We start from the raw sequence: 72,089 nt of genomic DNA, 5'->3' as shown, positions 1-72,089 counted from the left end.
CAATTATTAAATAACAAGGGTCCAAATACAATCTCGCAACAATATTCAGTAAATTTGCCTCAACTTCAAAAAATCATAAAAAATAGAAAACAACTCCAAATTCAGCGATCCATATACATTTTGAAGCCCTGGATGTGTAGAATCCAATGCAACTAGAATCAGCCAAAAATGATATATGTAGAGAAAGTTATGGCCAAAAGAGTAGTCAGAAGTCAGAATAACCGAAAATTCAAAATTAAAAAATTTATTTGTAATAACTTCAATTTATTCAAACAAGTAAAAAATTATAAAAACTATAAAAATAAAACATATGAAAAATGTTTATTAATTAAAATAAAACATTAAATGTAAACATAAAATATGTTACATCAGTGGTCTATGCATAAATTGATAGACCTTATTAACGGAGAACGAAATTTCAATCCTTGTCACAATGATGTATTAAAGAGCTCCTACAATGCTCCTAATGAGTAGGATCCTGAATTGAGAAAGACCCATCAGTAGTAAGCTTTAAACCAAAAACTATAGGAGTTGGCTAAGGTTTAGAGTCTAACAGATTTGTTTTATGAAGTAGGTCTCTTATGTGTTTTGATTGAGACAATAGAATACCACCATCAGAATGATGCTGAACCTCAATGCCAAGAAAATCATGAAGAGAACCTTGGTCCTTCAAAGAAAATTATTGGTTAAGATGAGCAATGAGAGAGAAGATTTTAGAAGAAGAAGAGCTGGTGTTGATAATATCATCAACATACACCAGCACATAGGTTTTAGAGGTAGGTGTAAATCTCATGAAAAGAGAAGTATCTCTCTTGGCTGAATTAAATCCCAAGGACCTCAAAGTCATAATGAGTTTATGAAACCAAGCCATAAAGAGCTTTGAGCAGTTTGCATACTTTGTATTTATTAGATGAAACAAAGCCTGGTGGTTGAGTCATATATACAATTTCTTGAAGATTTCTATGTAAAAAGACATTGTTGATGTGTACTTGATGAGTAGGTCATTACTGAGAAACTGCAAGTGTCAGAACAGTTCTAATTGTTGCTGGCTTTATCACTGGACTAAAGTTTTCTTTATAATCAAACCCCTTTCTTTAATGATACCCCTTTGCTACCAGTCTGGCTTTGTGCCTTTGAAAACATCCATCAACATTAAACTTGCTTTTAAACACCCATTTGCAGCCTATGGGCTTAAAACCAGGAGGAGGATCCACTGTAACACCTTAAATTTAATTTCAATAAATAAGAAATTTCGCAAATTTTTGAAATAATAAAATTTTCATTTTAATTCAAGTTTCATCAACCATTTCAAATAAAGAAAGGGGTTACAAATTATATCAAACAGTTGCTACAGGACTTATTCTAATACAACAATTTTCCAAAATAATATACTAAGTCCTATAATAGTTCCATCCACCCCTTCACTGAGTCCGGTGCTGATCGTCTTGATTACCTAAAAAATGAATGTAAGGGTGAGTACTCTACACTACCCAAAACACACAGTCAACATAGAGTCTCACCTCCAGCACATTTCCAATACATTAGACAAATACAATCACAGGCAGCATTTCACATCCATAAGTATAATACACAACTCGTGCCTACGCACACCAGCCACACTCACTGTGGCACTGTGATCACAGATTTCCACTATGAATGGTCGCCGTTTACCCCCTCCTCACGGATACCACATGGGCAGTCACGGGTCGCTCAACAAAGGTAGTGGTCAGAGGTCTAGTCAGGAAAATAGTGTGTGGCCCGTGGTGCACCCGTTCCATAGTCAGTGTCACCACCACTTTCTCCTCCCCAAGATATTTCTACTGTTCTCATCCCAACACCCACAGTGTATCGCTGAACCATTCACAATGCATTACAACTGCGCTAACACGCCCCATTCACATGCATTTCATTCACACAGGCAATATCCATGCTTGCACACGGCACACAACCTATATTCAATTCACATTACACAGCATATGACCCATATTCATCTATATTACACGGCCCTCGAGCCCACATTTGTTCATAATATTCATTAATTCATCAATCAATGACATTTCATCACACACAATTTCCCCCACGGGGCTAACTATTCCAGCACACATCATAATACACACCAATTTCCATCAATTACATCATTTCTACTCCCTATCTCAGCCACATTGCATTAATAAAAAAAACACATAAGAATTATAATACCTTGAGATAGGGTAGAGTCTCCCCTTACCTCAGATTGAAGACCCACACGCTAAATCCACCAAGCTAAACACATGGAGAAACTCCATGAGAACCCAGGGAAACCATGAAAATAGAAAAAGGGATGAAAAACTGAAACCTTAATCATTAAAACTTACCTCTAAGCGTTCCCCACATAGATTCAACATTTAATTAAGCTCCCGAACGGCTTTGGAGGCAATGTAATCAGTAGAAAAGGGTTTGAGAATGAGAGGATCGAAGGAATTTCGAAGGGAAAGGGAGAAATAACCCTCCCCGAACCCTAACTCCCTTTAAATCCTTTTCTAATCGCGACACTCTTGCTACAGCGAAAATATCAGACGAAACTGCACCCTAATTTCTGCAAAATCTCGCTACAACGAGACTGCATCCAGAAATGTACCACAAACTGTCGCTCTCTCGCTACAGCGAGAAGGTGACAATTTCAGTCCTTTCTCCTAGAGCCCTCTCGCTACAACGAGAATTCTCTCGCTGCAGCGAGAACAGCCCAGTATTACGCCCTACACTTAGGCACTTAGCCCATTCAGCCCTATCCAGTCATGCATACACACAATACACATATCCATATACTTAATACACATAAACATCATTATCAAGTAAATCAACACACACATATATATGCATTAGATTTATATCAATAACAATAATTAATAATAAATCCGGGGCGTTACATCCACCAAGGGCCATGTATCATTTCTAAGAAGTGCGTCATGTTCTTCTTTCATAGCTTTAAGTCATTCAGGCTTGGCCATTGCTTCCTTTACAGTATGTGGCTCAATAGTGTGATCATAGCTCCCTTCCTTGTAAGAAGCATCAGTTTTCAGTTTAAAGACACTAGCTTTGGCTCTAGTTGTCATTTGATGAGTATTCTGAGGAGCAGAACCTGCAATAGGAGATGAAACAGCTATGGCAAAAGAATCAATAGTATCATAGTGTAAAGGAACATTAGGTAATGAATTAGTTGTATCATTATCATTTTGGAAATTCTGAGCAGTAGGAGTTAAAACGAGTAAAGGATTAGAGAAGGTAGAATTGGAAGAAGGAAGAGAATAAACAGAAATAAAAGGGTTGGCAGGAAGTTTATAAGAAAAAATTGACTCATGAAAGATGACGTGTGTAACATCCTTCTCTCATTAATCTATTTCCTTTTTATAAAATATGAAAATATCATAAATTATTTCATCAAAAGAGTTAAAAGATAGATGAATATAGAAATATTTTAAAATACTTAGCTTCAAATTTGAAGAAAAGGTAAAAAAATTTAAACACCATAAATACATTTCAAGATTTTCAAATCTGATTTTAAAACAATCTAAACTATTATATTAATAATTTTCTCAGCAAATTTATCAATATATTTTAACTCCAAATTAAAACTTTCATTAATTTAATTACATAAGGTAAATGACCTTAAATAGAAAATATTCACTAATATCTTTACAAATTTTCATTAAATAAATTAAACTCTTCAGAACAATCCCTTTCTTATCACTCCTTGCGGGTATACCCTAGAACGATAAAACCTTCTTTACCTGAAAAATAGTTGTAAGGGTGATGATCCCTTGCCCACTAAATCTTAAATTATAACATAAAGAAAATGATGAATACAATAAGTCAGATACATTCCATTTCTAACAAATTCAGTCATTATTTGACTAATTAACATCTATTTCTCATTGTATAATACTATAACTAACTTACTCAATTCATTCCATTTTATCATATTGATTTCAATATATATTTCTAAGTTTCTATTTAAGGCTTATACATTTCCTACGTCATCTAGCATACACATGTAGCATACTTCTTTTATTTCTGAAAATAATTAATCTATTCACATATATTTCTCTTTAAATTTAATTTCTCAATTTATCATACAATCACAAGACACAAAAACATACCACTTTACACTTAGTCAATTATCATCTAATTCATAACTTTGTGCCACATTACTTCGTACTTAATCAGATATCCTCATCTAATCCATAATTTCGTGCCACATTATTCATTTCTCATTTGAATATTTCTTCAATTTAATGGTACTTTAGGTACTCTCGAGCCCTTAAATCGTTGCCAACGTACTCTTTAGTTACGAATGACTTATGCAGCATTGATAGTCGTTGGTGAGCCATGGTTAGATTACTCTGATACCATATTAGAGTTTGTGATCATAAAGAAGAAGAGACTAGAATGACTTTTTTTTAATGTCATGAAAGATTACAAGAGGAGTATTTTTCACAAAGATAAAACTGATAGACTATATCAGCAATAACAAACTGTAACAAAACAATAACTAACTAACTAACTGCTTGACAAGTTCCCTTTACACTCCTCTCTATACTTTTGATGATGGTCTTTTTCGAGGTGTTTAAAAGATTTGTCGTAAATCTTCATCAAAATTCCTCATCAAAATTTAAACAAATTAATGTAGTACTAGGGTAACCCTAGATTGTCTCCCATGAACATTGGTTATTAATCTTCATTAAACATGTTGAAGGCTTTAATTAAACAAGCAATTAAAATGGGGGGTTTTGTGGTTTCAAATTAAAATAAAGAGCAATGAGCAAATGAGTTTAATTAATTCAAACAATAGAAAACAGCAATCCTTAGTTCATCCACATAAATTCTATCCTCATTCCACTCAAGATTTAACATTCATCCTCTCTTCTATGAATTAGGTTAATTTAACAAGCGAAAATCAACCTTATGGTCCCAACGAAATTACGCAATTTGTTAGGCTCTAATCTCTCATCCCAAAATTACGTAACCTTAGAATTAAACCTAGGATTAAGCAACCCTTAGTTTAGAATCTCCTTAAAACGAAATTAGGGTTAATTGAGCAATACCCCCCTCATTCACCATTAATTCAATTCAAGAGACAAGGAAGAAGTAATTCATGAAAGAAAGAAATTATATTATCATTAAATTCAAGGAACTCAAGAACCCATGTGAATTCACTAAGGATTACACAAACTTAGCCCTCCATGGAAATGGGGGTCAAAAACGCAATTGGGAAATGCAGAAAACTCATTAACATTAATGCAAAAGCAAGAGAAATGAGAAACCAAACCCTAGGTTGGACCCTTGGCTGTCACCCAAGGTTGCCCTAAGCTCTGGAAAATATCCTACTTTAGTAAAGAAGAAAAAAGGTTCAAAAAGTGTAAGAACTCCCTACCCTAATTTGGTAAAAATCTATTTATACTAAAGCTGGCGCCCTCCAAAGTTGTTACTCTTATTCTTTCATAGTAACCACGAGCAACATCAGTTGGGTTTTTCCTCTCTGGAGTGATTACTATGAATATTCATAGTAGTTACACGCAGCACCTTCAATTTTTGCATGCTCTGGAGTGGTTACTATGAATATTCATAGTAACCACGCGCAGGTTTGGTTGATTCTGGGCTGCTGTAGTTGTCACTTTAAGCTTTGAAAGTGATCACTTTGGTCCCTTTGCTGGAAGTGGCTTGCTGTAGTTGTCACTATCAATATTAAAAGCAGTTACTTTCACCTCAAATTCCTCAAAATCCAATGATTCTTCAAAATAAGCTTAGGAATCCCTGCCATATTATTCAAATGATCAAAACATGAAAAATAAACTATCTAAATCAATGTAAATTAACCAAAAACTAAGAAGCCTATATTATTTAGCCTAATTGGAATATTCATCTTATTTACGCTATCTAAGTCTATTCTTTTCTATAAAAAGTAATAAATGATGTATAAAAATTTAGTAAAATGTGGATTCATCACAACCCCAAACTTAAACTTTTGCTTGTCCTCAAGCAAACCAAAATTCAAGGACTAAAGTAAAAAAGGTTAGACTTATCCAAAAAATTTTCTCAAAATTTTTCTGTTCCAATCTTTCAACTCTAATATGCACTTTCTTCATTTCAAAATCATGGAGTCATTCAACAAAGAAAGCACACTCATATCAATTAATTTTATGCAAAGTCCCATACAAGTGAAACAAAAATTCAACAAGGTTCATCATACTTCACACAATGCCAAAAAATTATCTGGCTCACAAGGTGGTGTTTCACTCTTCACTCCTCAGTGTTTCAAGATAGGTATTTTCCCTCAATACATGCAAATTGCTCTACCCTACCATATGCTTGCCCATATTCTCAATCTCCTTTGCCTTAATACAATGATTTACCTATCAAAAGGACTTGGTTGGTCACAAATAGGGATAGGTAAGGTTCAATTTGATCAAGGAGGGTCAAAAGCTCAGGTGGGTTTTCAAGATAAGGGAATCCTCTTGAGTGAGTGAATACAACAATTAGAATGAAATGCATCAAATGAGGTAGTCTAAGAGGTTCAAGCATTTTTCACCTTGTTTTTCATCATTTTTCTTTTTTATTATGTGAAGATCTCTTCAATCTCATGGACCTTGCTTCATTTTATTTTCTTTCCTTTTTCATTCTTTCTTTTATGATTTATTGGACTTTGGCAACCACTTTTTTTTTTACATGTATTTTAACATGTATATTGTTCACCACCCCAAACTTGAGAGGTTGCTTGTCCTCAAGCAACTACCATCAAATTCAACACAGAAAACTTGGTATTTGCATTCACTCTTGATGTTACTCAAAAGAAATACGTTCTTGATGGAAGGAAAAAAAGAATGTTTTGGCAAACTAAGTTTTGGCAAAAGAAGAGGATGTAATGAATAAGGTGCAAAGGTGGGCAATGGGGAGTGGTTGTGTGTGTGTAAAGGAGGCCTCAATCATCTAGATAAAAAATTGCATAATGCATATTAAATTAAGAAGCAGGGCAAGTTCTAGAGAATAGATGCAAAATTACATGAAGCATACACACAGAAAGATAATTAGGGGCTCAATTCTCTACCATGGTAAAAATGGTGATAATTACTTAACATCATGTGAGGATAAATCACCTTGCAAGAAAAGATATTCAGCATGGCATGGAGAGAAAATTATTTACAAAAGTAGAGTGTGTTCATGAATTGAATGAAAATTACAATAAGAGTCTAAGATTGGGATTACAAAATTTGGTTCAATTAAAAGAAAAAGAATAAAAATATATTTTTGTATTTTAATGTATAATTATGCAGGAAAAATGAGGTTAAGAGTATATGAAATAGAGGTAAAGAACTTCACTCCCCCCCCCTTTCATGAATGATAGTGCCTCAACTCATGGGCAAAAAAAATGATGCTCCTCTTGATGGAACTGAGGGCATTCTCTGCACAAAGAGATAATAAATTCAGCACCAGCAGAACAAAATAACTCAACTCAGATAATATATATAAATAGCATGAAAGAGTTAAGTTGTTGTTCAGAGCAGAAGCAGTAAAGGGAAGTCAAAGACAAGGAAAATAAAAAAAAGTGTACCAATTACAGGGAAATTGGCAGAAAAAAAAATATGTACAATGAAAGATAAGGTTAAATAAATAACAGAAATAAAAGTTTAAGACTATATTGCATCCTCATCAGCGCTGGAAGAGAGGTCATCATCATCAGCTGCATCCGTATCAATGTCCTCATCATCCTGCCCCTCTGCTGCTACAACTGGGTCTGGTACTGGCTCACCCTCAGAGCTACTATCTTCCTCTTCCTCTTCTCCTGTAGGTGTGAAAGGTGGGAGATCATTCTGAACTGCTGCTCGAAGATAAGGGGCTGGGAAGGTGGGGGTATAGTAGATCTGGTCAGCAGTCATTCCCATCTTCTTCCCCATGTTGAGTAACATGGTCTCTACAAGGGTCAGAGCAGCCTTCTGACCAGCATGTATAGCATCTTGTCGCAGAGCTATTTCCTTCAGCTGGTCTTTCATTTTAGAAGGAAGGCCTTTCTTCCCTGTAGCTTGGGGAGGTATCTCTGGGGCTGAGCTCTTCTTAGCTTTAAACAGCTCCTTCACCATAGCTGTGGTGATGCAGGGAGCTGCTCTGATTTTCTGCTGATACTCCCCAAAGTCAACTTCAGCATCCTGCCAGAGCATAGTAATGATGGAGGGAAAACCCATGGCATAAACTAGCTCTGCCCTCTTCACTGCCAAGGTAGATGAGTGCATAACTGGCATGAAGGAGCTAAGGATGAAGATGCTCCAGACTTTGGCAGGTGGAAGGAGGTGCTTTGTAGTTAGGTTCTTGGGCTGGAGCTTCATGTCAAACTCCCAGTTCTCTCCAGCCTTGCATATTGCTTGAAGGATTGGCTTGTAGTCCTTCTCCTCCAAGTAGCTGAAAATAGTGTAGTCCAGCTGTCCAGGCCTCTTTTCAGGAAGAGGGATGTTGAGGATCCTCTGGATGTTGGCAAGGTTGAAGTGTATCACCTTGCCTCTAACCATGGAATGCCTGTAGGGGAAATCATCTCCCTTAACCCTGAAGGCATTTGCATAGAACTCTTGGGTGATGTCCTTCCACCCATGCCCAGTACATGTGGTGAACAAATCCCACCCCCTTTTCTGGATTTCCTGCTCAAATTGGGGGTAGGTCCCTTTTTGCAGGTCAAAATTCCTATCCTGCACAATGTGTCGCCTGAGAATATTGGCTTTGAAGAAATTCTCATGGGCCAGGGACCGAAATCTAGGATCATGTGCAGGCTGAGGCCTAGATGAAGAGGCAGCAGCTGTCTTGGCTCTCTTGGCTCTGGGTGCGTTCTTTCTGGGAGTGTTTGCCATTAATCTGCACATAGAAAAAGGAATAAATGAGTGATAGTGCATAATTAACCCTGTAGCAAGAATTTCACACCATTTGGAAATGAATGAGAGAAAATGCAGGCAATTTACAGCATTGCTGCAGCAGAAAGTGGCTAATATGATGAATGAAAACAGTTACTTTGGCAGTGAAGCATGACAGAATGCAGAGGTTTTAAGTGGATATAATTTCACAGCAAATGTGCAGAAATCAGAGAAAATTAAGACAATTCAGAGGGGTTCTGCATGCAAAAGTAACTACTATGCTAGTTAGTAGTAACTACTTTGACAGTGAAAGATCAAACAGTTAAACATATGCAGAGTGATCACTATGTGTTACAGGTAGCTATTATGACAGCAATAACAGTTCCAAAATAAAATTCATAATCCATGTGTTTAAAATGCAGAACAGCAAATGTCATGTAATGAATTATGGTCATCAAAAGAGGTTCATTTGATGGTCTGGAAAATTTAAACACAGTGTGCATTTGGATCCAATCAAGTGAGTTCTCAACTTCTGAATCAGGCTGTGAAAATGCAGAGAGCATATATAAAATGCAAAGGACATATATAAAATGCAGAGGATGAATTCCACTAGATCAGCTAAGGTAAAAAGCATGTGCAGCAAGATGGGTCTAATTTCAAATCAAATTTCCAAAATTCAGAGCAAGTAGTAAGGGAAAATGCAGTTACATGGTAGTGCAACTGAATCAGATCAGGAATGAGTGTATGAAATGAGCAGACACAATATATTCACAGAGAGTAGTTACTATGAATATTGATAGTAACTACTTCAAAGCAAAAACACTTCACCTTCAGAAAAGGAAAATGCAATTTGATTTCTAACCATGAAAAGTTGAATTTTAATGCAAAGAAATCACATTCCAGACTAAAACGAACCTAGGGGAAGCAGAATTTCAGCATTACCCACATAGTAATCACTACAAATTATGAAAGTGGCTACCCTAGGGTTCAAACATGGCAATATATGCATACTGGATCAAATTAATCACCCTACTAGCTTGAAATCATATAATTATCTTTGCAGAAACTGATTTTAACAACTAATTTCAACTCAAATTGGTTCTAATTAAAAATCCCCAATTGAAAAATGAAGAACCCTAACGCAGAGAGTGAGGGAGAGGAAATTACCTGGATTGGAGTTCAAATGCAGTGCAAAAGTGTAGGGAGTTGACGTTCAGATGCAAGGAATTTAATTTGAAGGAGTGGGTGCTCAGGAAATTAGGAGAGGAGTGAAAAATTTCTCAGAAATGAAGAGTGAGAGTGAACGTGAAACAGGTCCTATTTATATAAAAATGTTGGACGTAGTTACTCTCAATAATCATAGTAGCCACGCGCAAGGGTTTCAGCAAAAATGGGGTGCGCGTGGTTACTATGAATTTTCAAAGTAATCACTCCAGAGGTGCCTTTCTCAGTTGTTTTTAAAAGAGGTTGCGCGTGGTTACTATGAATATTCATAGTAACTACGCGCATCAAATGCTCAAAAATTAGTTTCTGTAGTGGTTACTATGAATATTCAAAGTAATCACTACAGAGGCGCCCTTCATGTGTATTTTCCAGGGTGCTGCGCGTGGCTACTATGAATTTTCATAGTAGTTACGCGCAGACCAATGAATTCAAAAGCCCTCAAAGTGGTCACTATGAAAATTGAAAGTGAGAACTACAGAGAGCAAAGTCACATACCTTGGTGGAAAGTGACCACTATGACTTGGGAAAGTGATTACCTTCATGGCTAACTTCAAAATTCGTTCTAGAGTGAATGCTTGGTGCCATAGAAATGATTATTCCTCCCTCTCTACTTGGACTTCCATGAATATATGTACAAATTGAGTCCAACTACAGCAATTTTTCCTCTACAAAAATTATGAACAAATCATCAATCAAATAATGAGTCAAGTGGTAAACAAAATGTTTGTGCAAAATGAACTAAGCAACATGACTAGTAACACAGCTCAAATGAAAGAATGCTTATTGAAATCAAAAGATAATTAGAAAGTGCTATAAAACTGTGAGTTGCCTCTCACAAAGCGCTTCTTTAACGTCATTAGCTTGACGTTAAATGGAGCTTTCACTCCAAAATAGTTAAAGAATCAAGATCAGCTGGAGGTTGATCTAGGAAAACTTCCTCCACATTGGTCTCAATTGTAGGACTCCCATGGAAAGGCTTTAGGCGATGTCCATTCACTTTAAAAACCTTGTTTGTAGATTCACTTTTTACCTCCACCGCTCCATAGGGAGAAATGGAAGTCACAATGAAAGGTCCGATCCACCTAGATCTGAGTTTTCCAGGCATGAGCTTCAAGCGGGAATTGAACAACAAAACTTTTTGACCTAAGAAAAACTCCTTTCTTGCTATTTTTCCATCATGAAAGGCCTTCGTCTTCTCCTTATAAATTCTGGAGTTTTCATATGATTCAAGGCGAAGTTCTTCTAATTCTTGCAAGTGCAATTTCCTTTGTTCTCCAGCTTTGTCTATGTCCATGTTACAGGCTCGCACTGCCCAATAAGCACGATGTTCTACTTCTACTGGAAGGTGGCAGGGTTTTCCATAGACAATTCTGTATGATGACATTCCCAAAGGAGCCTTGTATGCTGTTCTATGAGCCCAAAGAGCGTCATCAAGACGCTTGCTCCAGTCTTTCCTATTTGGCTGAACAATCCTTTCTAAAATCTTCTTAATTTCTCTATTGGAAAGCTCAGCCTGCCCATTGGTTTGGGGGTGATAAGGTGTAGATACTTTGTGCAATACTCCATACTTTTTCAGTAGAGTCTCAATGGTTCTATTGCAGAAGTGGGTACCCTGGTCACTAATCAAAGCTTGAGGTACTCCAAACCTACAAAACAAATGAGTACGCACAAAATATGCAACCACTCTTGAATCATTAGTTCTTGTAGGCTTAGCCTCTACCTATTTAGAGACATAGTCTACAGCAAGCAAAATATATAAGAAACCAAAGGAAGGAGGAAAAGGACCCATGAAGTCTATACCCCAAACATCGAATACATCATAGTATAAAATGGATTGTTAAGGCATTTCATGCTTCAAGGTGATTACCCCTCCAGTTCTTTGGCATTTCTCACATGTAGAACACACTTGCCAAGAGTCCTTGAAGATTGTAGGCCAATAAAAACCCGCATCCAGTACTTTCCTTGCAATCCTTTGGGGCCCAAGATGGCCTCCTACAGTGGATGCATGACAGAAATGCAAAATTGATGCAGTTTCTTCCTCAGGAATGCATCTCCTAATCACTTGATCACTACAGAACTTCCACAAATAGGGATCATCCCAGAGGTAATGCTTGGCATCATTCTTGATCTTTTCCCTTTTACTCCTTGGTGCATCTGCTGGAAAAACTCCTGCAACTAAAAAATTTACAATATCAGCAAACCAAGGCAACGTTGAAGTATACAACTCTAATAATTGCTCATCAGGGAAATCATCTTTTAGAGGAGTGAGTTCAGGGACTCCCTCTATCCTGCTCAAATGATCCGCCACCAAATTTTGTGCTCCACTTCTATCCTTTATCTCTACATCAAATTCTTGAAGTAGAAGCATCCACCTTATTAGCCTTGGCTTTGAATCTGTCTTTTTCAAAAGGAACTTAAGAGAAGAATGATCAGTAAACACCACAACTTTTGACCCTAGCAAGTATGATCTAAATTTATCCAAAGCAAATACTATGGCCAATAGTTCCTTTTCAGTTGTGGTATAGTTACACTGTGCAGGATCCAAAGTCCTAGATGCATAATAAATGACATGTGGATCCTTACCAAACCGTTGTGCTAAGACAGCACCCACAGCAAAGTTGGATGCGTCACACATGAGCTCAAATGGAAGTGTCCAGTTTGGTGGTTGAATGATGGGAGTTGTGGTCAAGGCTGTCTTTAGGCAATCAAACGCCTCTTTGCACTTGGCTCCAAACTCGAAATCAATATCTTTCTGCAGTAACTTGGAGAGAGGAAGGGCTATCTTGGAAAAATCCTTGATAAAGCGCCTGTAGAAACCTGCATGGCCAAGAAATGCACGCACCTCTCGCACACAAGAGGGGTAAGAAAGCTGTGAAATGACATTAAGCTTAGCAGGATCTACCTCAATTCCCTTCTCAGATATTATATGACCTAAGACTACCCCCTGCCTAACCATAAAATGACATTTCTCAAAGTTCAGAACAAGGTTAGTCTCTATACATCTTTGTAAAACTCTATCCAAGTTTCCTAAACATGCAGAAAATGATGACCCATATACAGTGAAGTCATCCATGAATACTTCAATACAATGCTCAACCAAATCAGAAAATATGCTCAACATGCATCTTTGAAATGTACCGGGAGCATTGCAGAGCCCGAATGGCATTCTCCTATATGCAAATGTACCAAATGGGCATGTAAAAGTGGTCTTCTCCTGATCCTCAGGAGCTATGCATATTTGAAAATAACCTGAGAATCCATCTAGGAAACAGTAGTGAGATTTACCTGTCAGGCGCTCCAGCATCTGATCTATGAAAGGTAGAGGAAAGTGGTCTTTCCTGGTCGCCTGGTTGAGCCTCCGATAATCAATGCAGACTCTCCAGCTGCTCTGCACTCTAGTGGACAAGAGTTCATCCTTCTCAGTCTTCACAACTGTAATCCCTGACTTTTTGGGCACCACCTGCACTGGGCTCGCCCATGTGCTATCTGATATCGGGTAGATGATGCCTGCTTGGAGTAGTTTGGTGATCTCCTTTTTCACCACCTCCAATATCATCGGATTTACCCTCCTCTGGGGCTGTCTTACTGGCTTGGATCCTTCTTCCAGCAAAATCCGGTGCATGCACAGGGAAGGGCTGATTCCAGGGATGTCAGCCAAGGTCCAACCAATAGCCTTTCTATGCTTCCGAATCACATCAAGCAACTGCTTCTCTTGGTCCTCATCAAGCTCAGTGGAAATGATCACAGGGAGCTTCTCACCTGTTTCCAAATAAGCGTATTTTAAATGCTCAGGCAAGGGTTTAAGCTCCAAGGTGGGAGGCTGCTCAACTGAAGGCAGTGCTTTAGCACTTTCATTTGAAATGATTTCTGCAACATTTAAACCACAAGCGTTAGATTCAATTATACTTGCTGTACTCAATGAACCACATCTAACCCTTTTGATTTTTCAATGTCATTAATGTCAGAAGTTGCAGAATCTAAATCCAGAAAATCAGCAATACAAATATCACACAAAGATGATTTAGTATAATATTCACAATTTTTAGTATCTATGGTATCTATACAATCAGAAAAATCAACGAAAGAGTCTCCTAAAAATTCAGCAAAATTATCATCTATCAAGCTATCAAGAACATCAATGTGAAAAACTGAATGCTCCTCAGGAGAGTGCTTCATAGCATCTAGTATGTTGAAGCGAACCACACTCTCTCCAAACTCCATAGTGAGAGTTCTAGCATGCACATCAATTTTGGTCCTGACCGTCTTCAAGAATGGCCTCCCCAAGATGATTGGTGCAACTCCTTTTATTGGCTCTTCTTCTTGCATGTCCAAGATGTAGAAGTCAGCAGGAAAGATCAAGTCATTCACTCTCACTAGAACATCTTCCACAAGGCCGGCTGGATTAGTAGTGCTCCTATTTGCTAATTGGATGATGACACCCGTGGGCTGCAATGGTCCAAGAGACAAAGATGTGAAGATGGATAAAGGCATAACATTAATAGATGCACCTAAATCAAGCATAGCATTATCTATCCTATTGTTTCCTATAGTGCAGGGAATAGTAAACGTCCCTGGATCTTTGCATTTCTCAGGCATGAAAGTTTTCTGCCTCTCAAAAAGAGCTGATACATTTCTCCCCATGTTCACTCTTTCATTACCCTTTAGACGCCTTCTATGAGTGCACAAGTCCTTAAGGAATTTGGCGTACTTTGGGATTTGGTTGATAGCATCTAACAAGGGGATATTGACTTCAACTTTTCTGAAAGTATCCAAAATTTCTTTATCAACCTCTTCTTGCTTCTTGCTGGGCTAAACCATTCTTTGAGGGAAGGGAATAGGAATAGACCTCTCCTCCTTGTCTACCACTTTTGGTTGACATGGTGTGGGCATAAGTGCAGGCTGCTCTTGGCTTCCAACTTCTCCTCCTTCACCTTCTGCAGCTAAAGTGCAACTGGGATCCTTTTCAGTAGGCATTTCTGGCTCTTGCATCACCTTACCAGATCTCAAGGTAATGGCACTCACATTCTTTGGGTTTGTGACAGTTTGTGCAGGGAGATTGCTTGAGCCTTGAGATTGAAGTTGATTAAAGGATGAAGCAAGTTGACCCATTTGATTCTCCAAGGTCTTGATACTTGCTTGAGTCTGTTGCTGGAAGACTTGACTCTGTTGTTGGAAATTGAGATTACTCATGGTGAGTTGCTTCACAAGGTCTTCCAAAGATGATTCATTCTTTTGAGGTGCAGCGGCTATTGAAGAAGATGCTTGATGGTGCTATTGAGATGAAGATGAGGGATGGTGATGTTGCTGGGCTGAATATGGCTTCCTTTGCCCAGCTTGATGCGGTTGGAAATGGTTGTTAGTTGGTTGGCTAGAACCTTGATGCTGTGCATTTCCTCCCCATCTTAAGTTAGGATGGTTCCTCCAACCGGGATTATACCTATTGGAAGATAAATCCCAGCTTTGTTGTTGCTGCGGCTGCTGAAAAGGAAACTTATTAGCATAAATATTAGCAGCATAAGCTTGAGGATTACCTTCTGAAGATTCAGTTTCCTGCAATGTGGGGCAACTATCAGTGAAGTGATCCGTAGATGAACAAATCCCACAAAGCATTGCTGGAATGGATGAAGGTGGAGGTGTATATGCAGTAGAATTCTTTTGAATGGATGCCAATTGTTTTACCATAGTAGCCAACTCATCTAGTTTATGCTCCAGCTTGTGTGAATCTGAAGTTTGAATTTCATTGACACTTCTGGACATAATGGAATTTTGCCTTGTAGCAAACTGTTGAGAGTTAGCTGTCATATTCTCAATGAGGTTTCTAGCGGCTGCGGAAGTCTTGTCAACTAGGGCTCCCCCACTAGCTGCATCGATCATGCTCCTATCCATTGGGTGTAAGCCTTCATAGAAGTATTGGATTAGGAGTTGGTCACTTATCTGATGATGGGGGCAGCTAGCACAAAGTCTCTTGAAACGGTCCCAATATTCATACAAACTTTCCCTCTCCAGCTGCCTAATACCACATATTTCCTTTCTTATTGAGGCAGCCCTTGAAGCAGGGAAAATTTTTTCCAGGAACAATCTCTTGAGGGTGTCCCAACTTGTAATAGAGCCAGGTGGAAGATAATACAACCAGTCTTTAGCCAAATCCATAAGAGAGAATGGAAATGCCTTCAATTTGACATGTTCCTCAGGCACACCTTGTGGTCTCATTGTAGAGCAAACAATATGAAATTCTTTGAGGTGTTTATGCGGATCTTCACCTGCAAGACCATGAAACTTAGGTAAAAGATGGATTAGGCCAGTTTTAAGAACAAAAGGGGCATCCACATCTGGGTATTGGATACATAAAGTATGGTAGGTCACGTCCGGTGCGACAAGCTCCTTAAGTGTCAAGTCATTTTCTGCCATTTCTAAAGGTTCAGAATTTAAAGAATGCAGAGAAGAATATATAGAAGATGGAGAAAATGGTGAAGATGGTTCCTCAATATGTGCAGAATTTTGTCTACTAAGGTTCCTAAGATTTCTATGGAATGTCCTATCAATTTCAATATCTGGAGGATATAAATCTCCCGGATTTGATCTGGTCATTCATTAGGAATTGTCTATGGAAATTTGAAAAGAAGTAAACTAATGAAGCAGTAAAAATGCAGAAAAATTCAGATCACAATTATGCAGAAAAACTAACATCTAAGTGCAGTAAAATAAAGTATTAACACCAAACAGCAAAAACAGAAAGAAATTGCAAACTAGGGAATAAAAATAGACAACACACAAACACAAATTCTGCAGAATTATGCAGCAGAAACAAGGTAATTGCAGCAAACGAAAATACAGTGTGGTAACTAAAATGCAGAACTCAGAATTCAAACAATATGCAGAAAACAGCAATTGATTCTACCTAAATGTAAGATATCTCTACTTACCTATGAAACTACAACTATATTAAAGTATTCACAATGCAGAAAACGAAAATGAAAACAGAGCAAATAACATGTTTATGAAAAATCAACACCAATGTTCCTCGGCAACGGCGCCAATTTGATGATGGTCTTTTTCGAGGTGTTTAAAAGATTTGTCGTAAATCCTCATCAAAATTTAAACAAATTAATGTAGTACTAGGGTAACCCTAGATTGTCTCCCATGAACATTGGTTATTAATCTTCATTAAACATGTTGAAGACATTAATTAAACAAGCAATTAAAATGGGGGTTTTGTGGTTTCAAATTAAAATAAAGAGCAATGAGCAAATGAGTTTAATTAATTCAAACAATAGAAAACAGCAATCCTTAGTTCATCCACATAAATTCTATCCTCATTCCACTCAAGATTTAACATTCATCCTCTCTTCCATGAATTAGGTTAATTTAACAAGCGAAAATCAACCTTATGGTCCCAACGAAATTACGCAATTTGTTAGGCTCTAATCTCTCATCCCAAAATTACGCAACCTTAGAATTAAACCTAGGATTAAGCAACTCTTAGTTTAGAATCTCCTTAAAATGAAATTAGGGTTAATTGAGCAATACCCCCCTCATTCACCATTAATTCAATTCAAGAGACAAGGAAGAAGTAATTCATGAAAGAAAGGAATTATATTATCATTAAATTCAAGGAACTCAAGAACCCATGTGAATTCACTAAGGATTACACAAACTTAGCCCTCCATGGAAATGGGGGTCAAAAACGCAATTGGGAAATGCAGAAAACTCATTAACATTAATGCAAAAGCAAGAGAAATGAGAAACCAAACCCTAGGTTGGACCCTTGGCTGTCACCCAAGGTTGCCCTGAGCTCTGGAAAATATCCTACTTTAGTAAAGAAGAAAAAAGGTTCAAAAAGTGTAAGAACTCCCTACCCTAATTTGGTAAAAATCTATTTATACTAAAGCTGGCGCCCTCCAAAGTTGTTACTCTCATTCTTTCATAGTAACCACGAGCAGCATCAGTTGGGTTTTTCCTCTCTGGAGTGATTACTATGAATATTCATAGTAGTTACGCGCAGCACTGGGATATTTTGGGTCTTTGGAGTGATTACTATAAATATTCATAGTAGTTACGCGCAGCACCTTCAATTTTTGCATGCTCTAGAGTGGTTACTATGAATATTCATAGTAACCACGCGCAGGTTTGGTTGATTCTGGGCTGCTGTAGTTGTCACTTTAAGCTTTGAAAGTGATCACTTTGGTCCCTTTGCTGGAAGTGGCTTGCTGTAATTGTCACTATCAATATTAAAAGCAGTTACTTTCACCTCAAATTCCTCAAAATCCAATGATTCTTCAAAATAAGCTTGGGAATCCCTGCCATATTATTCAAATGATCAAAACATGAAAAATAAACTATCTAAATCAATGTAAATTAACCAAAAACTAAGAAGCCTATATTATTTAGCCTAATTGGAATATTCATCTTATTTACGCTATCTAAGTCTATTCTTTTCTATAAAAAGTAATAAATGATGTATAAAAATTTAGTAAAATGTGGATTCATCAACTTTCTTCCTTTGATATTATTTATTTTGATTTAGCAGATATATTCAGAAGTTTTTGTTCAAAAGTCTTTGGGATTAAGTACAAGGATGAGGATGCATACATGTCATGTACTATTCGTAGGCAATTATACCTATCAAAAACTAATAAAGAGTATTTGAATTAAGAGTTCCCAAGTTATCCTCCCACAGAGATTATTTCAAGTACCAAGAATAACTTAATTTGATTGTTTAAACGTAATAGGATTGTAACAAATAAAAAAAAGAGCTTAATGTTAACAATAAATTAAAAGAACAATAACACAATGCGAGAGATTGATGCATTTTAAAATAATTATGTTTACAAAAATGGAGTCACTTTAATTTTTATTGAAAGTGACAAAAATTAAAAACCTTTTAAAAAGAAAAATGGTCTACGGATTTAAGAGTTTATTTATTTGAAGGGAATAATAGAAACGTAATCCCACAACACACCTAATTCATCCATCTTAAGTGTATACCGGAAGTAAATTGTGCAAATTTATAATAACTTTAAAAAATATATATTTTACCCCTTTGCAACAATTTAAAAGAATAAAAATATTGAAATATTAAACAAACAAATAAACAAATAAATAAGTTAATAAATGATTAAGAGACAAAAAAGAGAAATAAATATAAAAAACAAATTTACCCTAATGATTTTGTTTTGTTTTGTGACATATCTTCTTGTGCAATCAAAAACTCAAAGTTACATAATTCTTAAAAATGAATAAAAATGTAAACAAAAAACAAAAAAAAAAAATAAAGTTATCTACAAGTTTAAGACAACTAAGTTAACACATCAAATATCCTATTTTAAAAGTAGAGGGTTAACATAGGTTACCTAAGTTAACCTTTTATAAAATAAAATAAAAATATATATAATTTAAATTAAATTTAGAATTATCAACCTATAACAATTCAAGTGTCGCTAATTAAATTAAAAAGAATTAATAAGACATATCACTTAAGTTAATCATTTTTGCCTTAAAAAAAATATGCTTGTCTAACACTATAATAACAAAAAGAAAGAGAGAAAAAATAACTTCAATATGATAATTCATTCATCTAATTTTAACTTTTTTTTATCAAAACAATGACACTTAAGTCCATAATTAATATTAAAATGGAGACAGGAAAATAAATAATACATTTTATTGAATCGTGAACGATCAACAATATACAGAAGTAAATAGAAGCTTTAAGAACAAACATTTAAATTTTCACTTTTAAATAAAAGAGAAAGTGCTATAATATTGTTATACATTTATTTTAATTGAGGGTGGTGGATGCTCTTTTTGAATTGCACATAACAAATGAGAGTAAGAGCACCACAGGTCTCACACTTGTTTCTTGACTTAAACTCGTGACCATACTTTTGCTAAAAGGGATCAACACATTGTATCCATGTAGTTGCGGCTATCTAACAACTATCTGTGCTAAGGAAGACCTTGAGGGATCCCAGGGCAGTGAAAGTGTAAAATGAGATGCTAATAAAGAGAGAATGTAATAAGTTGAATAACTAATAAGTATTACTTTTGTATGAGCATGATCTTGTGACATGATGTTTTGTGGTATTTGCCTTATTTGTATGGTTGAATTGGTTGTGCATGTATGCTTGGTAATGAGAATAGAGACTCATCCTTACAAACATTTTCAAGAAACCATGATGACAGAACCAAAGGAAAGGATTAGGCTGATAAGTAGTTCTATAACTAATAGGCTTAATCATATATTTAATGAATACCAGAGAATATGCTTCTTTAGAATTGTTATACATGTTGATGTGGTACTTAGGAATACTAGTATGATAGAAATGGAACTATATTATAGTATCCATATTGATTTCCCTGTAAGTAGAATACAACACACTTTGTGTGTATATATCTTCTCCGGCACAGTTAGGACCCCAGCCGCTATGACTTACCTGTTTATATATCACGACCACAATCATCTGGGAAGACCTTCTAGATGGACTTTTGAGCGTGTTACCGGTAGGGAGGCTACTACTAACTCAGGTGATCGTTACCTTGAAACAGATGATGACCTTGATTCTAAAGACCTAGTAGAAATATAGAGTTGGCATGAGACCGATTAGTACTGGGTTCTCAGTGTCTAGTATATTTTGGGGAATGCTCTGGACTTAATTTGTCAAATTGATGTAATTATTTTAACTGTGTAAATGTTATTTTAAGTCCCATATATTTTGACAAAAAGTTTGTAAATTATTATACTTGATATGTATAAAATGCATGTTTAGTTCTTAACTAAGAAAATTTTGACTATGGATTATTACATTCTTTAAACTCATTGCCATGTTTATTAATATTGTACGCATTTGAACATTTTGTTTACAATGAACCCATCCACAATAAGACTTTCATTGTGATAAGTCTGTAATTAGGCCCTTTTCCACGGTCCATATATTTATGTTTAGCCTTTATTTTAATTGAATTTTACACTAATTTATATGTTGAATGTGCATTTTAATATGAAGAGGCCACAAGTGGATTTTGGGCCCAAATTAGTGAAAGATCAGAGCTTCGCAACAGTCAGCACACCCAAGCCCAATTATAAAGAGCTTTTAGGGTTTTTAAACCCTATAAAAGTGATACCTCAGATATCTTGAGAGACCTTTCACATCTTGTCTTTCACTCTTCGATACATCTTTCATCTTATGTTTCTTGCATGGAATCGCTGGTATACTCTTGGTGGGACTTGAAGCTTCGGGCGACCGTACTTGAAGACTGAAAAATCATCTCTTTCTAGCTTGCTTTTCTCTATGGCTTTGTTTATAATTATTTTAGTTCTTCTCTTTAGCATGAGTAATTAAGTCCATAACTAGAGCTATGGAAACTATTATTCATGAATTTATGGGATTTTAAAGTTTGAATCTATATTTGGTTTCCATTCATGACTAGCTTTTATCCTATTGCACATAATTATAATCCTAATTAATTATATCTTCAGGTGACCGTACCTCGATTAGTTAATAGATCTATAGGATAAAACGAGACAAAAGATTAGATAGACCAAACTAATTTTTTTCTTCCAATCGTTATTAAATTAACAACTTCATAGGTCGCTTTCTTCAATTGACGTCTTGCATGATCATTGAGAATCTTAATTTAGAAAAAAGAATATTAGTATTGCATGATAATTGGGTATTACTAGTATTTGTATGAATAATTGGTGATCATAAAGAAATCAAATTTAGAGTTAAACAGAAAAATAACATAAATTATTTAATGAAAAAACTCATATGCCCTAAGATCCTCTCCTATAAGTTTAACCAAGACGTGTGTTATATTATTTGTTTTTATTCAAGATTAATTTAATAATTAAATTCTAGATCTTACTTAATTTTACATCTTTTAAGTTCAAATAATTGAATTAAGAAATTCTTGGTAATTAAAAATAATTTTTATGGGTCGATAACTTGAAAACTCTTTTCAAAAATCCTTTATTACTTTTTGACGGGTACACTTGCCTATGAACAAATTAATTTTATATAATAATATTAAATAATACAGAAAATGGCATTTCCATCCTAAATAATTAATAAAGAATGTGATTTCTATACTTTAAAATTTTAGGATGTTACAATTACCTTTTTGTTTTTTATAATAATTTTTCATCTACAATCACACTAATACCTAACTGTGAAATTGTTATCAAAATAGATTAAATGACAATGATTTTATCATTTAATTTTTTATGTGTTTTGAAAATTATATTTTAGTTGTGGGTAAAAAAATTGTTGTTTAAAGCTTCAAACATTAGTTATATATTTTCCTATATAAAAATATACTAGCCCTGATATTGTTTTTTTAATAAGGCACCGTTGTCTTTTCTTATTAGATACTTTATAGTTTCTATGAAACAGTTATTATGTTTTTCATTTGTCCGAGTTAGTGGGAACATAAATTTAGACTAAAGTGGAGAATGGTAATAGGTTCAATGGTATTAATTAAGGAGAAAATTGCTATATTATAATATGTTTTTAAAAATTATGAAACTCAACTAACTTAAACTAGTTTTATTAGTTTAGTAATTCAGTTAAATTAAAGGTATGTGGAATGGAATAAAGAGAGAAATATAATAACACTTATTAGAGCAATTTGAACTATTTTTTAAAAAAACGTGAAGTGTTTTTTTTTCTTGGTACAGTAGTAATCTCATAAAGATCATTTCAAATTTCTCAATCAATTTTGAAGGGTTTTAAAAATAAAGTTTTTATTGGGACTAGATTTGTACTATTCAATTAATTGTAATCAAATATTCTTTTAAAAGATCTTGATCATATGCAGTCATTTAAATTAACAATTAAAATATGTATATAATACATATAATTTAAATATACTGAATACTAAATATAAATAACTCTGTTATAATATGGATACATTAACTAGCTGAAGTATGTTCTATTATTTTTTATGTCTTAAGTTATTTGTCATTATTTGAAATTTAAACAATAATATATAAGTGAATAAAAATAATAATTTTAAATATAAGAGAAGTATAAATAACTTGTTCAAAAATATAAATCCTAAAAGCTCTCTTGTTAAAAAAATACCCCCAAAAAATTGGTATATACAAGACACTGATATAATACAGAAACGTGGTCACAATAAATTATTATCTTGGTGCATGTGTAAGTATTTTTCCGATGAATTTGATTAAGCGTAGTGTGAAGCCATTAATTAAAAGCGACACTAAAACACAACAGCTTCATACTAAAATTTGGCATCGCTGTTCGAAGGAATGATTCCTCATACTAAAATTGAAGATTTTAATTTACCAAAATTTAAAGGTACTGAACAAAACATGCAACACTTAGTTACATTACAATCTATCGTATGAAAGTAGTAATAGATCACAATATCAGATTAAGCTAAGCTATAAACCCAGAAGATGAACTATATCATTAATGTATAAAAGTAAAGGCAAGAATAATTGTTACCAAAAGTAGGGCATATGAATGAGAAAATACTCAATATTTTCACTCGGCTACATAGCCAAATTTGGCAACTTGGTCTACCGTTTTTTCTATTTGGTCTAAACAATATGACCTTAAGTTAAAAAAAACCACCTTAAGACAAGATTTGGTTAAATAATAATATATAAACTTATTTTAATAAAATTGTAAAACATGACAATCGTACTAAAACAAAACTATCAAATAAAATCCTTGTAGATTGATGCATTTTAAAATAATTATGTTTACAAAAATGAGTCACTTTGAATTTTATTGAAAGTGAAAAAAATTAAAAAACCCTTTTGAAAAGGAAAATGGTCTACGAATTTAGGAGTTTATTTATTTTAAGGGAATGATAGAAATGTAATCCCGCAACACACCTAATACATCCATCTTAAGTCTATACCGGAAGTAAATTATGCAAATTTATAATAACTTTAAAAAATATTTATTTTATCCCTTTGCAACAAATTAGAAGAATAAAAATTTATTAAAATATTAAACAAACAAATAAATAAGTTAATAAATGAGTAAGAGACAAAAAAAAAATATAAAAAAAATTTAGCCTAAAAATTAGTTTTGTTTTGTTACATATCTTCTTGTGCAATCAGCAACTCAAATTTACATAATTCTAAAAAATAGATAAAAAAAAAAGTAAAAAAATAAAAACAAAATAAAGTTATCTACAAGTTGAAGATAACTAAGTTAACACATCTCAAGTATCCTATTTTAAAAGTAAAGGGTTAACATAGGTTACCTAAGTTAACTTTTTATAACATAAAATAAAAAATATATATATAATTTAAATTAAATTTAGAATTATCAACCTATAACAATTCAAGTGTCTCTAATTAAATTAAAAAGAATTAATAAGACATATCACTTAAGTTAATTATTTTAGCCTTAAAAAAATATGCTTGTATAAAACTAGTAACAAAAAGAAAGAGAAAAGAGATAACTTCAACAGAATAATTCATTAATCTAATTTTAATTTTATTTTATCAAAACAGTGACACTTAAGTCCACAATTAATATTAAAATGGAGACAGTAAAATAATAAATCTATTTACGTTTGAAACATGGGTGAAAGTTTAAAAACGCGTATTAGCCTATTTTATATCATTCGTTTCATTTTTTGGCTTTTGTGGATCTCTCCTAGTTCCTGGGTCCATGTACCACTCTTCTAACGCTGTTTCTTAATCGTTTTCAACCACTTTTTCTTGTTTTCGTATTCAACTAACAATGTGAAATGAAAGGTCAATTTTATAAATTATTTTAATTTAAAATAATGACATGATTACATGCATAAGAATAAAGAAAGAAAAGAAAATGATAAAGTTATACTTTAGTTTTTTTTTGCCAAACGCGTGAACAAGGAGTGGCCTACTTCACAGTGTTCGTTTCATTGTATAGATCTGTGCTCCTTTCCTCACTGTTTCTACACATTATTGCATTCCTCTCTTTGATTGTCAATATCAACCCTTCTTCATCTTCTCTTTCACTGATGGCCAAGTTTGAGTCAGTTCCGTTTGCTGTTGCTTCAAACCTCATTCACAGGTTAGCTTCTGCAGATTTTCTTGAATTTTAACAGAATTTAGTGTATATTTCGATTCTTACTCTGAGTTGTGTTAAGTTTAACTGCGTTTGTTAACTCATAAACTCAGTACCAAAGACTGTTATTAATTAATCATGTGTTTCTTTAATTCTTTCATATAAATTGTTTAGTTTCCAATTTAGTTTGTATTTTATTATATTTTATTTTTCTAATCTCAGTTTTTAACACAGTTTGATGTGTGTGTGTGTTTAAATTTATTTAATGTTTGGCATATGAAGTTTATTTTGTTGTATTGTTTTATAGTGTTTTTGTCTTTTCACCGTTAATGCAATAAAAGCTTTTTAGGAGATAAAAAAAATACTCTTATTATATTACAAAAAAAATTGATATTTCTTTTTTTTTTATTTAAGAATTTTATTTTTATGCTTTCTTTTATCTTTTTTATAAGTACCTATTTCTTCTCATAGCTTTTATTTGTCCTTATTTTATTTTTTGAGTTTTAACCATTCACCCTTTTATTTTTTTCTCAAGTTTCTATCTTCTTATTTTTAAAATAATTAGCATTTTAAATTTTGTTCACCGATTGATTATTTTGTAGTTTTTACTTTTCTACTAAATTATAATTTAACTGAACTCCAAGTAAATCATAATTATATTAAATTTTAGCAAAAATTTTGATTAGATTTATTAATTAAAATTTTAGAATTATTATTTTTGTCTATTTTATTAAGAGTAAATTACAATCTTCTATCTTAAAATTACACTATATTACCCTCCATTCTATTTTAAAATTAAATAATATTCTCTCATAAAAAATAAAATTTGTATCAAATTTTAATACATTTTAAGGTTTTTGTAAAGCGTTGTTAAACACTTTTATGTCCTAATTTTATTTTATTTTAAATTTTTTTATCTATAGTCTGATTTTCATCGGTTGTGTAAACGAAACTTAACACAACCAAATTTAACAACCTGAATAATTGGTTGTGTAAACGAAAATTATGGGTATGTTTATTATAATATTATGCTAGGAGAGTTTTAAAGCGATACTAAATATTATTGGTAAAATATTTTCGTAGATAAAATATTAAAATATATTCTTAAAAATTTAAATAATATCAGGTATATGAAATAACATTATTAGACAACGTTTTAAAAAGCATTATAATATTACCTAATAATAAAGTTTTAAATATAATTTATGAATGTGAATTTTAAGAACGCTTTTAAGAAAATTTTCAAATGACTGTACTTTTAAAAATTGATTCCATTTTTTACTATGCCAGTTGTTTTTATTATATTAATTATTTATTTTAATTCATTATTAAATTAAATTTTGAGAAGATTTTTAATTTAATTTTAATTTGAAATTTATTTATTTACCTCATATAATAAAATATTTCTTATTAATAAATATAATATTTAATTTTTTTTAATTTTATAAATTTGTTGAATTTTCAAAATAGTTGTGTAATATATATTTATAATTATTTAGTAAAAAATATTAAAATCAGTCGTATGTAATATTATGGTGTGTCAGTTAATATTTAAATCTGAAAGAGAAAGTTTTTAATATGACACCTATTAATATTTAGTACTATGAGTTTATATAAGTTTTATGTTCAGCCCCATAAATTTAGTTGAATCACTCAATTCAGGCAAAATAAAAACTCAAATAGGCTAAGAATGATACCAATAAAGTGCGTAACAATTTAAAATTGGCAAAGATACCTTCATTATTTGAAATTATTGGTTCCGTTATTATTTATTTTAATTAGATTCAAACATTTGTATTATACATATACATGTTATTCTTTGACATAATTTCATTTTTAACTAACCATAGTATTCATATTTTTATTTTATTTATTTTATATATAATATATAAATACTTAAAATATTAAATGATATTACAGTAATTTAAAATAAAAACTCAAACAATCGTAAAAACAAAAATCAGAAAATTTAAGTGTCTCCTACATTTTTGCGAACGAGAATTTCACCGTAGCAATATCGGCTGTGAGAACCCCGTCCTCCATTGTAGCTTTAATCTCATCTCGTCTACAATATGACTTTGGTAACAATATACGAATAAGTTTTGTTACAATTGCAAACCCTAATTGGAATTTCGAAAAGCCCCAAATTCTGCTGTGAAATCCAATCCCATAGCGAGCGATGATGAAGGTGCTGGATGCAGCTACTACTCTCAACACTCTTTTCTCGTGCCTTCTTTATTAACGCGCGGTCCGGGGAATCGTAGATTTGAACTCAGTTGTTCGAGTGTGTTGGCGTGGTCGGTGCCCACGACCACTTGGTTAGCCTCTGACGCTCTCCTGCATCGTCTTTGCTCACGTTCTCGCAGTGACAACGCAAACGCTCTCATCGGTGTACATCCAAGAATCTAGAAGTTGGAGAATTTAATGGTGGAACGGAGGTCTAGAGGAAGGGTAAAATTTGGTGGACATCTTGAAAAAGTTCTCAACAATTCCACATCATACTTTTTTACGAATTTTTCACTTGTTACTGGTGTTTCAACCTTGTGGCGGGTATTTCAACGGTGGGAGAAGGTGGTTGATGTTTTCATACCTCAAAAGAGTAATAAACTAGGACGTCGCTTTGGTTTTGTGCGTTTTATAGATGTGGCGGATGCCAAGAGTTTGGAGGCTAAGCTTAAATCTATTGTCATTGACAGAATGCGCTTGTCTATCAACTTGACGAGGCATGCAAGGGAGAAAACTGTGGGTACAAAGGTGTCTGCGGAGGGCAGTGAAACGAGACTCTCTTTTGTCACAGGAGCTACAAAGACGTCAGGGAATACGTATGCGGAAAAGCTTAAAGCACCCCGTCTAGTTGAGACACACATAAGGCAGAAGTGGGTGGAAAAGAAGAAACCTTAGGCTCACCTTGAGTTTGAGGTGAATGAGGGGCAAATTGAGGAATGTAGAGGTGTTATGGTTGGACGCCTTCATAGAAAACAGGATTTAAAAAATATGCGATGGGCTCTTCTGCGAGAAAGTATGTTGGATATTAATCTCACGACCATGGGTGATGATATAGTGTTAGTGGAATCTGATGCGAGGTAGATTTAGAGGATACAGTATCGCTCAACAAATTGTGGTGGGAGAAATGGTTCTATGATCTACGAGAATGGCACCTAAGTATGGTAGCTACGCGGAGGGTGACTTGGGTACAGTCTTATAGGGTCCCTTTGCCAGCTTGGAGTGAATTATTCTTCCGTAAGTTGGTTTCTTCGCTTGGTGATTTTATCCAGATAGACCAAGTCACGGCAGAAAGACGACGATTGGATTATGGGAGGATACAAGTAGGTACTACCATTGCTAAGCTTATCAAACAAAACATTACAATGAAAGTCAATGATCGTTTTTATTCAATAGTCATGCTTGAAGAGCATGCCTGTGACGTAGTAGCCGCAACAAAGGAAGGCGTGGCTAACTCTTCTGAGGATGGCAATGACTCATCTGATGTTGGTTCAATGGAGTTGGAAGCGTTGGATAACTATTCTAGTGAGGAGGAGGGTGTGCTGCAAGGTGATATCAAAAGTAAGGGTCATTTGGTTGATTCTGTGATTAGGGGTGAAGTGTTAGCAAAAGGGTGTTTGGTGGATGAGGGTTTGGGGGCTGGTGGTATAGATGCTATGGGTCCGACGGTGGCTATCTTTGATGCTGTGAATGAGCCTTCTGAAAATGTAGAGAGGGGAGTCCCAATAGCAAGAGATGGGTTGAATTTGTCAGACCCGTTTGGATTAGATGCATTGATTTGGGAAAATCCAGAATCACGGAATATGAAGACAATTGGGACAGCGCAAGTCGACCCCTTTCAATCCAAAATTTTGAAAGAGGGGGTCAATGTGTGTGAATCCCTTCGAAGGGCACGCTCTGTGAAAGGTAGTCGAGGTAATGAAGGAGGGAAGAGACATAAGAGCGCAATTTTCATAGAACCCCCTCAAAAAAAACCTTAAGAATCATAACAAAGAAGCGTCAATGCTATCACAACTTAGAAGACAGGTATCGCTACCTGATGAAATATCAGCTAATGCTTCCAAGAGCTCCTATAACTCGCATCCTTCTAACCCTTCAGTGGAGGTGGGGGAGCGAATGACTACTACAAATTGTGATGATGAGGTAATGGCGTCGAGGTTACTAGACATTGGCAAGAAGGTTGGTTTGGTTGTACATAGGAATGATAAGCAGGTTCGAGAGAAATTGATTAAGATGGAGGTACGTGATAGAACGATTGTGAGAGAACATGGGGTTCGCTTTGATTCTAAATGAAGATTGGCTCATTTAATTGTCGAGGGCTGGGGAGCGAGGTAAAGCAAAAGAAGGTGTGTGAGATTGTTCGCTCTGAAGGTCTGGAGTTCTTGGCAATTCAGGAAACAAAACTTGAGACATGTAATAGTAATTTATGTTCGTGTCTGTGGGGTTCTGTAGATTTTGATTGGTGTGTCTTGCCCTCCATTGGCAGAAACGGGGGTATGCTTTCACTTTGGGATACTTCCAAAGGTAAAATACTTTTCTCCTTTTCTAGTACTGGATTCCTAGGTGTTTGCTTGCAAGTATTGGCTACTGGAAACCTATGTGTTGTGGTGAATGTCTATGCATCGTGTAGACTAAGTGAGAAGAGAAAGTTATGGGATGATTTGCTCATGACAAGAAGGGGTTTTGGCAAATTTATGTTGTGTATATTGGGTGACTTCAATGTTGTGAGACAGGTGAAAGAGAGGAAGGGTTGTCAGGCAGACCATGGTATCTTTGAAATGGATGGCTTCAATTCTTTCATTCAGGAAATGGAACTTGTGGATCTTCCACTTGTGGGTAAAAAATTTACATGGATAAAAGGGGATGCTTCTATGATGAGCAGGTTGGATAGAATCCTTGTTTCTAGTTCCTGGCTTGATTACTAGGGAGATGGTTTCATTCAAGTTCTGAGCAGAGATGTGTTTGATCATTGTCCTATTATTCTTACACAAAGTGGTTAACTGGGGTCCGAAGCCATTTTGATTTAATAATTGTTGGCTGACTCATAAAGGAGTTGTGGAGGTGGTTAAGGAAGCATGGAAAAGAGATATTAATGATTTACCGAGCGTCTCTGTTCTACAGAATGAGGGGCTTGTTAATGCTTTTTCGAAAGAGAAAGTGGGAAGGATGATTTTGGAGTGTGAGGGGGATAAAAGTCCAGGGTCTGATGGTTTTAATTTTGTATTCCTTAAGAGGTTTTGGAGAGTGATCAAGGAAGAGGTGATGGGTATGCTTACTGAATTTTGTAGAAATGGGAAACTACCTAGGTCTTTGTTATCTTACTTTATAGCACTTGTGCCAAAAGTGTCTTGCCCACAACAGATATCTGATTTTTGGTCTATCTCATTATTAGGTTGTCTTCATAAGATTGTTTCTAAGCTTTTAGCAAATAGGTTGAAAGGGGTTTTGGATTCAATAATTTCAGAAGAACAATCAGTCTTTATCCCGGGAAGGAACATGTTAGATAGTGTGCTTGTGGCTAATGAAGTAGTTGATTATGTACAGAGGTATAACAAGAGGTGTTTTGTGTTAAAGCTTGATTATGAGAAGACTTATGATTCAGTGAAGTGGGAATATCTTTTGTTTATGTTACGTAGCTTTGGATTTTCAGAAAAATGGGTCAGTTGGATGGAAGCTCGTGTGTGGGGTTAGCCTATCAGCTTTGATTAATGGTTGTCCTACATTGGAGGTTCATATTGAGCGGGGCCTAAAACAGGGGGATCCTCTTACCCCTTTTCTTTTTCTTGTGGCAGCGAAAGGGTTAGGAGTTCTTATGCAGAAGGCAGTGGCTTGTGGGTTGTTCTCTGGTGTGAAGATTGGGGTAGGGGACTAGATATTTCTTTGCTGCAGTTTGCGGATGACACATTGATTATGGGAGAGGCTTCGGTGCAGAATTTGTGGACTTTGAAAACAGTATTGCGTAGCTTTGAATTAATGTCAGGTATAAAAATTAACTTTCATAAATCTTGTGTATTGGGGATTAACACTGGTGATGACTTTGAAAACTTGGCTGCGAAGTTCCTACATTGTAAGATTGGTAGTTTCCCATTAAAGTATCTCGGGTTACAGTTAGGTGTTAACCCGAGAAAGCCTAATGTATGGAAAGGTGTGTTAGAGGCTCTTAAAAAGAGGTTAGTGTCTTGGAAGCATAGGTATTTATCGATTGGAGGCAGGGTGACTTTGATTAATGCTATTCTTAATTCTATGCCATTGCACTTGTTATTATTTTTTAAGGTGCCGAAGTCGGTGATAAAGAAGATTGTCACTATCTAACGGAATTTTTTATGGAAGGGTGTTAAGGATGGATCTAAAATTCCTTGGGTGAAATGGGAAACGGTATGTAGACCGCGAAAGAATGGTGGCTTGGGCATTAAAAATGTGCAGTGGTTTAATTAGGCGCTTCTTGGTAAATAGTTATAGCGAGGTGTTAATTGTCCTAGTTCATTATAGGTGCAGGTGTTGCAATCTAGATATGGAAGATTAGCTTCTTCTATTCAGCGTTCATTAGTTTACAACAGATATTCTTTGTGGTGGCGTGATTTGCTGGAGGTTATTCATCAAGGGTATTCATGGCTGGATAAGAAGTTTGATAGAAGTGTAGGTGCAGGTTTACACACTCTTTTTTGGAGAGATAAGTGGGTAGGCGGGGTGTGATTGTGTGAAGCATTTCTGCTATTGTTTGCGGTGGCGAGAAATGCTGAATCATGTGTATTGGAGAATGGTTTTCATGATGGCACTAGGTGAGTTTGGGATGTTAGTTAGCGAAGAGGACTCTTTCAACATGAGATCTCAAGCTTTAATATTTTGTTGGAGCTTGTGGAAAGAGTTTCAATTAAGTTATTACAAGAAGATAAATGGGTATGGAGGGCAGATTCTTCAGGTTGTTATTCAGTGCAATCTACTTATTCATGGCTATTTGAACTTTTTGGTGGTCCTAATAGTGTAGATCAGTGTACAACAGATGCCTTGCAAAGGCTATGAAAAGGGAAGGTCCCTTTTAAGTGTCTAGTATTTTCTTGACAACTGTTGTTGAATGCACTTCCTTGTAAAGGTTTGCTGATTGATCGTGGGGTTCAAATTGATGATATAACTTGTTGCTTCTATCATGGTTTGGAGGAACTTCCAACCCATTTATTTTTAACTTGTTGGCTTGGATTCTCACTAGCCTTGCTTTAAGATTTATCGACTCACTTGCTTTCTTGGGTTGGTGTTGGCTGTAGTAAAAGAGAAGGGATATGCTTATTAATTGTTTGGGTAAATACAGTGTGGTCTTTGTGGTTATATAGAAATAGAATTGTATTTTTTAATGGTGTTTTAGATGGGAAGGATGTCCTAGATTCTATTATTCTGAGGTCCTAGAAATGGCTATTACTTGTTAGTAAAGGAAAAGCTATTATGTTAGCTGATTGGTATTTGAACCCATGAAATTGTATCCGTCTTAACTTTGTATAAGTATATATTTGCGTTTTATTTCTTTGAGTAAATAATATTTTTTCTGTATATATGGGTTTTGAGTTTCTCTTGAACTCTCTCTAATAATATTTGTTTTGCCTATAAAAAAAATTGTAAAAACAAAAATATATAGAAACAAGAATAAATTGTATTAACTAAACAAAGTAATAGATATTATAATTTAGATAAATTATAGAAATAACAATATTTAAATATTTAAAATAACTAGTTTTAAAGTTTGATAGAATGAATTAGAGCTGTTTAATAATTAAATTTATCTTAGTAGTCTGTAGGGAATGTGGAAATGATGTTTCATATGACGTCTATGGTCACAACATAGGTCTCGTTTAGTAACTAAGATTGACGTAAATGTTCTAAAAATCAAATAAAAAAATTCGATATCTTATATAATTTAAATGAATTAAACTTGTAAAGATAGATGTGTGGTCCAAAAAAAAATAAGGAAAGAAAAAAAAATAACATGACATAGTTGTATTAAAGTTTTGAAATGTCACCGCAGTTGGAAAAAGTTAAGTCTAGTTTAAGAACATGGCCAGTTAAGAAAAAATAATATAACATATATATTTGTTTTTACTCACTGCATTTCTCTCCTTCAATATCAATATCAACCCTTCATCAAATCTTATTTACAGGCTAGCTTCCCCAGATTTTCTTGAATTTGGACGAGAGTATGGTGTGATGGAAGGGTTAGAAGAGCTCAAGAACACTGTTGAATCCATCAATGATAAGCTTCTTGATGCCGACGATAATCAAGATCAAAACGGTGGTGTGCGAGTTTGGATCAGAAAGTTCAAAAAAGTACTTCATCATGCAGATGACTTTTTAGATGACCTCGCTATCGAATTCAGGAGAGACAAATTGGGTGCAGCAGAAGGAAAAGAAGTAAACAAGGTACTTCTTTCCATTTCATCTTCAAATCAAATTCCTTTAGACAATGAAATGCCTGACAAGATTAAAGAAATACGAGAAAGTTTTAATGATGTAGTAAAAGAAATGAAGGATTTGAATTTAAGCCCAAGATCAGGGGTAGTCAAGCAGACTAACCGTGAATGGAGGGAAACATGTTCTTTTGTGTTGGAATCAGATATCATTGGAAGAGATGACAGTACAAAAGAGATTATTAGTCTGTTGAGGCAACCACATGAAAAGCAAAGAGTTTCTGTGATTGCTATTGTTGGCATTGGTGGTTTAGGGAAGACAACACTTGCTCAGTTGGTGTATAATGACATGGAAGTGAGGAACTCTTTTGAAATGCAAATGTGGGTGTGTGTCTCTGATAACTTTGATGTGAAAACTATTCTGAAGGAAATACTAGAGTCAATTCTAGGTGTCCAAGTTGAAGACAAGTCATCGTTAGACAAATTGCAAAGAGAACTTCAGCAAAAAATAAGTGGTAAGAAATATTTGTTGGTCCTGGATGACATTTGGAACGAGAGACATGACAAATGGGCTGAATTGAGAAAGTACTTAATGTGTGGCGCTCAAGATAGCAAGATTTTAGTGACAACTAGAAGTAAAAAGGTAGCAAAAGCAATGACCGCTAGCACTTCCTATCTTTTGAAAGGTTTGACTGACGAGGAATCTTGGAGTTTGTTGAAGAACATTGCATTTGAGGGTGATTCTAAAGGAGTAAATCAAAATCTAGAATCAATGGGGAAAGAAATAGCTAAAAATTGCAAAGGGGTTCCATTGGCAGTTAAAACGCTGGGAGGCCTGTTAAGAGAACAAACTGAAGAAAGAGAATGGGAGAATGTTTTACGCGGTGGCTTCTGGAAATCATGTGAAGAGCAAGATAGTATCATGCCAATTCTAAAACTCAGTTACCACAACTTGTCGCCAGAAATGAGACAATGTTTTGCTTACTGCTCTTTGTATCCCAAGGATTCAAGAATTCCAAAGGACAAGTTGATTCAGTTATGGACGGCACAGGGTTACCTTGAATTTTCAGCTGAAAAACACAGCATGGACGTGGAAGATATTGGTAACCAATTTGTAAGCACGTTTTTTCTGAACTCATTTTTTCAAGACGCTGAAAGTGATAAACACGGCAGGATCATTAGATTCAGAATGCATGATTTAATGCATGATCTTGCAATGCTTGTTGCTGGCAATGATTGTTGTTACTTGGATAGTATGGCGGAAAAGGTTGAAGGTAGTCCCATGCACGTATCTTTGGAATCTAGGGCCATTCATTTATTGAATTCATTAGATAAAAGCAGGCTGCGAACTTTGATTTTGCCGGATCATCGCAATTTTGATGAGGAGGAAGTGCCTGTTGCCAATTTCAAATACTTGCACGTCTTGAAGATTTCAACTGATTATTTTCACAAATCGTCTGATTCAATTGAAGGATTGAAGCATTTAAGATATCTTGGTTGTGCTGGTTATTTCCCCTTAAATGGGATGCGTGGGTTGGGAAAATTACACTCGTTGCAATTCTTACCAGTCTTTGATGTAAGTAGCCAGGAAACAGGCTATGGCACACTAAATGAATTGAAAGATTTAAACCAGCTGAGGGGAGAATTAAGAATTGAGAATCTCGATTGGGTGGGAAACGTGGCTCTGGAATCACAGGATGTAAATTTAAAAGAAAAAAAATTCCTTAAATCCTTGACTCTAGATTGGTATAATGAGTATTATGATGAATGGCCAAACCACACCCGTGACTGTGACAGTGACAGTGACAACTTACAGTTATTAAAAAACCTTCAGCCCCACAGCAATCTTAAGCAATTGAAGGTGAGTTATTACCGAGGCGTGCATTTCCCATACTGGCTTTCTCTCCTCACAAATGTTGTTCACATCTCTCTCTTTAGCATTGGATGCCGCTGTCTCCCATCGATGGAACGTCTCCCGTCTCTGAAGTCACTTGAGATAAGATTTCTTGCTGAATTGGAATACATATATCTTTCCGAAGATTTTGCAGTAACCTTCTTCCCCTCTTTGGAGAGCCTCGTATTATCATATTGTTCTAAGCTAAGGGGATGGCGGAGGAGGAGGGTGGGATATGATATCAATGATTCACATAATCTCTCCTTAACTCTTTCATTTACTAATCTTTCTCAACTAGATGTCTATTCCTGTTCACAGTTGACTTGCATGCCTACTTTTCCAAAAGTCAAGGTTTTAAAATGGGGTCAATATAGTGCTGCGGAGCCATTAATAGCAACATTAAACACAACATGTTCAGCTGACTCATCTTCATCCGCTGCTCCTCTTTCTATGCTCAAAGAACTTACGATTTCTGATCCTACCAAGTTACCAAAGGGTTGGATGCAAAATCTGATTTCTCTCGAGTCTCTTCAAGTTGAACGGCATGGAAGTGAAACGCTAGAGGAATTTGAAACTGGCTTTAAGGATGGCACCGACTGCCTTCCTTCTCTGCGAAAAATGAACGTGTCTTCGTGTGTAAGGCTAAAGGCTTTGCCAGATTGGATTTGCAATCTCTCATCGCTTCAACATATCGAGGTCTCATTCTGCCAAAAATTGGAGTCGCTGCCCGAAGGGATGAGTGGTCTTACCAACTTAAAGATCTTTGAGGTCATCAACTGTTCCCTCTTACTTGAAGAATGCCGAACACAGACAAGTGCTGTTAGTCGCCAAATCGCACACATCCCACAAATTATCCTTCGTGAAAAGTGATGATAAAGGTACTCATCTGATTCTGATGCGTATTTAAGTTATTTCTCATAATCAAGTGAAAAATTGCATGCTATTAGTATTTAAAAATAAAAGTCTAGTAGGAAAGACACTGATGGGTATTAGGTACATTGACTTTTCATTCAAGAAATCAGTTTTACTTAATTATTCACATTTTTCTTTTCTTTTATTCAAAGCACAACTACTATTTACAATAGTTCAAATGCTGTTTGTCTTAGTCACTCAACCTAAGAAGGATAGTCTACAATTGCCTTGAAAATGTCAAAATGCAACACAATTAACCAATTTCAAAAGCAAGAATCTAACCCCAAGACTTATGATCTCAAATTTATAGTGCTGCTCTTCAAATTGAGGTTTAACCTCATTATTAACTTGTGCAATAAAAGTTGATAGTAAAAAATTGAATTACTAAATAACATTAATTTTAATTAAAGAATAAGATCCTAAATATTTACATAACAGTACTAAGTTTTTTCATACTGTTTATAAATTATTGAAAAGAGTGCTATAGTAAATGTAAGTCTAGAAAAACACCTCATTTACAATGTATTGAACCTTTTGATCTATACATCAACGCATTTAATTCAATCAAAACCAATTTCATTAGGATTCATCCGTGTTTCAATCTAATAGCATTTCTACCAAGCCAAATGCAAATCTCGAGTTTACAATAATTTAATAAATAAATGAGTAGAAATATATTGTTACTGTGACAGCAAAATTAAAATTTGCCTTCATGTAGATTTCATCTATCTATTATCTCACCCAATTTCTATCTATTGTTAATGGTCAAGGAAAGGCTCTATACGCCCCAAGATATAAGCTGAAAGTTCAAGATGACATAAAATTGGCTAACGTGAGGCTTACTATTTCATCAAATCCATTTTCTCACTGTAACTAACTTTTTCCACCCCATACACTCATCACACACCTTTCTTAATTCCAATGGAGACTTAGATTTAGGTGTATGAGATTGAGGATACATTCGTAAGACTTCCTTGGCTCAGTCTGCTCAACTGCTTTTGTGCTTTTGAGTTTGAGAACCTTGGTCTAAATTGTGTTTGTGTTGTCAACTCCAAAAGAAACCAATTGTTTAATGGACAGATAAAAAGTTATCCTATAGAAATTTTAACAAAATAAATATGTTGCAAGGTAAATTGTTTAGGATTACTATTTTTGGATGTACATTATGCATCAAGTTACATCACATCACAGTGCTTTCCCAAATAATATATAACCTAGTTCTGATCTGCTACTACATGCATGCCATTCCATGAGAACATGCACATTTCCATTTCCTAGTCAACCTAGTCAATTTCTCTTCCAGTATTAAGATGATAACACCATTATTTGTCACCTCTTGCACACATAAATTGGTACTAATGTATGCTATTAAGGGTCTATGCATGAACCTTCCCAAATAAACCACAAATGCTGGAAAGTGAATAGGTAATATCATCATAATCCTTGTCAAGGTTGAATACTTACTAACAATGCGACGAAAGAATCAGAAGCTAAAGAAATAAAAGGTGATCCCATGGCATGGATCTCACTCTTGTTTTGTACAAGAATCGTAAAGAAATAAGTGAAATGCAATCAACTCTTCTTTAACAAAAATGCTTCACACTTGCCTTTCTTGCCTTCTGCTCCTTATATAATGCGTTCCTAGCAGTCTTTCCTATCTTCATTCTTATCTCTCTCAATAACTCTTTCTTCATTCTCTGCTTCGTTTTGTGGTTTAAAGATGAGTCAGATTCCTGAAGAATGCTTAAGCAGAAGATGAGTGAGTTTGCAAAGGAAATGCATGCGGACCAGTTTCATAGCGCAAGGACTAGTTGCCCCTTTTACAAACATCATTAATTTGTTTATGTTATTTTCCTAAGACGACCATTTTTGTGTTCATTTTTTAAGAGTAATTTTAGATTATTTTCATTGAGGTGTTCTGTTTCTGTTTGTATGTCATCCAAAAAAGAAGCTAAGGTCTCATGTGGAGTCATTTTATTGTTACTGACCCAACATAGTAAATTTGTTATCATGGTTTATGTAAATGGAACCTTCAATTTATTTATTTTTTCAAGTTATCTAATTTTAATTGTTTTAATTGTTAAATCCTAAGGCTTTTCATATTGGCCAAGGTTATGATTTTTAGTGTTCCCAAAATTATTAACTATTTTTATGGTTATTTTATTTAATGTATGTTAAATATATTTTATTAAACACTTTAAACTGTGGATTGAATTATTTTATAATTTTGAAAAAATAAATATTTTATTTTTAATTCAAAAAAATAGTCTTAACTTCTACACACATGTTAGAAAAATCAATTTTTTAACATGTCAAGATAAAAAAAAAAAATCATAAAATTGAAGTGCATTAATTTAGGTGTTTTGTGTTATTTTTTAATTAAATTAAAACTTTATTTTAATATTTTACACCATGAGAATTAGCATTGAAGGTAAGCAGCCATTAATGAGATATAATTTTAATTTTAATTAAAAAATATAAAATGTATTTATAATATTAAAGGTAACTTTAGTCTTAAATTATTATAGTAACATTGTAATGAAAATCATAAAATTTAATTAATTCAATACATATGAAGTGTTTTATTTTTAATTAAATTTAATAATTATTATATGTACAATATTATAGTAATTTAAAAAATTAAGATGCTTTTCATGATAATCCGCGAGTGCATCTGCATGTTTTAGTTGTTGTTTTAACGGTTATAGTTAAATGTATGATAACAAATAAAAATAAAATAAAAATTTTAATTTAAGCTCTTAAGACTAATATTAAGTAATTAACTATAAAAAGTTTTATTAAAAGAAAATAATTATTATATTTTTATAACTTTTAATATAAAAAAATGTATTTAATGTATCACAATTAAAAAAATAGTACATATAATATATTTAATGTATACTAAAATAGTAAAATAGATAACATTATGTCATATATTTAATGTTTGAGATAAATAATAATAATAATAAAAGTTACAAAATTACTCTTTTATTAAAATTATAATTTCTTAAAAAAATTTATTTAAATTTTTAATAAAAATATATAAATTAAAATTTTGATATTAAATTATAATAAATTTTTTCAATTTTTTTACTGTTAAAATTTATTTATAATGATAAAAAAAAATTAGTAGCTAAAAATTAAGTGTATTATGAAAATAAGATTAAATTATAATACAAGTATTTTCTAAATCAGTTTTAATTTCATAATTAAAAGTTATAATTTGTTAGAATACGTTGATACTTATTTAAAAATTATAATATATTTTTTTTCATTTTGATCTTTTCGTCTAATATAATTAACATGTATTAAATAAAACATATATATAATTACTTGTGTAAAAACTAAATTATAGTAATTTTTATGTAAGAACTAAATTAAAAAATGTTAAGTATAATAGTATATACATACTAAAATTATAATTTAACCTAATTTTTATGTAAAATTATAAAATTTAATATAAATTTTATTTAAAATAATATTATAAATTTAATAAAAATTAATTAATTGTTTTTTATTATATAGTTTTTGGAATTGGTTAAGAAAACATTTATAATATTGTTTTTTAACACTAATTTTTGAAGTTAATTTTAAGAATATAAATTGTTTAAAAGGTTAATATTTACTACATTAAACTTTAAAGTGTAATAAATATTTTTATTTGAAGGATAGTTGAGGTGAGTGAGACTCTAGTCCATGCCAACAACATTCTTCAACTCTTAACATATCACTTGAGTTTTTTTTTTTTTTTTTTTTTTTGCATGCATGCTTATTGGTTTTTTAGTAGCTAATATTTGCTTTTTTGAGAGCCTTCAAGCATAGGGGTGGGTAAAAATTCAAAATAAAAATTCAGTCCATAACCTAAGTCTAACTAAATTTATAAATTTAAATTTTTAAAGAAACCCAAAAACATAATTTATTGGAAAAAAAAATAATCTAATATTTCAAGATAAAAATAAAGAAATATTCTATGCTCTAGTAAACATGAAACAATCATGATCGTTAATTTTAGTAATAAAATTATTAATGTATTTAAAAAAAGATGTAAATATCTTTTAATATTTCTTTAGAGAAACTCCTCAATATCTCTTAAGTTTATAGTAACAAGTAACCTATATCAAAAATGAATATGATTTGAAAACACTAGATTTCTAATCCTCAACAATGTTAATTAGCTTACAATAGTAAAGATTGATTTGAAAATAGTAATCCGCAGATTGCAACAAGGATTCAATCGTAGCATAGCAACCTGGATTCACTCGCAGCATCACAGGTACTTTTCCCTCCTCTTCAATGAATTTTTCGATATTATGAAACCTGAGCACACTGTTTAAGATATTTTCATGCCAAAATAGGAATAGGGTGGTATGTGGGAACAAACAAGAGTAAAAGAGGGTGTTTGGCTTCTTCCTTTCTGGTTCTTATGGAGAGAAGGAATCAGAGAGACTGACATTAGAGGGTAATGTGAATAGAACCTAGTTTTTGGAACACATTGTTCTTTATACAAATTCAAAGTCACCGATACAAAAATGATTCTTCTTACTGTTATCCCTTTTTTTGCTTGTTACTGTACTCTTGGACTTGAGGGCATGAATATTTTATTTAAATTATACTAAAATATTAAAGGATATTTATGTTCTTTTTTTTAAATAAACTATTAACTTCATTGTTAAATTGTTCCAAATATAAAATAGTATAGAATACCTTCTCAGAACATGGTAGAATTTATCTCTTTTTTTTCTTTACTCTTTTTTCTGTATTATCTTTGGCCCTTTTCTTTTCCTCCTTATTAGAGTTTGTGATCATGAAGAAGAAGAAATTAGAATAATTTTTTATTAATTCCGTGAAAGATTACAAGAGAGGTATTTTTCACAAAGATAAAACTGATAGACTATATCAGCAAGAATAAACTATAACAAAACAATAACTAACTAATTGCTTAACAAGTTTCCTTTACACCCCCCTTCAAACTCATGGTGGAAGCTGATGAAACCTTGAGTTTGGATCTAAATATTAGAAATTGAGGATTTGAAACAGCTTTAGTGAGAATATCAACAACCTAAAATTCAACAATGAACAACAACAAGCTCCCATGACAAGACTTTATCACGAACAAAATGCAAATCTAACTCAAAATGCTTTGTGTGAGAATGCATAAAAGGATTAGCAGCAAGGTAGACAGCACCTAAATTATCACAATAAATTCTTGGCAATGCAACTGGAACACGCAACTCTCTCAACAAATTCTGTAGCCATAACATATCAGCAGTGACAGTAGTCAGTCCTCCATACTCAACCTCAGTACTACTTCGAGAAACAACAACTTACTTCCTAGAAGACCATGATACAAGATTTGGTTCAAGGTACACACAATAACCTATGGTAAACTTTCTATCATCAGGGTTTGAACCCCAATTTAGGTCACAAAACCCCATGATATGTAGCTACTGCGAAGGTTTTATGTGCAAGCCATATATGATTGAACCTTGGAGATATCTTAAAATCCACTTTACTACCTGTCAATTATGCTCTTGTGGTCTATGTATAAATTGACAGACCTTATTAACGGAGAATGAAATTTCAAGCCTTGTCGCAATAATGTATTAAAGAGTTTCTACAATGCTCCTATAGTGAGTAGGATCATGAACTGAAAAAGACCCATCAGCAGTAAGCTTTAAACCAGAAACCACGGGAGTTGGCTGAGGTTTAGAGTCTAACAGATTGGTTTTATAAAGTAGGTCTCTTATGTATTTTGATTGAGACAATAGAATACCACCATCACAATGATGTTGAAACTCAATGCCAAGAAAATCATAAAGAGAACCTAGGTCCTTCAAAGAAAACTCGTGGTTAAGATGAGCAATAAGAGAGATGATTTCAAAAGAAAAAGAAGAGCTAGTGATGATAATATCATCAACATACACCAGCACATAGGTTTTAGAGGTAGTGTAAATCTCATGAAGAGAGAAGTATCACTTTTGGTTGAATTAAATCCCAAGGACCTCAAAGTCATACTGAGTTTATGAAACTAAGCCACAAAGAACTTTGAGCAGTTTGCATACTTTGTGTTTGTTAGATGAAACAAAGCCTAGTGGTTGAGTCATATATATAGTTTCTTGAAGATTTCCATGTAAAAAGATATTGTTGATGTCCACTTGATGAATAGGCCATTACTGAGAAATTGTAAGTGTCAGAACAGTTCTAACTGTTGTTGGCTTAATCACTAGACTAAAGGTTTCTTTAAAATCAAACTCCTTTCTTTGATGATACCCCTTTGCTGCCAGCCTAGCTTTGTGCCTTTGAAAACTTCCATCAGCATTAAACTTGCTTTTAAACACCCATTTGCAACCTATGGGCTTATAACCAGGAGGAGGATCCACAAGGGACCATGTATCATTTCTGATAAGTGTGTCATGTTCTTCTTTCATAGCTTTGAGCCATTCAGGCTTGGCCATTGCTTCCTTTATAGTATGTGGCTCAACAATGTGATCATAGCTCCCTTCCTTGTAAAAAGCATAAGTTTTCGGTTTAAAGACACCAACTTTGGCTCTGGTTGTCATTTGATGAGTATTCTGAGGAACAGAACCTGCAATAGGAGACGAAATAACTATGGCAAAAGAATCATTATTATCACACTGTAAAGGAACATTAGATAATAAATCAGTTGTATCATTATCATTTTAGAAATTCTGAGCAGTAGGAGATAAAATGAGTAAAGGATTATAGGAGGTAGAATTGGAAGAAGGAGAAGAATAGACAGAAAAAAAAGGTTGGCAGGAAGTTTATAAGAAAAAACTGACCAATGAAAGATGACATGTCTAGAGACATAGCATTTGCCAGAAAATGAGAGACATTTATAACCGTTGTGCTGAGAACTATAATCAATGAATAAGCACATATGTGATCGAAAATAAAGTTTATGTTTATTATAAGGTCTTAACAAGGGATAACAAGCACATCCACAAACTCTCAAGAACTTATAATTTGGCTTTTTATGAAACAATTTTTCAAAAGGTCTCATATTTTTATTTTTAAGGGCAAGTGAAGGAAGACAATTGATTATAGTAACTACAGTGCTAAATGCCTCTCTCCAAATGTCACAACCCTTTTTTTTGTAAAGAATCAATGACATTCGCATTAACATTTCTAATTCACTTATTCATTTATGAGATAATATTTATGTGTGTGTGTGTGTGTGTGTAAAAGAGTATACATTTTCAAAAAAATTGAACTTTAACATCCAATTTAATAAAGTAACAAGCCTCAAGGGTATTTTTATACAATACCAAAAAATTTCATAAATTTATACATTTACATCAGCTAATTCAGCGAAGAAGTAAAATACAAGTATTCAAAACATAAATTACATTCCTTGAAAAGTGCAACCCAATAGTCTACACCTATTACTATAACCTAGATTGACAAAAATAATATACGCTACAATTTCTCAAAAATGTCAACTTTGTCGTCCCTCAGCCAGACCTTCAAGCTTGAGTTGTAAATGCATTACCTGTCTCATCTGCTCACGTATCACTATACAATCATTGTAGTACACATACCAATACAATGGAAAATGTAAGGGGGAACTTATATAATTAACGATCATAATATGGAATATGAATATGTAAAATATTTTAAACAACTAATATATTTCACAGCATTCAGCACAACAGCTTCAATCAATTGATGTAGCATGTTCAACTCATTCCTAGCCCAACTAATGCAAATGCAGCAATTCAGTTCCATCTAGTTTCACAGCCTAAGTAGTTTAGAGGAATTGTTTTCCAGTTTGGGAGTGACCCATCCCGATTTCTCGATCCAGACACAGTACAGTTCAGCATCCTAATTAGCTTTAGAATGATGATAATAAATGTGATGCATTACAGCGAGATCAATATAATAAGGCACAATTAAATCTGTGTTTAATTTTAGCAATTCAACAATACATATATTTTCAGCCAGCTTCAACATCACAGCCATATATATATTTTCACAACCTCAACAACACAGCTTTGTGCACTTACACAATAAAAGCAAGCAACTCACAGCATTAATTAAGCAATTCCAACAAATTAAATAGCTTACAACTTTAGTAATACTTTTTAACATACTTTAACCTTCTCAACACATATATATCACCATATTTCAACATATCACTTTTCTTTACAGCATTCTAAATACTCACTCGACAATAGAGAAATCTACTCAGCTATACTATTCCAGGTTTTAACCTAAAATTTGACCACTCGACAACTTATTTCTTAACTATAACAGAATTAATTTCACAAATAGCTTCATATTTACTATATGAATAAACCAGCTCAGATAAGCTCCCTTTACCTGGAACAAGTTCCAAGATAGTGCTCCTAGTGAGTTCCACAGAGATAGATCAATCATTTAGGTATAAAATATAGCTTGAACGGCTCAGATCTACTCAGAACAACATGGTATAAATCTCTTGAGAAAGAGAGAGAAGAAATAAAACAAAGACCGAAAACTGAGCTCCAAAAACTTGCTGAGATCTTACTAAGATAGATGATCTCACTTTGATCGGGAAGGAATTCGGCTTTGAGAAGGTTTCTCGAAGGTATAATGGTGAGAGAATAGAGAGAAAACGAGAAAGGAAAGCTGTCTAGTGAGAAAATGAAACCTCTGGGCGCTGAGACCTCTTAAATACCCCTCCAGTCCGCGCGCTCTCGGTTAAGCGAGATTTGCTCTCACCTGGGCGAGCTCACCCTCACCTGGGCGAGCTCACCCTCACCTGGGCGAGCTCACCCTCACTTAGGCGAGAAAACTAGACAGTTAAACCTCTTAGATTTTTGCTATTCTCGCTTGAGCAAGGAACACCTCGCTTGAGAGAGTTTCATCTCGCCTGAGCAATCATCATTCTCGCCTAAGCAAGATCAATTACAGAGAGTTACTCATTTATCCTACGACTCCTCGCTTGAACAAGGTCGCCTCTGATGATCCTATCTGCTTTCGCTTGAGTGAGAACACTTCAGAATGCCTAATTCTGCACGACAACTTCTTGCTTGAGCGAGACTATTCTAGCTTAAGCGTGACACCCTACACCCAGAACTCTCAATCTCTCTCTCAGATGAGATTATATTGGTTCTTGATCATACTCCCTTGCTTATCTCATGTACAACACACTTAACAACTAATTTTCAACCCATTCTGCCCATCACACTCGACAGCATCTCAATACAGCATTCAAAAATATAATGTTCATTATCCAGCAATCATACAACTTTTTCATTCACATTCCAATATATGAATAATTCATACGCTTTAAGCATACACAGTACAATTCAAATGGAATGATGAATACACCGATCTGACACCAAAAATTTAAAGGAAGAAAAGCAGAAGCTAACAAAGTGAGACCAGTTTCTGTCAAATGTCTATACTTTCTTTCAGGGGTACCATTTTGTTCATATATATAGGGACAAGTCAATCTGTGATGAATCCCTTGTTCAGTAAGATAAGGAGTAAAGGTGAGATACTATTTTGCATTATTAGATTGTAAAGCTTTTAAAGTTGTGACAAGTTATTTTCAGCAGTAAATGCTTGAGATTTATTTTGAACCAAATACATCCAAGTGTATCTAGAGAATGCATCAATGAATATTATGATCCATTAGAAGAAGTTAAGGGGGCTAGACCCCAAATTTCTGCGAATACAAGATCAAGAGGACTAGTGTATACTGACTAAGAGGTAAAGAAAGGAAACTGACGTGCCTTCCCCTTACAGCATGATTGGCAAAGCAAAGTAGTAGAATGATTACATGATATACTACAATGACTGAGTACTGATCTAATAGTTTTAAGATAGGCAAAGCAAGTCTTGAATGCCAAAGTTCCAAAGCTGTGAGTAAAGAATATGGAAAACAGAAATGTTGTTTTGATGCTGAAATTTAGGAAAGACATAGAGACCGTTGCTAAACTTGCCTTGAAGAAGAGTCTCCTTGGTATGTTCCTGTTTGACATTACATTTATTAGCATGGAATTCAAAAAATACTTGATTTTCTTGACAAAATTGTGATACACTAAGAAGATTCTTTGTAGTGGATGGAACATTTAATAACTAATTCATAACAAAGTAATTGTTTGGCTCAAAATTCATAGAATTTAGAATTTCTAATATGCTTAATGATCAAACCTGAACCATTACTAATTTTTACACGATTATTCCCTGTGTAATCATTCTTGACAGAAAGGTTGCTCTCATCATTGGTGATGTGATAGCTTGCTCCACTATATGGATGCTAGAGAGGATTCAACATAGTTATTGGTGTTGACATGAATGTTTGATCAGATTGAGAGAAACCTTGATACTAACTATGATTTGCTTGAGGAGTACCTTGAAAATCCTGATTGAACCTGTGCCAGAAATCAATTGCTAAGTGTCCAGGCTTACCACAAATTTGACATTGTGGTCTATTGTTCTGATTCCAAGAATCATTTGAGTTCTGTCCCAAGTTCGATCTGCCATTGCCTCTTCCATTGTTGTATCTTCCTCCTCGATTGGAATTGTAACCACCACAAAAGTTGGATCTACCACCGCGATTGTTATATCTTCCTCTAAAATTTGAATTATCTCATATTCCTCTGCCAAAAGAATAACTAGGTTTAGAAGTAGTATTAGCCAGAACCATATTTGAATCGACTTTCTTGTGTTTTTCAACACACTCTTCTTGAGCCATTAGAAGTGCCTCAATATCATCAACAGTGTATGGATCTAAACGCGATGTAACAGAAGTAACAAAAGAATCATAATCTTCAGGCAAGTCATCTAAGATTGCTTTTATATGATCATCATTAGAAATCACAAAATAATCGCAGCTAGTGAATCTACTATTTTCTTGATCGCAAGCAAATATTCTGAAGTTGACTTATCTTTCTTAATCATTCGCAACTGTACCTTCAATTTTTTTACCTACGCACGAGTCTGAGACTCATAATAGACTTCTAATCTTTTCCAAATCTGCCATGACTGCTTCAAACCAACGATCTTGGTGAGGATTGGTGCTAACATCGATGCAAGGAGCCAGGCGATGAGTAACTGATCCTGTTGTTCATATTTGAGAAAAGCTTCACTGATCGTACCAGGTTTTTCATGTTCTTTGGACTCAAATTTCTTTGGAACGTATTCTTCATGAAGATATTTGCTAAGCTTAAAACCTCGAATTGTGGCAAGAATTTGTTGTTGCCAAACAAGAAAATTCTCATGATCAAGTTTGATCGAGATTAGAGTTTGAAACATTTAAGGATTGAAGGAGGTTTCGGAATCGATGGTTAGATTACTCTGATACCATACTAGAGTTTGTGATCATGAAGAAGAAGAGACTAGAATGATTTTTTATTAATGCCGTGAAAGATTACAAGAGGGGTATTTTTCACAGAGATAAAACTGATAGACTATATCAGCAATAACAAACTATAACAAAACAATAACTACAAACTGCTTGACAAGTTCCCTTTACACTCCTCTCCATACTTTCTTCCTTTGATAAGATTTATTTTGATTTAGCAAATATATTCATGAATTTATTTTCAAAAATCTTTGGGATTAAGTACAAGGATAAGGATGCATACATGTCATGTACTGTTTATAAACAAGTGTACCTATCAAAAAGTAATAAAGGGTTTTGAATTAAGAGTTCCAAAGTTATCATCCTACAGAAATTTCAAGTACCAAGAGTAACTTAATTTGATTGATTAAACGTAATAAGATTGTAACAAATCAAAAATAGAGCTTAATGTTAACAATAAATTAAAAGAACAATAACACAACACATGAGAGAGATTGAATAAGATGAGTCTAGGACTTATAGGTTCACCTACTACATTTCTTTATGTTCTAATTAATTTAATCCCAGTATTGGTATCTAAATATTTGCCAACCACTCATAATTAGTTCTATTAACACCCAATGATTATGCAATGTCAATATTCTTTTCCCTAAACAAACACTCTAATGATCATGCAAGGCAATTGGTCGAGAAAGCATGAAGACCCTATGAGTTTATTAATTTAATAATGACTGAAAGAAAAGAATTAAGTGTGATTAACCTAGCTCTTTGTCTTGTTTTATCCTATTGTTCTGTTAATTACTCGTGGTACAATCGCCTATAATGCAACTCACTGTGAAATGCTAAGGGTGATCAAATCTTAACATACACAATACATTTCAATAGAATAAAACCAAACATTAAAGGAAAATCAATACCAACATTAAAAGTAAAAATCACACAAAATTTGAAGTAAGACTCATCATAACCCTAGCTATGGGTTTAGTTACTCATAACAAAATAAACTACGAAGAACGTGATAAATAAACCCATAACACAAAAGAAAACTCAAACAAAAGAAACCCAGAAAGGTAAAAGATGAAGAGAGTTCTCGTTCTCTGAAGCGACGTTCAATCACTTGCTTGGACCCCAAGAGGAAGCTTGTCGTCCTTGCCAATAGTCTCTAATGACTCTCAAAGGTGAATTTGGTTAGAACTAAGAAGGGGAAGAAAGTGTGTAGAGAAGTAGAAGTGTGTCAAGTGTGGAGCATAAGGCCATTTTATATAGAGGTTGTGTCCTGAGTTTCCAGTCGGTTGAACTCTATCTTTTCAAATCAATTTATTCACAATCAAAATCGCTCCAAATCTTCATATCTAAGTTTAAATTTTAAATTCAAAATTCAAACCCAGCTTCACATAACACAATAAATGACTAAAAATATCTAATTTTTATTCAGAATATCTCCATAACAACTTCCAGCTAAACTGCAATAATTAATAACATAATTAGTATATATATATATATAATAATGTTTAAGTATATAAATATAAGTAATAAAATATATCAAATATGAACTTATCATGTATCCAATGGTCTTACTTACATGTAATGTTTGCTTTCTCACCTCATGATTCTCTATTAGTTATTTGGTCTCTTAAACTATTTGAGAGGGAATTGTTATGAATAATGATTTGTCTCTTACACATTTTGGAATATGTAGCTGATGAAATGAATGCTTCTAAACGATAGATAATGTTATCTATCCTTTATTATACTGCTGCTTATCTTCATTGTTTGTTCTAACAATGCATGGTCTTATTCTATCAATTTTTTTTTATGTTAAATAAATAATCCTTATGGAGATCACTCTCTTTCCTCTAATAAATTGTCAAACTTTTGACTTCCTTTGCTTTCTGCTGGCCTATTGAATTTTGTTCTACTTTTTCTGATTTGAGATTGGGTCACTTGACAAATATGTACACCGGTGCTTACACCGTTGAATTTACAAACTTGTCCCCAGAAGCAACAGAGAATGATATGCACAATTTTTTTGCATACTGTGGGGTAATTGAGCATGTAGAAATATTAAGGTAACGTTACTTAACCTTACTGGTAAAATTTATGTATATCAAAATTGATACTTGATAGGATTTACTAACTAAACTGTGACTAGAGTTGAGCTTAATGTCCATGGTACAGTTACTATTTAAAAATTACAACTAATTTGCATCTGTTCTTGATTTATGGTTACAAATCATTGTGTGTGTAGGAGCCTATTTAGTGAGATTAGTTCCACTCATACTACATATATGTATGACAATTAATCAACCTTATTGACCATTATTACTCTTTGTTATGAGCTATGAGCACCTTACTATTAACATGGTGGACTGGAACCATAATATGGCAAAAGAATCAAAATCTTCATTTTCCATTTGGTGATTGTGCTTCACCAATACTGCTATCATATTTGTCTGATATAAGTCACAATACAATGTGAAAGATAGTCAAGGAATTGGATATCTTAGAGATGTCTGAATCAATATTGGTAGATTATTATCTTTAGTTCCTTACATTGTCTCTGACTCTATAAAATTAGGTAACTGAAAGAAATTCAAACTGTTGTTGGGAGTGTTCATTCTGTGTCCATAACTTCATATTTGATAGATTCCAATTTATTTCAACTTCCTTTTGTATAATGTCTTCTAGTTAGATGGTTCTGTTGTTAATCTGGAAATAAATTAGATCAAATGTTTTACAATTTTTTTTCTTGTATTCAAACAAAGCTTTTTTGTTGTTAGTCAACTATGAATTGGATAAATATGTCAATAGCTTTCACATTACTGATGGTTGCTGTAAAATTCCCTTTAATTTTGCTATTGTATATTATTTTTAATCGACCAACAACAGTATAACATGCTTATATAGAAGGTTGTCAAACTCCTAAATCCAAAACTCTTCAACTCTTACAAGTTTACCACCCTAGGTAGAAGAATCAAGTTAACTTGCTATCGAACTCTGTTTTGGATAGACTTGATGTTGACAACTTTGCTCATGTAGAATATTTTTAAGATGTTAATGATGGATCGCTTTATTTTGCAATACTATTATTAAGAAAGATTGTATATTTCAAGTTGTAAGGCCTAAATGAATACTATTATTAAGAAAGATTGTATATTTTCACGTTGCAGGGCATAAATGACGGATATGTTAGTCAACTTGTATTATTAAGAAAAATTTATTCTATAACACGAGTATTTTTAGTGTTTTTCTCTCGAAAAGAATTAACATTGTATAAAAATAAAACCGACTTTAGTTAACACTGGATTTAAAATTAATTTTAACCAAAATCAGATTTAAAACTAATTTTTAATCAAATTCAAATTTTAAAATCAGTTTTAAAAAAATAAAATAAAATAATTTAAAATTTAATCTATAAAATTAAATTTAAAATAGATTTGGATTGGTATTTTATAAATTCAATCCATGCACATTATTATTAAAAAAAACCGAACAAATTCATTTTAAATACCATAACCGTTACCAAAAAAAATCGAAAACTGAAAAAACAAAAAATCGAAAAAATCGTTATTTTATCTTCCTAGCTAAGAAAACTGAGTCAAACTAAACGGAACCGCTACATTAAACCATTAAATTCCTATTATACCCTTAATGCATACCCAAAATTCCTGCTATACCTTTAACGATGTATACTCAATACTTTTTAGATGGTTCACTTCTCTTTCCTTTGCGCTGCAGCCTCTGACGCTCCCCTGCATAGCTTGGCTCACGTTCCGCAGTGACGACGTAGACGCCCTCATCCCTGACCCCTGCATCTCCGCTCTCTTCTGAGTTCTCAGATCTGTCTATAGAGGCCATCGACAGAGCCAATCGCTCAGTGCTTCGTGACCTTCGTTCAGGTACTTGAATGCGCACATTCTCTCATGCTTTCATGTGGTGTTGCATTGTTGTTTTGGTGTGCTTTCTTGAGCGCTCAATTGTCATTAAATTGCAGATGTCGCAATCAGGGATTGCATATTATTGTTATTATCCTTATAAGATCAAGCCTTTGAATATCGGTACAGGTGTTGGTGGACACACTGCATGTAATTAATTTATTCTGTCAAATATTAAAATAATTAATTTTTTTTTGTCTGCACTCTGGAGTGAGCTGTTTTGGTCGCATGTAGTTGCAAAACAAGATCATGTGCAGTCATTGAAACAGTATACCTAACACGATTCATTAACTTGCTGAACTACAACCAGACGATCTCGTTGTATAGATTTGTTGCTGACATAGGCTGACTGTAGTGGAGGAGTATGATTTGCTCTCCATCATAATATTTTGAGAAATTGCACTGACTTTTCCCTGATCAATTTAAATGCATCTATAATTGGGATAGGAAGGCTTGTTTAATTATATCCAGACGTGTTTCTGATTTATATGTGATCTAAAGCTAACTTGACTGTGCATACTTGTGGGTAGGTAAAATTTGAATAAAAAATAATGAAGTTTATGATGGTTTCAAATGTTAGGAAATTCAACTATGAAATGCTTGTTGTAACTGAAGTTGCATCTGCTTCCATTTCATACATTTGATTGTGGCTTGGGTTTGTTGCCATGAGCACAATTTACAATTACTAATGATCTGTGATAGTGGAGTACCCAAACCTCAGCATTGCTTGCTTTTTTTTTTTTTTCATTACATTATTGATTGAAGAAATAAAATATCTTGTGAATTTGTACATGTTTGTTTTTATAGAGCAGTGGATGGATCATTTAAGCCTCTTTCTTTATGCTAGCACGGGCAAATGTTTTTCTTCCTACATTATGGAGTTCTGCTTTTAACAATCATGAACAAGAAGAAAAGCATTGGGAATTTAGAATTGTCTATTAAGAGAGGAATTGATTGATTTTCCTTTGTATTTCTGTTTTTTATAACTTGTGACAACATGTGTATGAAAATTGAAAACCAATTTAACCTATCCAATCCAAATTGCATTTAACCGGTTTGGTTTGGATCAGTTTTGAAATTAGACTCCAACCATCCAAACCAAACTGCATATATTTTTTATGATTGGTTTGGCTGGTAACCGCAAACTGCATCGTGAACACCCTTATGCTCTTGTATTTTGACAATAGCTCCACTTTTATTCCTTTTAATTTTGAACTAACATTTGTTTTATTTTGATTGAATTTTCAATAGGAATTCAGTTCTTACAATCCTCAGTTTAATCCAATGAAGGACAAGCGCTTGAAGAAAAGGTTGAAAAGCGAGGTTGAGTCAGATAAAAATAATGAGACTAGGATTGAAGATGTTGCTTGGCTCTGCTCCCTTTCAGAGACAGAGATTGTAAGTCTCTTCTCTTGGTCATTCAATTGATAGATCATGTCACATCATTGTTATATTGGTTGGTGTAGATAATATTTGTTTAGTGTTTTGAGCTCTACGTGTTTAGTACAAAGTTTCATGCGTCATAATTATGAAGAACGCAAAAATTACACTCCAAGCATTTTTTAATAGAAGAGTAATATAATTAAAGAGGATACGTGGATGTACAAACTACAACGAGGTGAAAATAAAATATCCTCAAGAGTTGAAAAGAAATAACAAGTCCTCTTATTCGTAAAATATTAAAGTGATATTTTTTCTGTACCTGCTTTGGAATAAGATTTGTTCGTGTTTGATGAATATCTCTTTCATTGTGAAGCAATTTCTCTGTTTTAATTTCAATGGTGGCTTTAATAGGGAAGCATAAACTTTTTGTAGCAGTATGTTATTTTGAGAGTCCTGTTGTGCTTGTGTGTTTGATTGGAGCGGGTGCCTGGAAGTTTTTAGAATTTAACAAGGAGAATTAAGTTTTTTGGTAACAGTGTGCTATTTTTGCTGTCCTATTGCACTTGTACATGTGATTGGAGAGGAGTTCTTGCAATTTTTTAGAAATCAGATTTGCTAGTTTATCTGGTTTAGAATTGCATTTATGATTTCTCTTCTGTGCTTGTTATTTCATCTCTAATATTCAAGGATTAGACAGGTTTGGTGCCCTTTTAATATTCCTTTTACTCTCTGGATTTTTCTTTTGTTGCCTCCCAAAAAAAAAAAATTGTAATTATACTATTCTCTCTTTAATAACACTTAATTTCTTTTAAAAAATTTGAGCCCCAGAAAACAAAATATTTGGGTAGTATCTGGTTCATTAAAGAGTGGTTGTGTAATAGAGCCTGTCTAACAGACCAGGTTATGTTTGCAAAACTAGTCTAAAGTAGACCTGATCAAGTCACATCTAGCTATGTTGTGTGCATTTGATGAATTTGAGTGTGTGCCTTTGATTTAGAGTGATGTCTCATGTAAATTCTTAACCATTTGATGTTCAAAATTTGAAAAATTTGGCAGGACATGCTGATTAGCTTGAAACTGTTGATCATTCAGCGTGCAAAAATGATAGGCTATAAGGAATTGGCTAATAAATTCAACCTTAAAATGATTCGAGCCATTGGTATGTAGTATGCCTTTCTTTCTAACTTATATTTATACCTTTTCCCAAATTTCAGATGCATAATGTTCCTTGATTTTGAAGGTGAAAAAATCCTGTGCTTTTATCTTGTTGATTTATCTATCTTTTTTCTGTTCTATTATTATATAATGCTGATGTTGAGACAAGGTTTAAGAGTGTCGTTTTGCTTTTCAAAGAAGACACATGCCTTATCTTGGGAATTAATTATAATTTTAACCCTTATAAAGGTCGAGATTGCCCAGACTTCTGTTCATGTGACAAGAATTATTTAATTAGTATTTCAGAATGTTCCTTACTTGCATCCATCTACCAAAATCATTGGACTATGGGCATGTCCTAGGCTCTGTCTTGTCTTGACTGCTACATTCATACAATGAATGGCTACTGAATTACTGTTACAATTTGTAGCCCTTGATGATTTTGTGATTGCAATTTGAATTGCTGAGATTTAGAACTGAATTTCACTCTATTCATTGTGAATTGAAAATTATACTTACCGGGTGCAAGTTGTTAGATAATGCGTGATTACTGATTAGTTAAGGTATTTGATTAGCTTCATTTTCTAACTTCCAATGAACCTTTATGCAGCACTTGTTTTGATGGAACATCTCAAGGCAGAGATAAAAGATTCATCACTTATCCCTGATATGGTGAAGTCTACTGCTTTTTTGGATGCTTGCAACCTATTAAAATGTAATAACGAGGTTGATGCAACTGTTGAAGAGCTAAGTACAAGCATTGGTACTGATATACCAACATTTCTTAAAAGGTATGTTTACCAAGCTCACTTATGTTTATGATACTTCACCCAATATAAGTGACTGTGTAATCTGAACAATTTAAGTGGTTGTTGTAACCTAAATGGCCTCAAACTCAAGAGGGAGGGTGATTTGAGTTTGAAAGTATTTTGGGGAACTTAAAAAATCTACAAACAAATTATTGAACACTTGTTGGGTAATCCTTGTAAAAACTTTAAAAAATTTTACACAGATTTTGTTAATTACAGAAATGTAGGGATTAGTTGGAATAGGAACATCAGGATAGTGATTCCATACAATGTATAACAAGTATTAAAGTAATGTGGGAAAATAAAGCGAAAAAAATCAAGAACTCAAATTGATTTATCCTAAAAAATCAACAAAGTTTACCTATAAATGAATTTACATAAGATTTGACATAATTTCCTTACCTGGAAGGAGTTTACAAATTAAAACGTGGGTTAGTCAACCCTGATGAAAATTCTAGAGATACCTCGCCCTAATATTTAAAGGAATGGTTCATCCTCTCAACACAGTAAGTCTCATAACACAAAAAAAGTGAGGTGTTACTACTTGAAGCATAAGAAAAATCGATGAGTATCAGATGATCTTTGGAATTGTCTAATTTTCTGTTGTATATTTGAAACCTCCAATGCAGATTTTTATATGATATTTAAACACTTGTAATTAAGAAAGGTTAAAAAATGAAGCAAATGGTTAATTAAGAAAATCTGTGATTGATTAAAAAGAAAATGATCACGTGCGACCAAAGTAATCCATTATTGTAAATCTAGGAAAACACATTTCATTTGATTACCACTCTAAAAGGATGTACTAAACATGTTGAAGTCTTATTGTCTCCGAAAACACTTGAAACATTTTAAACCCAAGATTAAAAAAAAGAAATTTTATGATAAATTTTTGCTTGCAAAAGAATTTAAGCCTCATAGTCTTGACTTGAAAGACTTTTTACAAGATCACACTTTTAGAATAAATTTAGCACAAGGAAAGTCTTGACTTAATCTTGCATGATTGCCTTTCAGTGTTTATTTTGTTTATCTAAATCAAAACATTAAAATAGATTTGTGATCATGTTCATTTGAAACTGTGTTTTCAAGGGATTTGAGATGGGAAACGGGGACTAAATTGAATGGACTGGAAAACAGCTCATCCAGTTGACCATCACAGTTTATGCCTTTGATAACTTCATGAACTAGTTGATATATATGGCATCGTTAATTCTTTTTCTTTTTTTTACAGTCCACTAACATCCAAACGGAAAAAGCAAAAAGTTGGAAGCAGAGAATAAATAATTGTTCTTAGAGGATCAGAAATTTCTAGCTTATCCTTATAACAACGCCTTTTACTTTTGCTATGGAAACTCTCATTTATGGCGTCCTCCTCATTGCCGAATACCCATATGAAGTAGTCATTCCTTGAAGATTTCTTATAATTTTTGGTTCTAGGTAATTTTTTGCTATTTGCATAGAAAAGAATGTATTGTCAGGCAATATCTATGTTGTAGCAAATCCACATTGTCTAGAGAATATTATATTACTTGTTTAAAAGTTTTATCGGTAAAGTAACACAAGTTAATGAAAATGGAATTACTTTCTTTTTTCTTTGATGTTTTGATTATTAAAAAAGACAAAAAAATGATTTGTAATGTCAGAAATTGATAAAGAATTTTTAAGGTTTAGTGATTAAAATGATCAATTTAAATAATTTTGAAAATTAATTTGATTATTTAGTTTCTAATTTAATGTACTTGAGTTCATTGGAACAGTAAAAAATGGCTTTATAAATTGAGAAAGTCCACCTCAGGAGTGAGATAAAAATCTTTAATAATAAATATTTTAAAATTTATATTTTGCAAAATGATATTGTTTACAACAGTATAGAAAATTTTCATGACTTGAACATTTAATTTACACAATTGCGACACATAATGCATTAATTGTTAAGTAACGGGTCGTTATTATTGCATGAATATAAATGTTACTAATAAAACGACATAAAATGTCTATAGACATTTGATTGTTTTTTAATTAATTTTTTTAAGATATAATATTCTACAAGAAGTTATATATAATAAATTTTTATTAAAAATTATAATATTGTTATTGACTTATGTAATTTTTAACAAAAAATTACCATATAATTTCTTATTTTATATAACATTGCACGTTTCAGAAAAATAAAATTATTTTCTTTTTTTCATTTAAACTCTAGTGCATAACCAGTCATTAAAGGTTAGTTTTATTTGTTTTCTATAATTTTTGGATTTGATAATCCTTTCTTACTAACAAGACACTAACATACTTATACTTAGAATAATAAGATTTATATATGTAACATTTTAATATTTATATTACACATTTAATAGGTTAACAATAAGATTTATGTTATATATACAGCTCATTTATATACCATGTGTAAACAAAAACAGAAAATTCTACAATAGTGAGAAAACGTCTAAAGCCATAAAAATATTTACCAAAATAAAAGAAAATATAATAGATGACTCATTTAATCCATTCCATGTGATCTACAGAGTCTATTATAAAATTACAAAAATTCCTTATGAATTTAAAGCAAATAGGCAAATTAACAAAGATGAAACTGTAGTTATACAAGCCAATCTCAATAGAAGTCTAGTACAAGTACCTAAAAGGCTAAGACATGACCAATTAACAATACCAGAAGAATGGGTTTTTGAAAAACCCTTTTCTATTAAACAAGAAAACACAGAAATAAGAAATATAATAGAAGAACCAGAAAGATTTAGACTAAGAATGAATAGATCTAGATCAATTCGTATAACACAATCATCTACTATTATAGAACCATCAAGACATTCTATTAGCGGATCAACAGTAGATATAGATCTAACCAAAATAGACAATATAACTAGACCAGGAATTTCTATTCCAGTCTATGACCAAAACTCAGAAATAAATTATAGCTCAACTCCTTCTCAGGTTTTGAATACAATAGAAAAAATTGAACCCTTTATTATAGATAAAAAATGGATTAAAGATATAGATGGAGAACACAATGTAGATAGAAAAACCTGGCTGATAGAATCTTTTAGTCAACAACAAAGGACAGAAATTAGAGAAAAATTTTATAAATATTTAGAAGAAATACAAATAAATACTTTTTTTCCCCTTGGATGGAAAAATATTGTATTCAAAATAATATAAATTACCCATTTAATAAAGAAATAAATCCTTTACAAAAAACCAAAAATATATGGAAAACAACCATAGGAAAAATAATAGAAGCTGAATATCCTCCATTAGAACAGATAAAACTACAAGTAGAAAATGAAGAAGTAGAAGCTAGCCCTTACAAAAAAACTAATGAAAATAATGAACCAATAAATAAAAAAGATATAAATAAACTACATCAACAATTAAATTATTTCAATACAATAATAAATTTAATAACCAATCAATTAAATAGAATTGAAAATAAAAAAAAAATTAGTAACAATAGTAATATTAAAAAATTACATTATTTAGATAAGCTAATATATCCAATAACTACTATGTCAGCTCAAGCTATGAAAGAACTAGGAAAGAAATCTGGACTTGAGTTAGATATAGAAGAAATAAAAACAAAAATAGCTAGACTAAGTTTAGATAAACAAACAATAAACACCTTAGAAATTAATAAGATTTATGAACATCCAAAAATAAAATATTATTACCTTAGAAAATAATAAAATTAACTAGATGTTACCTTAGAAAATAGATCACACTTTGTACAAAATTCTTATGGAGGCAATGACATCGTAGAATGGAATATTGATGGTGCCTCTTAACAACAAATTTTTTATGTTACACAGCAAATGGCTATGGCAGCTACTGCCTATAAAATGAAAAATGTCTCTGATAGAGTAACAGCTGAAGCTATTGTACAAGGTTTCACTGGACAATTAAGAGGTTGGTGGGACAACTATGCCACCCCTGCAGATAGAGAGTTTATATTAGGACATGTTAAACAAGAAAATAATGAACAAGATGCTGTTGTAACACTCATATATACAATATTACTACACTTTACAGGAGATCCTATAGTATTCAGAGAAAGAGTAAGAGAACAATTACATAAGCTTAGATGTCCGACTATGTCTGATTATGAGTGATATAGGGACATGTTTATGTCAAAAGTAATGATGTTAGAAGATGCCAATGAACCATACTGGAAGGAGAGATTTATCTGTGGCCTTCCTTCATTATTTGCAGTTAAAGTCATAGAAAATATTAAAACTAGACTAGGAGAACACATTGATTACAGAACATTAACTTTAGGACAATTACATGGTTTTGTAATAAATACAGGAATAAAAATATGTGGAGACATAAAATTACAAAACCAAATAAGAAAACAAGAAATAATAGGAAAAGCAGAATTAGGAAGTTTTTGTGCACAATATGGAATAGGACCTATACAAGCTCCTAGTAGAATAGTTAGAAAAGCTCATAAAAGAAAACAAAATCAAAGTCCTCCTAATTATCAAAAGAAATCATACAAAAGAAATACATATAAAAAATCATATAAAAAGAATATTCCTAAACAACAAAATAGTAATAATAATAATAACCAATTCAAAGGAAATTGTTGGAAGTGTGGAAAATATGGACACCGTGCCGATAAATGTAAAGTTGAAAAAAAAATTAACTATATCGAAAGTGAAGAACTTAAACAAGTTCTTTATTCAGTTTTAATAAACTCTGAGCCAGAACCAGAATTTTCAGATAAACAATTTGAAGATAAAAATACACAAGAGAATGAAATTTATCAGTTAGATAATACCTCAGAAGAATCTGAAAAAGAACAATAATTTTGTTTAGGACCAGGGTTATGCGATTGTAATGATTGCAAAACCCCACAATTAAATAATATAACCAAAGACCAGACTCAATCTTTAATAACAATAATAGAAGGATTAGAGGAAGGACCTCTAAAAACAGAATTCATTAAAAAACTTAAAGAATTTGTTACCAGAGAAGAACCAAAAGAAGTAGTAATAAAACCCATAGAAATGACAGAAGTATTAAATAGATTTAGGACTTCAAGTCAACAAGCAACCATAAAAGATTTACAAAAAGAAATAGTAAATTTAAAAACAGAAATAAAAGAATTAAAGGAGTACCAAAAAGATTTAGAAATTAGATTATTATCTTTAGAAGGAAAAGAAATCTTAAGAACACAAGAAAATCAAACTAGTACATCAAGAGAAAAAGATTAGTCAGACATATTTAATTTAAAATTACTAACATTAATAACCTCACACAAATGGTGGTGTGAAATTACATTAATAGTAAAACAAGAAAAATTTAATTTAATAGCATTAATAGACTCAGGAGCATATGTTAATTGTATACAAGAAGGAGTAATACCCACAAAATATTATGAAAAAACTACAGAACAATTATCAGCAGCTGGAGGTAATAAATTTAATATAAATTATAAGCTTTCAAAAGGAAAAATTTGTAAAAAAAAAAATATGTTTTACCACATCATTTATATTAGTAAAAAAACATAGGAAATAAAATAATTCTAGGAACTCCATTTTTGACATTATTATATCCTTTCGAAATTAATAATACAAGAATTATTAGTAAGTAATACCAGATAGAGAAATAAAATTTGAGTTTTTACAACCACCAAAGATTAGAGAACTAAATTTAGTACAAGAAGCATCAATAACTAGAATAAACCAAATAGAAAGAAAGCAAAAACAAATTAATTTTATAAATAAAGAAATAGAATATAAAAGGATTGAAGAGCAATTAAAGAATGAAAAAATCAAAAAAATTATACAAGACTTTGAAAAAAGAATTACAAAAGAAATTTGTAATTTAAATCCAATAGCATTTCACCATAGGAAGAAATATGAAATAGAATTACCATATGAAGAAGGATTTGATGAAACTAATATACCTACAAAAGCTAGACCAATACAAATGAATGAAGAATAATTAAAATTTTGTAAACAAGAATTACAAGAATATTTAGAAAAATGATTAATTAGACCTTCTAAATCACCTTAGAGTTGTACTGGATTTTATGTAAATAAAGCTTCAGAACAAGAAAGAGGAGCTCCAAGATTAGTAATAAATTACAAACCCCTCAATAAAGTATTAAAGTGGATTAGGTATCTTATACCTAATAAGCAGGACTTAATTAAAAGATTAATTAATGCCAATATATTCTCAAAATTTGATATGAAATCAGGATATTATTAAATATCTGTAAAAGAACAAGATAGATACAAAACAGCTTTTGTGATACTATTTAGGCATTTTGAATGGAATGTAATGCCTCAAAGGCTAAAAAATACCCCAAGTGAATTTTAAGAAATCATGAATAATATATTTTATCCATATATGAATTTTTCAATAGTTTATTTAGATGATGTACTAATCTTTTCAAAAGAGGTTAATCAACATATACAACACTTAAATAAATTTATAGAATTAATAAAACAAAATGGATTATGCGTATCAACTAAAAAGATAAAAATTTTCAAGACAAAATTAGATTTTTAGGATTTAATATTTATCAAGGTACAATAACACCAATACAAAGATCTATAGAATTTGCTGACAAGTTTTCAGATCAATTAAAAGAAAAAACTCAATTACAAAGATTTTTAGGATGTTTAAATTATGTAGCAGATTTTTTACCAAATATTAGAACCATATGTGCTCCTTTATATAAGCGTCTTAGAAAGAATCCCCAACCATGGGATGAAGAGATGACTAGAATAGTCCAACAGATAAAAGTCTTAGTTAAAAATCTCCCTTGTTTAGGTATACCAGATCCTTCAGCCTATTTGATTGTAGAAACAGATGCCTCAGATCTAGGGTATGGGGGAATTCTTAAACAAAAATTACCAGATTCTAAGACAGAATAAGTTATAAGATATTATTCAGGAATATGGCATCCTGCACAACAAAAGTATTCCACTGTTAAAAAATAAATTTTAAGCATTATTCTATGCATACAAAAATTTCAAGATGATTTATTCAATAAAAGATTTTTAGTAAGAACAGACTGTAAAGCAGCTCCTTCTGTTCTACAAAAAGATGTTCAAAATTTAGTTTCAAAACATATCTTTGCCAGATGGCAAGCATTATTATCTAACTTTGATTTTGAAATATAACATATTAAAGGAGAAAAGAACTTTTTACCAGTCTATTTAACAAGAGAATTTTTACAGGAAAAATGTAAAAAATGACTAGTGCTGATTATGCCCTACCAAAAAAGAGTGAGCCAGAAATACAAAAAATTCCTACCAGAGATAAAGGTAAAAAACCAATGACTTGTTTGCAGGTACTACAAAATAAAGCTCAAATTCAACCACCAGAGTTAACTAAACAATATACAGTTTTAGCCAAATCAGGCCAAAATTTCCAGACAAATACCACCCAAACTACAAAATTACCATCATGGGCAGAATCTACCTATAAAAAACCTACAATAATTGATAAGACTCCAGAGTACTTTGAAAAACCATATGGCCTTCCCATAATGAAAATAGAAGCAGAATGGTTTAAATTAAACCGTTCTGAGATAGCAAAAAGAGTTTTTCCTCAAGATTGTCATGTAGTTCCATCATCATCAGAACAAAAAAGAGAATTTTATGAGTTAATCCTTATTGATTCAAAATCAATAGAATTAACCCATAAGAGAAATGAGAAAAAAGAAATCATTTTTTCAAATTTCAAAATTTGTCAGATACTCACTCCAAAAGAGTGGAGACAACATTTGTACTGTTATCAAAAATTTACAATAGAATATTAGTCTCCACAATATAATTACTTTGATTATATAAAAGCATGGGAGAAATTTCTATTTATTCGACCAGACACCCATTCCTGGTTCATTTGGTTCAGAAAAGGGATTTCCTTATATTTTTCAAAATGGTTCTCAGCTTGGTTCCATAATTTTGGGCCAGTTAATCAAATCCTACCAGAAAGAGCCCAGATTGCCTTAGCACATTTCAAAGAAAAAACCAATTTTCAAGAGCCATATAAATTCATTTCTTTTATAGCTTCACAAGGTATCTCATGGATTATGATGTGGCAGTATGATTCTGCCAAATTGGAATATGATGCATCAATACAACTATTGATTAGGATCATAAAAGTTAAGTGGTGGGTTAATTTTGACTTAGATTTATTGACCACCGAGAAAATTATGCAATGGGTACAAAATAATATTCAACATCCTCCTTTGAGTGAAAATGTGATAAAAGATAAACAAAAGCAAGTCTTCTTACAACAGAAAGCAAGATTTCTAGCTAGTTTGAGTACAGCTGGAAATGAAGAAGAATTCAAGAAAATTATTGAAACCATATCTCCAGAGATTACAAGTATATCCTCCGACCAAGACAACAGAAGAAGTCTTAGCCCAGCCGGAGACGATGATTACGGCTATTTTGATAATGAAGATGATTGCTATGGAATTTCTCTATAGCAACAAAAGACAATAGACTTGATAAAAGAAAAAGAAGACATGACATAAAGAAAAAGAAGAAATTATTTGACAAAAAGAAGACAATGTGACAAAAGTAAAAGAAGACATGACATCAAGAAAAAGAAGACTTGACAAAAGAAGAAATTATTTGTCAAAAGAAGACAAAAGACTCGACATAAAGAATAAGTGACAAAAGAAGAATTATTATTTAGAATCTTAGAATAGTAATTCTTATTCTTATAAATTGTAAGCTCTACTTCATTTGAAAGCACGAGCAAATTTACTACCCTCAATATCCTTAAGAAAACCCTCTAATTGTAATAGTCTTGAAGTCTATTTGAGAAGTTTACAAGAAGTTTGTATTTCAATATTGTAAGTTTTATCAAAAATTCAATATATCATCATTTTCATCATGTCTGTTTTTATCTTTAAATAAGAACGGTATCGATTCTCACCAAACTAGTATATATATATATATATATATATATATGTATGTAATAGTCTATCTAACAGAATTTAAGAAACAATATTATTGACTACACTCAAGAGAAATTACTTATTTAACATATCAATAATACACTTCAAAAAATATCAAATAAACTTAAATGGTTGACTAAGATCAAGATTCAGCTCAAGATTAAAGATTCATTTTTTAACAAATAGGATAAAAGTATATTCTTATTTATTCAATGTGTTAACTACCTTTTTGACGAAAAAAAAAAAAAAAGGTAAAAGAGAAATGCTTAAAATATTGCTAAGGTATAAAACGTTATTTTGATCATCAACTTTTCATAAGAAAGTACTCTATGTTCAACAAATATATAAATGTCTTTAATGTTTAAAAAAAAATCTATAGTAATATAAAAGGAAACATTCACTTATGCAAAATGTTTATATACAAACTAACTTATAATAAAATAATGTTCTAGCATTTTTAGTTATCATTGAATTTACTTGTATATTTTTTTATATTCTTAAAGTTCTTTTATTTTTTTATTTTTGAGAGATTGTTGCTTGAAAATTAGAAAGAATAATTGTGATTTTTTACCCTAAAAAAAAACTTGTCATGAATACTTGAAGAGTGATATAATTTGTATCCATTTAAAGTACTTCTTAAATAAAATTCTTAATAAGTTATCGATAGTAAACTAAGAAAATTCTTGATTTTTTTCTTTATTTTTTCTCTTTATCTTTTTAATTAATGAGCTTGTATTTTTAAAAGCTTATAATAAATTATCAATATTTATAAAATATGTCATTTATTTTAATAATTGATGGTTATTTAATAAAGCATTTGATCTACTTGCAAATTTTATAAAAAAAAAAATGTGAAAAAAATCAATTTGGACTTCCCGTTGTGTATGTGGTTTTTTTTTTAGTTGGTATCAAAGCTTAACTTTTGGCTAAAATATCAAATAAGTAGTTGCAAAAAAAGAAAGAAACATCTAGAAAACATGAGAAATCAAAACAAGTTGTTGATAGGAATGAATCGGAACATTTCAAGATTAAACACTTGGAGACTATTTTGGCAAAGTCTTAAAATGATAGGAACTAATATGGTGATTTCCTCTAAAATTATTCATTGAATCAACATAGTATTTTATGTGGAGTCATAACAAAGGGATGCTATAAAACTTCTAAGGATGAAAGCAAAAGCCAATAGATAAAAAGACTATAAGCAGACAATAAATCAAATTAAATGCATATGTCAAGTATCTTATTACCTATGCTCTTGCTAGGAATGAATAAGATAAATTTTGTGGATACAAAACTGCAAAGAAGTGTGAGAAACTTTTGCACTCGTTCATGAAGGAACAAAGCAAGTGAGAAAAATAAAGATAAATATGGTGACTTATCAGTAGAAGATGTTCAAGATAATTGAAGAAGAAACTATTGAGGAACTGATTGATAGATTTCAAATCATAATTAACAACTTGAAAGCTCTTGGAAAGGATATAAATGAAGGTCACAACCATCCAAGAAGTAAAGGATTTATACTCAACAAAACTTAATGACTTGATGGGTTCTTTCAGAATTCACAAGTTAGAGCTCCAAGAATCCTTTTAACTCAAGAAAAAGGGTAAATTAATTACTCTAAGATCAAGTCAGTATGAAAATCTAACAACTTTAAATTAACTAAAAGTTGAAGATTTTTCAAATGACTTAGAAAAAGTCTAGAGATAAAAGCGAAACATACAATGAATTGTCATTCATCACCAGATGCATTAAGAAGATGTGAAAAAAGAAAGGTGAAGAAGCAAAGTCACATAAATAACACTTAGAGTAAGAAACACTCTAAAGAAAGTTCTTCTAAAAAATTATAATATGATTTATGAGTGTAAAAAACTTAGTTGCATTAAAGTATATTTTCCAAACGTGAAGAAAGACAATAAGAAGTTCTTTAAAAAGAAGGGTCTTTAATCAACAATAGAAGACATGGATAGCAAGTCATTAGATAGCGATAGTGATGCATGTGAACAATTCCACATAACTTGATGACCAATATTGACAACGAATTAGAAGAAAAGGTAACTAATGAACCATTTGAAATTAGAATATGCATATTAACTTCTTTATGATTCAACTGATCTCTTCAAATATTATGAACTTAAAAAGAAAAATGAAGAGTTGACTTCTAAGCTCAAAAACAAAGAAAAATGATTGGAAGAAATAACATAAAAGAATATTAAATTTGCTGAAGAAAGTAAGTTATTAACTAATTATCTTGATAAAGTTAAGATTCTTTTCAAAGATCAATTGACCAATCAAGTCAATCAACTACAGAAAAAATTTTATGAACTTATAAACTAGCTAGCTTGATAATAAAATGTCTAAGTTAATTTTGAATTTAAAAAATCAAAGACATTTAGCAACAAATTTAGTTTAAGATTTAGACACAAGAATGAGAAGCATTATAAGAAAAAATATGTTTCTTTAAGTGTTTCTTCTACTTTTTTATGGTAAATTATGTTATATTATGCTCAATTGTTACCCCAAAAAAAAACAAAGATCAAATATTATACAAACTAACAACAAAGGACCCAAAAAAATGTTCGTAGCTAAATATCAAATTATTCCTGTTATAAAGATATCTTCAACAAGAAGTAAGACATAATAACTAAAATGATACCTACATGGTGATTGTTTATGATAAATGACAAGGGAAAAATTTATGTTCTTAGACCTACAACAACTTAAAAAGGAGGAACAATTGCCTATGGAGGCAACCAACATGATCATATCATTGGTATAGATAAAGTTGACAAGAAACTTTCACTAACCATAAATAATGTCCTTTATGTTAAATAACTCAAACATTACCTAGTTAGTGTGAGTATTTTTATGATAGTAAATTTAACGTATTATTTAATATATAAAGATGTATAATATAGAAATTAAATAGATCTATTTTTTTATTGTAAAAGATATAAAATATTTATAAAATTTCATTGAAAGATCAAATGATCAATGTGTAACATATTTATTTTCAAAAAATGATGAAAAATAGATTTAACATAAAAGGCACGGACATGTTAGTTTAAAACATGTTTCAAAATTTTGTAAGAAATGTCTTGCAAAATGATTGGTTGAAATATCCCTTAAGAATGATATTTTATATAAAGTGTGTCATAATAAAAAATAAATAAATAAAATACTTTTAAATTAAAAAATATTGCTTCTACATCTAGACAATTAAAACTATTTTTAATTAAAAAAATATTTATAAGGACCACTAAAACCGTTACACATGAATATGTTTGTAATTATTAATATATAATAAGTTTTATAAGTAAAAAGTATGATGTTGTTATAGTAGTCAACTATATTATAATAACATGGCTTAACTTTCTAACCCAAAAGAATGAGGTTTTTAATACTTGAAAGCATTTTATAAGAAAATTCAAAAAAAAAAAAAAAAAAGACTTTGTATATCTTCTATCAAAAGTAATCATATAGTAAATAATTTAAAAATAAATCTTTTTAAATCCTTTTGTAAGAAATAATATTCACAATTTATCCTCTTTTGCATTGTCAAAATAAAATATAGAATAACGAAATAAAGTTGTCAATTAAATTTTTTTTTAATTCTTAGAATAATTTATTTTTATTTTATTTAAAATTCTCAACTTTTCATATTCATTTAAAAAAAATTACAATGAACCAAAATTATTGAACTAGTTTAAATTTTTTTTTACTCAAAACTCATCAATTAAAATATTATATTTTACCCAAAATTAAAATTTTTCATACTTTTGTATTTTTGAAACCTTAACGTTACATACTTCAGTTACTTTTTAGTTTTCATCAAATTTTAAGTTTTAGACCTTTTAAATTATTTTTTTAACGTCAAGTTTATCTTAAATATATCATTATTTGAGTAGTAAATAAAAGTCTGGTGCTCTGTGTAACAATTTAAAATATGATAAAATAAATTTAAATAAAAGGTTAACGCGAAAATGAAATTACTCTTTAATCATAATAAAAAGATTAAAATACAGTTATCCATAATTTTTATTAAAAATATTAATCTTAATCTTTAAAGTTAAGTTTAAACACTTAAAAGTGGTAAATTTATATTAAAAAATATATTTATTATACTTTATAACTTTAATGTAATAAATATGTTACTTCTCAATAAATAAATAAAACTTCTTTCTAAATTCTTAAACTCCTTTTAGGTTAATAAAATTCTAAACAAATTGAGTCTAATTGCACTTTTTATCCTATTTCATTTGGATTTTGTGTGTAATTTTAAATTTTTAAAATTATTTAATCAATTATGTATTTTTATTTTAAAATTAAATAAATTTAATAATTTATTATTTACTTTTCTACCTAGATTTTTAATTTTTTCTTAATATTTATGAGTTTATGGAAAATTACGATACTAAGTAATTTTAAAAGTTTAAAATATCTTTTTTAAAAAGTAATAATATTTAAAGAATTCTATAAGATACTATATTAATATTTAAAAAAGGAATTGTTTTAACTTTGAATGAAATAAAAAGTTTTGTTAAGTAAGTAAACTTTGAGTAAAAATAAAATTTATTAATTTAATTTATACAAATATTAATGAATTCAATTTAAGAATTCAAAAATATTAAGTAAAGGAATAAAAAAAAACACAAAACTAAAAAGAAAAGGTGCAACATTGGCCATAAACGCAGTAATAATGGAGTGAATAAAACAAGCAACCAGAACCTGAATGAAGCAATGCTTCAAGCACTGTGAGAGAGTCACACTGTCTGTTCTCTATTTCGATGCTCTCTCTAGCGAAACGCCTTCTTCAGCTCCACGCCCCCACAGCACACTGTCGTGGGCCCTACGAGGCACAACGCCGCTGGGCTCGAACGCGGCCCAAGTCGGCGCCGTTGGCCCTGAAGAAGACGGAGGAGAGATCGGAGTGGTGGGTTGTGGATGGCGAAATGCACGAGATCGGCGATCACGTGCCGCCACGTGAGCGCTTCGTAATTCCCAGGGAGAACATCCCCAACAAACGCCGCAAGCAACTCAGAGACCAGTTCATGCGCCGAACTCGCCTTGTTCTTAAGGAATCCGTTAGTTTCTTATCTTTCCCTTCCTTTTTTATCGTCTTAATTTTCTAATTTGCCACATTTTAGTTACCGAAATTACAAAAAACTGTTTTTTCAATTTGACATGAGAATTAGTAGTAACATCATCATTTTAGCCTGCTATTTAATACACTTCTTTTGATCGATTAATATTTTAAAATGTTTAAACATTTGTTGAAAATTTGATTGCTCGCAATCGTGTGTTGAAAAGTGTATTCAAATTAATGTGTTGGTGACATTCTTCACACTACATTCACTTCTGATTATTTTAGGGTCAGTTTAAAAGAGTTCATGAAAATAGCTTATTACTTGTTTAACTTATTTCAATAAACGTCTTGGTATTAGCTTATCAAAATACGTTGTTTTTGGCTTATTGTAATAAATTTCTTGGTTAAATTTATGACATATATCATCATTTAAAAAGATTTTATTTAATAAACACTTTATTAAGCTGAGTAGCCAAACGCATCCTTAGTCCAAAATGACAATTAAAAAAATATAATTTAAAGTAACTAAATTGAGTGACACTGCAAAATTGTTGATTAACACAGATTTTAAAATATTAGAAACCAAGAAGTTGTTTAATTTCTGAGAATGTTTTTGTTTTTTAATTTTTAATTACGAAAGTATTAACAATGTACACATCTTTGAAAACAGAATAAAAATAAGGTGTTATTTTTGTAATTAAAAGAATTAAAAATAAAAAACAGAAAACATTTTCTGAATTCTATTGGCTCCTAGAATATTTGTACCATACACTGTCGAGGGAGATTAACTTGAGCGTTTACTCCTTTTTTTTTTTCATTTTGTAATTTTGGTTCATGAAAAAAATGTGGTAAAAAAATATATATCATAGCTAAAATTTGATAACTCAGCTTGGTCTTTGATGATAGGTTCACACTTACTTGCTGATTTTGGTTAAAATTTTTGGGAAATGCTTTTCTAACTTTCACTGAGTGTATACACCTAGTCAGAGATAGGAGGAGAGAGTGGTGTAAGATGTAATAGGTGATATAGTGTGATAGGAAAAGAGATAAAGAAAAATAAGGTGAAAGAGAGGTGGAGGTACTATACAAGGGTATGAATATCATTATTGACTTTTTTTCTGAGATCATCTTTTCTAGGTGAAAAGAATTACACAGCATAGGCACAATGTTTCTATCGAGTATCGATTCACTTATTTTGTGCCATTGTCTTTGTATGCTTTGTTTTGGATTCTCATAATTACATGGTCATTTTCTTTCTTAACATGAACGAGAAATTTGATTGATTTTGTCATACTGATGCATTGTTGACTTGTTTATTGAAGAATTGATGTAGTCAATCAATTTGTGATTTTTGTGATGTTTTATATATCTTTATGAAATTCAACTCTTCATTGTGGTCCTAAAATTCTTGTATTGTACTGAAAGGAGCATGAACCTTGGTGCAAAAAGTATATGGAACTTTATAATGAACTTAGGGAAAACTGGGAGAGACTCTACTGGGATGAGGGATACTCTAGAAAGCTTGCTCAGGATCATGCAAACTATGAGTCTGCTGAAGATGACGATGGAGATTTCTCCCCATATAGGTTTGCCTCCATTGCTTTTTTACTTCCTCCTGCTAGGACCCATAATTGCTTTCATTTCAAAAAAAATGATATTGCTTTCAATGTTATATGTACGAGTTACTGATGTGACTATCTTGCTGAATAAAGGGATTACTTGGTTCTTAGTCTAACAATTTTTCTTCAAATATTTTGTAGAATCTTTTTTAGCTATGCATTGTTGCTTATGCCCAATTTTGTTTTCAAAATTTTTTTGCTGGTCACTATTTGTTGGTTGAGTAACAACCTCATTGAATTTTTTATTTTTTTTAAGATGAGCCTCATTAAAATTTTAGTTTGAAGGTTCTTCAGTCATTAAATGATGGAGATCGTTGGGATTATGTCTGATGTTGGTGCTATCTGTTATTGCATTGCAGGGGTAGAAGGACCCAGATGGAGCATAGTAAGGTACGATTGAATAATTTGAATATACTATAAAATGATTAGTATGGCAGGTTATTTTATGTGTTGTATTTTTTTATGCCGTGAAGTTTTTATCTTTTATCTAAGAATATTGTTTGATTAGTGATCAGTGATCCTTGAAGAATAAAGTGCCATTGGAAATGAATTGTGTTTTTTCATTTTGTATTGCCTCAGTTTATTCTTTTGGTTATATCAAAGTTCTGTGGATAATTATGGTTTGACTGTTGGAATGTCAACTTAAGAAGCCCAATTCTTTGTTGAGAGAATGAAAAGGGATGAATCTTAGTTCATGTCATCTAGAATGGGAAAGGGATGATATTCAGTAGTACTTTTTTTATTATACTTTGGTAAGAGTGTCCTCAGGCTAACTTTTGTGTCAACTGAGACTTAGACCTCCCAAGCAAATCTGAAGTTTACATGATCAATTATTTTCAAATTGTTACTTCAAGTTGGGATATTGTTTACTATAATTTTCCAATTTCCATTGATAATATCTCTTATGATTGGATTGTACAGGACCATAATTTTGGGAGAAACAGGCAATCTGATAACTGGGAGAAAGTTGGCCTTCTTCGGGATAAATTTGAGTATGACAGAGAGAGAAGAATGAGAGAGAAAGGTTAGTTAACGTTCTTTGCTGGTTACTGTAATCATACAGAACTTTTGTTCAGGAAAATGGCCAATGCACTACATAATTTCACTGGTACGTTTGATCTCATTGTGGTGCTGATGCTTTTGGGTACATGTTAGATATTTATTAAAATTATTTAAAAAGGGCACGTGGGTTGGATATGATTCCAATAAGATAAAACTAGGTGTGGCTTGGGACATGGATAGATACCTCTTGGGTATTAGGCTTAGATATTTTCTCCAAGAACAAACAATTTTTAATTAAAAGTACCACAATATTTTCCTTCCTCTCAATTTTCCCATTTTTGTTTTTGTAAGTGTTTATTTCCACACTCAATATTGAGTGAGACGTGAGTCATAAATAGCCTTAGGGTACAACAAATCAGGATCCTGATTAGGGATTAGAAAGAATTTAATTTACAAAAAAGGGAAAGAATTCAAAACTGCCATATATAGTACGGGATATCAATCCCCTAATATCAGTTGT

The 72,089-nt window shown here is 32.3% G+C and overlaps 3 protein-coding genes and 1 non-coding gene across 6 annotated transcripts in view; all 4 read left to right on the top strand.

Moving 5' to 3' along the window:
* Positions 1-15,310: 15,310 nt before the first annotated feature.
* On the top strand, positions 15,311-38,398 carry LOC113850680 (putative disease resistance protein RGA1). Its single transcript, XM_027481243.1, has 4 exons — positions 15,311-15,443; positions 24,952-25,132; positions 33,274-36,291; positions 38,046-38,398. The coding sequence occupies exons 1-3, from the start codon at positions 15,311-15,313 to the stop codon at positions 36,281-36,283; spliced, it is 3,324 nt and encodes a 1,107-aa protein (XP_027337044.1). The 3' UTR covers positions 36,284-36,291; positions 38,046-38,398.
* Positions 16,024-16,128, top strand: LOC113851713. Its single transcript, XR_003502281.1, has one exon. It is a non-coding gene; the product is annotated as a small nucleolar RNA R71 (small nucleolar RNA).
* A 12,972-nt stretch (positions 38,399-51,370) lies between the features above and the next one.
* Positions 51,371-56,485, top strand: LOC113850592. Of its 3 annotated transcripts, XM_027481176.1 has the most exons (6): positions 51,371-51,538; positions 51,634-51,703; positions 52,826-52,972; positions 54,014-54,116; positions 54,723-54,903; positions 56,153-56,485. In XM_027481176.1, exons 3-6 carry the CDS (start codon positions 52,859-52,861, stop codon positions 56,199-56,201), a joined length of 447 nt encoding a protein of 148 aa, XP_027336977.1. In that variant the 5' UTR covers positions 51,371-51,538; positions 51,634-51,703; positions 52,826-52,858; the 3' UTR covers positions 56,202-56,485. The 3 variants fall into 3 exon arrangements, with proteins under 3 accessions (XP_027336977.1, XP_027336976.1, XP_027336975.1); XM_027481175.1 differs by lacking the exon at positions 51,634-51,703 and having other exon boundaries at positions 51,473-51,538; positions 56,153-56,404; XM_027481174.1 differs by lacking the exons at positions 51,634-51,703; positions 56,153-56,485 and adding an exon at positions 56,011-56,100 and having other exon boundaries at positions 51,473-51,538.
* Positions 56,486-68,548: 12,063 nt separating this feature from the next.
* Positions 68,549-72,089, top strand: part of LOC113850359 — a 16,152-nt gene continuing 12,611 nt past the window's right edge. Inside the window, exons 1-4 of the mRNA XM_027480879.1 lie at positions 68,549-68,946; positions 70,374-70,534; positions 70,927-70,957; positions 71,489-71,591. Coding sequence (XP_027336680.1) covers positions 68,650-68,946; positions 70,374-70,534; positions 70,927-70,957; positions 71,489-71,591 — 592 coding nt within the window. The 5' untranslated portion in view covers positions 68,549-68,649. The remainder of the gene's footprint in view (positions 68,947-70,373; positions 70,535-70,926; positions 70,958-71,488; positions 71,592-72,089) is intronic.

This window comes from Abrus precatorius, unplaced genomic scaffold, assembly GCF_003935025.1.
Source record: "Abrus precatorius isolate BTA unplaced genomic scaffold, Abrus_2018 Scaffold9, whole genome shotgun sequence".
In the NCBI taxonomy this organism is placed as follows: domain Eukaryota; kingdom Viridiplantae; phylum Streptophyta; class Magnoliopsida; order Fabales; family Fabaceae; genus Abrus; species Abrus precatorius.
Note: the sequence above shows the minus strand (reverse complement) of the source record. Positions and strands in the feature narration are given on the sequence as shown.

What these genes read in the sequence shown, in the direction of transcription:
- LOC113850592 (XM_027481174.1), top strand. Translation starts at nt 52,859, where the DNA reads ATGAAGGACAAGCGCTTGAAGAAAAGGTTGAAAAGCGAGGTTGAGTCA. An exon ending in CCCTTTCAGAGACAGAGATT is followed by an intron (nt 52,973 to 54,013) that starts GTAAGTCTCTTC and finishes AAAATTTGGCAG; the next exon opens with GACATGCTGATTAGCTTGAA. An exon ending in ATACCAACATTTCTTAAAAG is followed by an intron (nt 54,904 to 56,010) that starts GTATGTTTACCA and finishes TGTGTTTTCAAG; the next exon opens with GGATTTGAGATGGGAAACGG.
- LOC113850680 (XM_027481243.1), top strand. Translation starts at nt 15,311, where the DNA reads ATGATTCATTCTTTTGAGGTGCAGCGGCTATTGAAGAAGATGCTTGAT. An exon ending in GCTTGATGCGGTTGGAAATG is followed by an intron (nt 15,444 to 24,951) that starts GTTGTTAGTTGG and finishes CGCGTGAACAAG; the next exon opens with GAGTGGCCTACTTCACAGTG. An exon ending in GCTTCAAACCTCATTCACAG is followed by an intron (nt 25,133 to 33,273) that starts GTTAGCTTCTGC and finishes TCTTATTTACAG; the next exon opens with GCTAGCTTCCCCAGATTTTC.